Below are 66,486 nucleotides of genomic sequence, written 5' to 3'. Positions count from 1 at the left end.
AGGAACGAAGGAAGGAACGAAGGAAGGAAGAAAGGGTGGGAGGAAGGAAGGAAGGAAAAGAAGGAAGGAAGGAAGGAAGGATGGTAGAAAGGGTGGGAGGAAGGAAGGGTGGGAGGAAGGAAGGAAGGAACGAAGGAAGGAAGAAAGGGTGGGAGGAAGGAAGGAAGGAAAAGAAGGAAGGAAGGAAGGAAGGAAGGAAGGAAGGAAGGAAGGAAGGAAGGAAGGATGGTAGAAAGGAAAAGAAGGAAGGACGGATGGAAGGAAGGAAAAGAAGACAGGAAAGAAAATGGAGGAAGGAGGAAAATGGAAGGAATGGAGGAAGGAAAGAAGGAAGGAAGGAAGGAAGGACAGATGGAAGGGAGGAAGGAAGGAAGGACAGATGGAAGGAGGGAACGAAGGAACGAAGAAAGGGTGGGAGGAAGGAAGGAAGGAAAAGAAGGAAGGACGGACGGAAGGAAGGAAAAGAAGACAGGAAGGAAAAATGGAAGGAATAGAGGAAGAAAAGAAGGAAAAAAGAAAGAAAGAAAGAAAGAAAGGGAGGAAGGAAGGACAGAAGTAAGGAAGGAAAAAAAGACAGGAAGGAAAGTGGGCCGGTTTGGACCCCTCGGCGGGCTGGTTCTGGCCCACGGGCCGCATGTTTGACACCCCTGTTCTAAAAGGCTTCTTTAACGTGTTTTTCTGCCGCGGAGGGAAAATAAATTCACAGCGAGGGACACAAAGCGTCTTTCCTGCAGAAAAAAACCCAGCGAGGACTGTCATCGTCTGTCACACACGAGCAGAAGAAGAAGAAGAATTACTGCTGTCACTGATGACGAGGAGGAGCTCAAACTGACAGACAGTCTGAGAGATGATGAGTGACAGGAGGAAAGTGTGACAGACAGGATATAACAGGAGTCCTTTGACTGTTCCTTCCCTCCTTCCTTTCTTCCTTCCCTCCCTCCTTCTTTCCTCCCTTCCTTCCTTTCTTTCTTTCCTTCCTTCGTTCCTTTCTTCTGTCCTTCTTTCCTCCCTCCCTCCTTCCTTCTTTCCTCCCTCCCTCCCTCCCTCCTTCTCTCTTTACTTTCTTCCCTCCCTCCCTCCCTCCTTCCTTCCTTCCTTCCCTCCTTCCTTCCTTCTTTCCTCCCTTCCTTCCCTCCTTCTTTCCTTATGTCCTTTCTTCGTTCCTTTCTTCTGTCCTTCTTTTGTCCCTCCCTCCTTCCTTCTTCCTTCCCTCCTTCTCTCTTTACTTTCTTCCCTCCCTCCCTCCTTCCTCTCTTCCCTCCTTCTTTCCTCCCTCCCTCCCTCCTTCTTTACTTTCTTCCTTCCCTCCCTCCCTCCTTCCTTCCTTCCTTCCTTCCCTCCCTCCCTCCCTCCCTCCCTCCCTCCCTTCCTTAGTGTGACAGACAGGATATAACAGGAGGACTAATGTGGGATTCTCCTTCTGCTTTAATGGAAGGATTTCACTTTTATAAGAATCAAGTGTCACTAACAGGATAAGTGTTATAGTGTCTCGCTTTAAAAAAATGTCTCCCCTCGCTCCTTCCTTCCCTCTCTCCCTCCCTCCCTCCTTCCCTCCTACCTTCCATCCTTCCTTCCTTCCTTCCTCCCTCCCTTCCTTCCCTCCTTCTTTCCTTCCTTCGTTCCTTTCTTCTGTCCTTCTTTCCTCCCTACCTCCTTCTCTCTTTACTTTCTTCACTCCCTCCTTCCCTCCCTCCCTCTCTCCTTCCTCCCTTCCCTCCTTCCTTCTTTCCTCCCTTCCCTCCTTCCTTCTTTCCTCCCTTCCTTCCCTCCTTCCTTCCTTTCCTTCTTTCCTCCCTCCCTCCTTCTCTCTTTACTTTCCTCCCTCCCTCCTTCCTCCCTCCTTTTTTCCTCCCTTCCTTCCTTCCTTTCCTTCTTTCTTCCTTCCCTCCCTCCCTCCTTCCTCCCTTCCTTCCTTCCCTCCCTCCCTTCCTTCCCTCCCTCCCTCCTTCCTTCTCTCCTACCTTCCCTCCTTCCTTCCCTCCTTCCTTCCTCCGTCCTTTCCTTCCTTCTCCCTCCCTTCCTTGACTTGAGGACAACAGGAGGGTTATATTCAGAATAATACTAAAAATCAAACTGAGACAAACCTTTCCAGCACACAACATGCTTGATGAGTCGACGGTGTCTTCCAGAGGTTTGTACTCCACCGTGATTTCACCATCCTGACAGCGAGGACAGAGAAATACAACCAACATTTTTATTTCATACAGACACCAAACCAGGATTAAAAACAACTAATCTAACACACAATTTACGACAGATGTGAAGCTGAAATATTCTATTGTTTAAACCGATCGCCTGACAGAAAATGAACCAGGTCCCAGCTTCTCAAGTATGAGGTTTTTCTGCTTATGTCGGCTTTTATAACAGTAAAGTGAAATATTTGAGTTTTAGACTTATTGGTGGAACAAAAAAAAAAAAAAAAAAAAAAGACGTCTGACATGTTTACCTTGTCAACAATCCGCAGTGACCCAGAAAAGAGCAAATCCTGCTCGATCCCGTCTTCATCACTGCTCGGCTGAATGAAGACTCCTTCATGTTCAAATATAACCTGTGTGACAGACGTTACATTCAGGTTAGCACATGTTAGTACCGTTCACGTACATGTACCTACAAGTCCAAGATGATGGATACGACAACTGACAATCCTTTTTATGGTTCAGCAGACAGGATCGTTTTTCATTAAAGCTGTTTTTCTTGCTGTAATCATTCCTCCTGTTCATACTGACCATTAGTAGATCCCTTCATAATGTATTTATAATGGAAGTGATGGAGGACTAAATCCACAGCCCTCCTTCTGTATTTAAGAGTTGATGTGAAGCTAATATGAAGCTTCAGCCGTCCAAATGAGTCAAATCAAGTCTTCTGTGTTTCAACGTTACAGCCAAAGTCTTTTTGTTCCTATACTTCCACCACAGCTCAACAGGAAACACTAAGAGGGAATTTGATGATGCTAAAGACTGTAAATGTGTCAGATATGAGATCACTTGATATGACTAACTCAGAGTACCGCTAAAGCTAAATATAAGCTTCACATCAACCTGTTACCAGCAGTTACCACAACAGTAACTTGACTACATGTAGTTTAGCTCAACCATCGAGTCATGTGGACTGTTGTTTTGAAGACACTCTGTTATCTAAACATATAGAAGTACCAGACACACTAAACATTAACTAACTGACCTTCACCCACAATATGGAGTACAGTGGCAAAAATGCAGAAAGACCTGATTACAGTGTTTATGTTCAGTCACTGATCTGAAGACACTTTAAAAGTTAGTATAAGGGGTCTAGAGATGTTTAACGGGAGATCTTTCATTTTTGCTGAAATATTGGATCATTTGAACATTTATTGAAATGAAAGCATGTGAGAAGTTTAGAGGGATAAATCAGTATTTGGTGGAGCTGTTAACAACTCATAGACATCTGAAATGTGAGCCGACTACACACTGCTTTTTGGTTTCATCTTAACAATGTGTTGTATTTTAAAAGCTTGTTATATTATCCATTGTGTCAAATCTTCATCTGAAAAGTAACTAAAGCTGTCAAATAAATGTAGTGGAGTAGAAAGTACAATATTTCCCTCTGAGATGTAGAAAGTAGCTTCACATGGAAATACTACAGTAAGTAGTACCTCAAAATTGTATTTATGTAGAGTACTTTAGTAAATATACTTATTTATTTTCCATAACTGGACTCAAATCTTCATCTGAAAAGTAACTGTAGTGGAATAGAAAGTACAAAACTTCCCTCTGAGATGTAGTGAAGTGAAAGTAAGTCATCAAGAAGCACAAAAATGTACCTCAATACTATAATTAGCTACAGTACTTATTTACTTTCCATAAATGGACTTAACACAAAGCAAACTATAAAATTAAACATACAGGAATGAAAAAAGGCAGAAAAATCATATAAAAGACAGACGATATGTTCCAGCTGGGAAGTGAAAGTAACTCATCAAGAAGCATAAAATGGTGATACTCAAGTACAGTACAAGTACCTCAGGACTACACTTAGCTACAGTACTTTAGTTAATATACCTAGTGACTCTGCACCCCTGATAGTTAGCTGATCTTTAACCTCTCAGGGGCCCAAAGTGTCAACAGCCATCAGCTCGCTCTGTCTTACTGCAGCTGCTAATGTTGATGTCACATTATTTGAGCCTTGAAGCCATGAGAGTGCATTTAAATATAAAAACTGAGAGAAAAGAGCCACATTAGCTGACAGCAGACTGCAATGTCTTCGTGGCATGTTTTTTTTTAACCTTCTGTCAAATAAATGTAGTGGAGTAGAAAGTACAATATTTCCCTCTGAGATGTAGTGAAGTGAAAGTAAGTCATCAAGAAGCACAAAATGGTGATACTCAAGTAAAAGTACAAGAGCCTCAGGACTACACTTAGCTACAGTATGTTAGTAAATATACTTATTTACTTTCCACAACTGGGCTTAACGCAAAGCAAACTATACAATTAAAGATACAGGAATGAAAAAAAGGCAGAGAACCGTATAAAAGACAGAAGATATGTTCCAGCTGTTTTTAAGCTGCTGTATATGTGCACATGTGTAGTGAAGTGAAAGTAACTCATCAAGAAGCACAAAATGGTGATACTCAAGTACAGTACAAGTACCTCAGGACTACACTTAGCTACAGTAGATGAGTAAATATACCTAGTGACTCTGCACCCCTGATAGTTAGCTGATCTTTAACCTCTCAGGGGCCCAAAGTGTCAACAACCATCAGCTCGCTCTGTTTTACTGCAGCTGCTAATGTTGCTGTCACATTATTTTAGTCATGCGAGAGAAAAGAGCCTCGTTTATTAGCAGCATTGACAGCAGACTGTAATGTCTTCGTGGCATGTCCTCCTCTCACTGCTGATGATGAGGATGATGATGAGGATGATGATGTGGCTACAAAACAGCTAACTGAAGCTAACTATCAGCTAACTCAAGTCAGCTGATAGCCGGTTTAACGGCAGGTAATAAAACACGGAGCTGTAACTAATAAACATTATAATTATTTTTACCCACTCAGACTTTATATCTAACTCTAAACCTTGACACGCTGAGACAGAGAAAGCAGGTTAAACATGTGTTGTTTTGTGTTTTTTACCTTCGGAGCAGAATCCGCCGCCATGACGCCAGCTCGCTTTCCCTGTGACGTCAGCAGCTCACGTGCCTGTCAACTTCCAAAACAATAGTGACAAGTCAGCTTCCGGTAGGAGGCTGCGGGGCGCATGCGCAGTTTGGGTTCTTTTTATTTTTTATTTAAAGGACAGGTTCACAATTTTTCAAATCTATTTTTTTTTAAATAGGTGAACAAATGAAGGAATAACTCGTATTATTATTACCATATTCTTTATGTTGTGTATTTTATATTACTTATTAATAGCATAGACTAGAAAACATAACATAATAAATTACTAAATACAGCACTATGATTGAAAAGCTCAGTACAGATTAAATATATTATATTGTTTCCATCATTATTATTATTATTATTATTATCATAAGATATCCAAATGAAGGAAAAGCATAGCATAGACTAGAACACACAACATAAATAAATGAATTAAAAAAAATACATACATACATGCATACATTCCTTCATTTTCACTATGAATGAAGAAGAAGAAGTAGAAGAAGAAGAAAAAGAAGAAGAAGAAGAAGAAGACTTTTTCGGATTTTCAGACACGTCAGCAGGTCCATATGAATAAACAAGAGACATAATAGAAAAAAATTAAAGAATTACATTAAATATGTTGCATAGATATCGACATAGGACTACAGTATGCTGCTAAAGGCCACTTACACATTTTCTAAATAATATGCACTTTAAAATTTTACTTTCTGATGAATTGATTAAGATGTAAATGCAGTTCATGGACAGCTGGACTAATGAACAGACATACAGACTTGTGTTCTAATGCTTCCAAAACCAAGAGGAGTACCTTGCCCTAACTCTAACCCTAACCCTAACCCTAATCCTTTGTATAGGCTCAGTTAATGACATTATGACTTTTTTTTATTAATGAAACCAAACCATATATTTTAATTTTTCATTAAAATCCATAACACGACATGAAAGGTGGGGACATTTTTAGTAACAAACATATGACTTGCACTTACAAAACGTATTATTACTATCATTATTACTATTAATTATTATTATTACTATTCCTCAGTCAGGTTTTTGTTCAGCACACAGCACTAAAAACAGCTCTGTACAGGGTTGTGAATGACCTACTGATGGCAGCTGGTGTCAGGTTCCCTTCTCTCCTGATTCTCCTTGACCTGAGTGCTGCATTTGACACTGTGGATCACACTCATAGAGGGCCTCCATGCCACCATAGTACTGTCAGACTCTGCACATAAGTGGTTTCAGTCCTGCTTGAAAGGTAGGACTGGAATTTATCTCACTGGGAGGATGCAGGTCTAGATCACTCCCCCTCAGTCTTAAGAAGATGAAGTCATCCCCCGTACTTCATCTCACCTTTAATAGCCAAGATAACCCCCTTTCCTCCCCAGTCACTGATCTGGGTGTTAGGTTTGACTTGTTCAGTTTGTTCTTTAACTGACTTTTGATGATTATATGAGACATCTATGCAAAACATCTGTCTACCATCTTAAAAACATCTGTAAACTCCGCCCCTCTCAAACCCTATCAGATGCAGACAAACTGGCCCATGCCTTTATCTCCTATAGACTGGACTACAGCAATGTGCTCTTCACAGGGGTTGTCAAAGACTGTCTTTATAAAATGTTGATTTTTAAAATTAATATAAAATTGCTGAAATACACTAGAAAACAGAAGCATAATAGCACACATCTGCACATTTTAATAGTTTTTCTAGCACAAAGTAACAGTTGAAAATGTCCAAAACACAATAGAGAGTGTGGAATAATAAGTAGGCAGAATAATACAGAGGTAGAAGAATAAACCACAGAATAAAGAGAAGGAAGAACAAAATGTGACTGAAATATTAACCCTCCTGTCGTCCTCCCGGGTCAAATTGACCCCGTCTCTTTTGACAGTTCCTTCTTTCCTTCCTTCTTCCCTCTTTCTTTGCTCCCTCCTCCTTCCATCCTTGCTCCCTTACTTCTTTCCTTCCTCACTCCCTCCTCCTTCCATCCTTGCTTCCTTACTTCTTTCCTTCCTTCCTCCTTTCCTTCCTTCCTTCTTCCCTCCCTCCTTACTCATTTCCTTCCTCCTTCCCTCCTTATTCCTTTCCCTCCTTCCTTCTTTCCTTCCTCCCTCCCTGCTTACTCCTTTCCTTCCTTTCTTCCTCCCTTCTTACTCCTTCCCTCCCTCCCTCTCTCCCTCCCTCCCTCCCTCCGTCCCTCCCTCCCTCCTTACTGCTTTCTTTCCTTCCTCCCGTCCTTCTCTCCTAAATTCCTTCCTCCTTTCCTCCCTCCTTTCCTTCTCTCCTAAATTCCTTCCTCTTTTCATCCTTACTCCTTCCTTTCCTTTCCTTTCCTTCCTTCCTTCCTTCCTTCCTTGATTCCTTCCTTCCTTCCTTCTCTCCTTACTTCCTTCCTCTTTTCCTCTTTTCCTCCTTCCTCCTTACTCCTTACTCCTTTCCTTCCTTCCTCCTATCCTTCCTTGACCTGAGGACAACAGGAGGGTTAAAGTGCTTGCTGAAAGCACATACATGTCTGTATTTAAACCTGTTGAGGGGCACACCTGTCTGTCAACTAGACGCAGGTGAACTCAATCTGCTCTGAATCTGTGCTCTCATAACTAGGAAGAGAAAACATTGCTCTGTTTGCTCTGGCAATAAACCAGACGTGTCTTCCTTTATGCATATTAACTTCCATTTATAACTAATTCCAGTGTTTAACTCATGAATACAGTTAAATATTATTCTTGAGTTTAATAATGTATGTAAAGATGAGTAAATACATGGAGCTCTTATATTTGTCTGCTAGTGTAATACATACAAACCCTCGCTCTCCCTAATTCTGGCTCCTCGTGTATGATACTTGATGTCTCTAGTCAAGCCCTTTTCAGTTCGGTTATCCCTAAAACTGTGTTTGTTGTGCTAAATTGTCCCAGATTATGCGCCTCTCCTAATGTGGGACAGTTGAAGTGGAAATTTGTGATGCTCATCAGGAGGCTGAAAGGTCTAAATCACCTTAATTCATACAATAAAAACTTGTGGATGCCTATATTTGCCCATGTCAGTAATTACAATATTTTTGCTGTAACAAATAATATAGTAATTCATAACTATGTATTAATATTAGTCATGTAATAATTTGCATAACTTGCCTAAAATAACAACAAAATAAGCATAAGACTGGGTCTCTGATGGGAAAATACAAATCTCTTATATTCATTTTGTGTTCCTAAAACTAGTAACACCAATGTCTTATATTCATTTTCACATCTGCATAATCAGTTTGCAACATTATATTCAGTTTACTGGTGATTGTACTTTTTACATTATATTAGTATGTGTTAGAATGGTTAGCGTGACTATTTTAATGACTGTAGTAATGATTAAAAGTGTATGCGTTATACTTTGCATTCCACACTTGTAGAAGTAGAGTTATTGTGTTTGTGATTGTAAGAGGCCACAGTGCTAGAAGGTCAAGAAGTTAATACTTGCTCTTTGTTGCAGTAAATTTCCATCCTATGTTATGAGTTATTTTGACTAATGTTGAAGGTCGCAAGTGGTGGGAGAGAGAGAGAGACTCGACAACGGAGACAGCACGGGATGGCTCCAGAGGGAAAACAACCCACCATCTGGCGCCCTGGTAACACTTGTTGATAAAAGATGATTTGCTACTTTGTTAGGTATAAAGCTTTTGCTCAAAGAACTGATCTCTGAGCTTACTCTGTGCACGGTGTTGATCTGCTCCTTCTTGCAAGAATAAAAGCAACTTTGACTTTTGGACTTGGTTTCAGCCTCAGTCTTGTATTTCATTTTTCTATCAGTCTCTTTCTTGATTATATAAAATGATCAAACCCTAAGGCAAAAATGATCAGCCTATGTTCTCTACAGGAAAAATATGGTATTGCACTTCAGTGGGGAAAAAAGCTGCAGCACCAACTGTTAGTAAGCAGTTAAAGAGTATGAGTTAGATTTGTGTCTTTATTACATGCAAGAAAATAAATGATCTGAGAGTCTCAAATATTATTATTTTTTGCTATTGGTATGAAAACTTTTTCTCTCAAATATATAAATAACATATAAATCACACCTATTATAATTTTTTTTCTCTCATAAAATGCTTTTTTTTTTGCTATCAGTGTGATAATTTTTTCTCTCAAACATTTTTTTCCCTCTCAGATAATTCATTTTCTCGTATGTAATAAAGACACAAATCTAACTCCAGCAGCTCTCATCCTGCATGGGCACTGATAAGCTCACATAGCCCTACAGTATGCTGCTAAAGGCCACTTACACACATATTACAAACAATATTCAGATGCTTTCAATTTTAACTTGCTGATTAATTGATTAAGACATAAAAATAAGTAAATGCAGTTCATGGACAGCTGGACTAATGAACAATATGTATATATGTATCTATGCATAGATTGATCATTCACAGGGAATTGTTTGGTTTACAGGAGCTACATCCACACTTAATATCACATAGAAACATATCTCTAATTATCCAATGGGAAAAACAAAAAACTTATAACTAAAAATACCCCAAAAGTTGTACTAATGAAACAAATATAGGGTAAATTAGGGTAATGTGGGACACTTTTTGCAATCCTTACTTGTTTACCTTATTTACATATGAATCCAATACATTATATCAACACCTAATATCATTATGAAATCCCTGAGATGTTTGCTTGTTCTTTGCTTGCTTGTAAATCAGAAGACAATTTTGGGATATTGTACTCAAAAGAAACATGACACTTATATTAATATTCCTTGTGCCAAATTGTTGCAGAATTTGTAGATTTTGTAATCTGGGAAACTAGTTTTTAGGCTTAGAAATAAATATATATTTATAATAAAATACGTTGTGTGTGTGTGTATGTATATATATAAATATTTTTTATATATATATATATATCATAGACTGTATATATATATAAAAGCAAAAAAAAGAAAAAAGAAAAACAATTCTCATATGGGTCGCCTCTGATCTCGTCCGTCTCATAGTATCGCGATAGTTTGCTAGCTGGAGATCAGCAGGAAGAAGCTAAGCTAACTGAAAGCTCACCGACTTCTCTCCAACCGGTCGGTGAAAAAAAACGGCACAAAAATGTATTTACCGATGAGTTTACCGACAGTAGTTAGCTAGTAACGGTTTGTGTATTTTATTTTTATTTTTATTACTTCACAACAACATGGATTTAAACACAGTTAACAACCGTTCTCCGAGGGAGGAAGGCGAGCTCGAAGACGGCGAGATCTGCGATGATGAAACCGAGGAGAGTGTGCCGATCCGGCGGCGGGGGGGGGATGGGAACAGCCGGCGTGGTGGGGCTGGTGGTGGAGGTGGGCCTGGTGGTGGAGGTGGTGGTAGGGCTCCTCTACGGACACGAAAACACCACCAACACCCACATAAAATGATGCCACTCATGGGCCACCCTCCACCAGATTTCCGCCTGTTATTGCCATACAACCTCGGCCCTTTCCTGCAGTGTGAGTCAAGCGGGCCCGACCGGCCTCCCTCTCCGCTACAACCCCCGATGCAGATGCCTATGCCCGGGCTCGGTCCTCACGGTGAGCCGCCGCCCTGCCAACGGTCCAACTTCTGGGAGCGGAGTCACGGAGCTCTGGGGAGGTTCAGGCACCGGGCCATGCCGAACAGAGGAGGACGTGGAGGCGGTTGCTGGAACCGAGGAAACCGGGGAGGAGGTGGTGGGAATAACCGAGCTCCCCCCGGTCGTTATGGGCCCGGAGAGAGTCACAGCAGCAACAAGAAAGAGTCTCCCTTGAGAAAACGTATCCTTTTTCCTTTCTGTAATTTGTCACACACATAAAAAAAAAAAACAACACCAGGGCCCACTGATTGAATTACAGTGCACCACCAAAGGGCATTTGAATAGTTAAATACCCGAGATTACACTGTCATAAAGTTAAGTGCTGACAGGTAGAAAGATTTGCCTGTGAGAAAGGTTTTTTATTCTTTGTGTAATTGTTACAACACACACACACACACACACACAAAAAAAAACTAAATATCATGGGGCCACTGATTGCATTACAGTGCACCACCAAGGGGCATTTAAATAACTGAGATTACACTGTCATAAGACATAAGTTTTATTGTCATTGTGTAACTATGGACAGCATAACAAGGGAAGTAAGTTGGTGAATCCCTGAGCATATAAAGAATAAGTACACAATAATATGGTGCGGGTTTGTATAGTCTGGTGTCGCCTAGAGATGGCAGGAGGCTTGAAGAGGTGGTGACTAGTAGAAGGATTTGCCTGTGAGCGTCTGACTTAGGTTTCATTTCCTCTGAAAAGGATGCAGTGTTTGTAGAGGCCTTTTAATATTTGAATATGTCCAAATGTAACAGTGTGTCTATGTTAATTTGACATTTTATTTATCTAGATGAATGTCAGTTCAATAGAGAGAGAGAGAGAGATAGTTTTTTGCATTTCTCCTCAGTGTTTCCAGACTTTAAAACCTGTTGATTGTTTAGTTTAGGGCAACAGCTGTGATAGTATTCACATTAATCAGCTGATTATTTTTCCAGATTAATCATTAAGTCAATAAAATGGTCCATGAAAGTAACCTGAAGCACAAGTTGACATCATCAAATTTCTCATTTTGTCAGACAAACACTAAATTAAAGAGCAATAAAGTGCCAATTTGTTGTATTTGAGAAGCTGGCACCATCAAATATTTTGTTTTTCATGCTTTAAAAAAACAACTTTGCTCAAAACAGCTGTTGGTTCAATGTTCAATTTCTTTAATCGTCTATTTGTTGAAGCTCTCGTCTTATCTCGATAACAAGTCAAAGCCGGTGTCATAATGAGTCACCGTCTGACAGGAAAAGGAAACCCTCAAATCAATGTTGTCACCGCATGCCCTCGGTTCCAGTGATATTCTCTCTGTTTTCTGATGTTTTATTGAGTAGAATCGATCCATTAACTGAGAGTATAATCAGCAGATGAGTCAGTAATGAACATAATTGTCATCTGCAGCTCTAAAGTAACAAAAGTGCCAATTATTGACAGCTTCCTGCTTCTAATGTGAATATTTGATGATTTTCTTTGTTATATATTTTTTTAGAAATGATTGGCAGATGAATTGATAGTGAAAATAACCACCAGTTGCAACAAACACAACATATTACATCGCCCCATAACAGTCTCAGCAATAAGGAAAAATTAAATAACAGAGTTAAGTGTATCCATATAACTTAGAAATAATTAACCCTATAAGTACTAATATATAGATAGACATATTTACACCCATACTTACACTTACTTACACACATTTATGCATATATAATTCCACTTTCTTTAACATTTGGACTTCAGAAAAGCCGCTAGGAAGGAATCAGATGAGAAAAGCTGCTCACAACGTTGCCAAATCAGACACCAGTGTTGATGAGTCCTTCGAGGACTTGCTGTCAAAGTATAAGCAGATCCAGCTGGAGCTGGAGTGCATCCGTAAAGAGGAGACCATGGCTCTGGAGCCCGTCTCTTCCCCGGAGAGGGACGAGGCCTCGGACCACGCCGCCAGTATTGCAGAAACCAAACCAGTAACTGACACAGGAAGCGTTCCCAGTCCCGGGGGAGCAGAGGAAACAGCGGAGATGAAGAAAGTGTTCCAGGCCTTCAACATCAAACCGCTCCGTCAGAAACTTCCAACGCCCGTTAACCTGGAAGAGCCCAAGAAGAAATGTGGCGAGCAGGGGAAGGGTGATGGAGAGCAGGAGGGTGAGTGAAGGAAGACTAGAAGTAAACACTAGAAACTAAATAATAAGTCTGAGTCAGTTCTTCTTTTAGGTAGAGGCTAAGTTTTACCACTGTTCTTTAAGAAATGGAAGAATTAGTTGTAAACTGAATCCCTGAATGACATAGTTGACTTATATTGAACTTTTTTGGCTCTGTAAATAAATGACTAGTAGCTCATCCCCTTCAGTTCAGTGGATTTTAAAGCACAGACTGACGCGTGCAGTCATTATTATCTCCTTAATTATTAGATTCATTTTGCTGTGTGCATTTATTTACTCTTTAAAATCTTGTTTTATTGCCCTCATGTTTCTCTTTGTCTCAGGTCTTCTGGTGTACGTGCACACCTGCATATATTAGAGTAGATGTGTTGGCAGTACTATGAAAGATATAGTTCATATTTACACATTTAAAGGACTCATTGTAGGAGTTTTATTTTGTAACACACAATATAAACTGTAGATATTCTGTATGTGATCGTTACTGAGTGGCTAAGTCTGTAGTTATTGGGCATTTGCAACATGATGTCAATGTTTTACAGTCCTTCAAGTTATTTAAAAAAAAAAAAAAATTAATTAATGCATTTATTTGGAAAATGAAACTAAAAACAGATATAACAGACAAACAAAACAAGAATAACAGTGTTCATAAAGGAGTAGGAAGAAGTATATACTTATAAATTCCTTCTCTTTTCTCATTACTCCTTTATAAACTCATATATAATTTATAAACAACTATCCCAAATGTATTAGATAGTTAATTACAATGTAATAAAGATACAATCGCAAAAGGAAAAAGGATGAGTTGAGCCAGAAATGAATCAGTTTTCAGCCTCTTGTTGGTTTTTTCTTAATATATAAAGTCTGGTTCTGTTTCCAGGTGAAGAAGAAGGAGAAGTAACGACACTAGCAGGAGCAGAAACGGAGCAGAAAACTGACAAAGAGGCAGAGGAGACGAAGAAGACGTGTTCCTGCTTCAGCGAGGAGTCGGAGGACGACGGGAAGGAGAAAGCCAAGAAGGTGTGCTTGTGTCGGAGAACGTCGTCAGCGTCCAGCGAGGACTCGGCCGTCTCTCCAGATAAGGTACAGCTGACATCGTGAAGCTCTTTACTGAAAATAATTTACTGCAGGATGGAAACACAGAACCATAAACCAGTCTGGACTCAGTTAATGTAAGTCCAGCTCTGGTTAAACTTCTTCTCTGCTCCAAACAGCCGGTGGTGAAGGTGGAGGAGGAGGAGCTGTCGGAGCTGCAGCTGCGTCTCCTCGCCCTGCAGTCGGCCAGTAAGAAGTGGCAGCAGAAGGAGCAGCAGGTGATGAAGAGGAGCAGGGAGCGGATTACCAAGGGGGTCCAGGAGAAGAGCTCCAGCCCCGCCGCCACCACCACCCCCGCTTCTTCCTCACCCAGCAGACAGGTGAGAACGGAGAGAGTCACCACCAGGTCCGCCTCCTCTGCTGCTGCTGCCGCTGCCGCCGCCGCTACTGCTGCAGAGAGGAACAACAGAAACAAGTCCAAGCCTGTGGAGCGGGAACGGGACAGGACCAAGACCGGGGCCAGAGCTGCGGACAGAGACAGAGAGAGACTGCCAGACAGAGAGAGGCTAAAACCAAGCCTTAAACCTGGACCTAAATCCCCGCTGGAGAGGAGCAGAGCTGCAGGGAAACCACACATGACCAAAAAGATGATCAGTCCAGGTGAGAAGGGTCCGTATCTGCCTGTTACCTGGTTACATGTGTTTAAATATGAGCCTAGGCTGGGCGATATGGATAAAATCAACCTAATAATATAATAATAATATTATAGGGATGACTGTTGGTGCTTTCACAAAATATTTACACAATGTGCTTTTTGATAAATAATCATGAGTAATGTGGTAAAAGGCCAATAATAAAACAGCTAGAACAATCTGGTAAGTTCAGAAAATTACATCATTTTACTGTAACGCCACCTTTAAAACCAGGAAAGATGAATTTTATGCCACATGATGATATTACAATAAGCCAAACAAGCCAGTCAGTTAAACCTGGGGAGGGCAGAATAATGACAAAGTGGGTAAAAGGCAAATAATAGAACAGCTAAAACACCTACGCTTCATCACCATATTACGATATCAAGTCTCATTTCACGATATCGATATATTTCACAGCCCTATATGAGCCTTTAATAAACTAATTCCGGTCTTTGTTCTTCTCTCTCTATGTCTCTCAGGCTCCGCAGCCAAGCAGGCCTTCAGGAAGCAGCAGCTGCGGACGTGGAAGATGCAGCGGCAGCAGGAGGAGAAGCGGCGGCAGGAAGAAGACGAGAGACGCAAACGGGAAGACGAAATCCGACGGATACGAGACCTCTCCAACCAGGACGAGCAGTACAACCGCTTCATGAAGCTGGTGGGGGGGAAGATGCAGACCCGCAGTAAAGTAAGATACCTCACGCTCAGCTTTGTTTGATTTAAAAAAAACTTGAAGGATGCTTGTAGCTCAGTTATGACTTCTTTATTTTCTTTCCAGTGTCTTTTGGAAAATGTCCTCCAGGCGTGCATTTATGAATCTCACTCCAGTTTATGAAGACGCAGACTGAAAGCAGCTGTGTTCAAACAATGCAAATAGCTTCAGGTGTAGCAGAGACGTGAAATGTGATCCCTCAAGTCTTGTTTGAGTAAAAGATTAGAGAGTTAGAGAAACACCGCCAACATAATTACAATAGCACTAGTGTACTGTGTAGAGTTATCTAGCTGTCTAGTGTCTTTGTATCTTTATATGAATTTGGTTTTAAGGTCGCATGTAAAAATGTTTCATCTTCTTCCCAAGAGAAGGAGAATAAGAAGAAAACGCAGGAGCAGAAATATGAGAAAGTATTGATATAAGACAGACATCTAGAAGTTGCCGGCTGTGGCTCAGGAGGTAGCTCGGTCGTCCTCCAATTGGAAGATTGGCGGTTCGATTCCCGGCTCCTCCAGTCCACATGTCGATGTGTCCTTGGGCAAGACACTTAACCCCAGATTGCTCCTGTTGCTGCGCCAACGGTGTGTGAATGTGTGTATGAATTGTGTGTGTATGAATCCCTATTGATGGGAGTTTAACCATTCACCCTGCGTAGTAGCTCCTGCCATCAGTGAATGTGTGTGAAAGGGTGAATGACGTGTCATGTAAAGCGCTTTGAGTGGTCGCAAAGACTAGAAAGACGCTATATAAGTACAGTCCAGTTACCATTTAAAAGTTTAAAACAAACCCTGGTATGAAGCTCATATTCAGCTGCTGTCATGTCTCATCATGCTGAAGTTACTTTTGTATTAACACTCGAGAACAAACAGTTGAAACGTGTTAATTAGTTTTTCTCTTTCAGTCCAGAGATCGAGAACACAGGAAGTCAACGGGTAAAACAGGGCTGGACGCCTCAGGGAACCTCTACCAGTATGACAACTATGACGAGGTGGCGATGGACACAGATAGTGAGACCGGTTCACCAGGTGAGCAGCCAATCACTGATCAGCATTGATCAACTAACAGGCACTGTGTGGAGACTCAGACGTCAGCTGTTGTCCAAAAACCATTAAAAACAGATGAGTGATGTTGTATTCTGGTTTAGATTCTACATCCCTGGAAGTCTTTGTTGTATTTGGTGTCTAAATGATCTAATATTTCATTCACACTTCACAAAAGCATGAAATGAAAACTCAAACCTTTTCAAATATGATTACAGAAGTCTTGATGATGGGGTTTTTTTTTTTTTGTTGACAGTCGCTTCGCCATCACACGCTGCGTCTGCTGCAGAAAACCCAGGATGTTTCCCTCAGACGTCTCTCTATGTGACAGACTCGGCTCAGTTTGCCATGGTAACCAGTCCTAGTTATCTTACTGATCACATTTATAATACATTTTAAAATACTTTTTTTCCAAGTTACTAGAGAAACATGGCAAACAAGTATTGACGTAGAGGACATGATGACCCAGCAGACATGAAAATATACAGACAATAGACATAATGTAAAATAGTTAGATGGTTTAAAGTAGGATGTTTTAAAATGCATTAAATCAAAAGTCTCAGTGTCTCAGCAGAGTTTTAGAGTTCATGCATAAATTGAGCTGAAGACAGAGATAAAAATTAAGCTTCTGTTTCCTTCTTCTAGGATTTCGCTCACGTCTTCCTCTCCCCCATGCTGTCGGGCGTTCCTCCCCCACCGCCTCCCCTCCCGCCCCCGCCTGACGAGCTGGAACCTCCTCCCAAACCGCCCTTCGCGGACGAGGAAGAGGAGGAGGAGATGCTGCTCAGGGAGACGTGTCTCATGTCTATGGCCAACAAGAGAGTGCCAACGAGCGAGGTGAGCGTTACTGACTGATTTCTTCTCCACTCGCTTCATCACAGTGGACAGGAAGCATTAAAAGTGTCAAACATTATGTCTGCAGGAGAAGACCAACAGCGGTCCTCCGTCTCCGAGCTGTCCGCCTGACGCTCAGCATGTTCAGCAGCCAACCAGAGGAAACCTGAGCACCGTCAGCCTCAACACCGTGCCGCCATCACGCACTAACAAGTTCACCAGAGGACACCACGCTCCCAGAGCTCCGCTATTGGTAAGAACCTGAGAGATATGCATCAAGTAACCATGACAACAGAGTAACACCTGACACATGTGGGCTAGAAACTGACCATCAGACTGTATATTTTCGTTATGATATGAATTTTTGATGTAGCACCATACCGGTGTATTTCATCACGCAACGCGGGACCCTTTTCAGTGTTGCGCTTCCTGCCGCTCAACAAACAGCAGAAGATGTTTGCCTGCTGAGCGAGTTACCATGACGATAGTTCACACATCACATCCTGGTTTTTAATAATTAGTCAGTAAACTCAGCATCGTCTGACGCAGGCTGGAAACTCTGCACTTTTACTCACAGTTAAAACATTTCACCGTGTATTTCAGCTTCTGTCAAACTAACGGAGCTGCAGCGGCTTCCTGTCTAAGCTTTTCAAAATAAAACCTTTGTTATTGTGCGCTTCTTATTATTAACAAACAAAGTTGGGGCTTTAAATTACGGGAGATTCCCGGGAGAAAAGACAAAATGGGAGAGCCGCAGGAGATGAGTCTAGAAATTGGGGGAAATTGGGGAAAAACAGGAACATTCACTCATCATGACAGTAAAATAGTAAAATAGTCCATCCTGAGTCAATCTACTGCAGTAGAGTAGTAGTTCCTCTCTCAACCAGTAGAAGATGTTGTGAACAGCTGATTATGCAGAAAAAAAAAATGCATATACCGTGAAACCACTTTTATTTTGAAAAATACCGTGATATACATTTTTGGTCATACCGCCCAGCACTAATTACAATCCTACAGACACACCTGACAACACTCACACGAGGACAATAAATGTTAAGCTCAGTATGTGTAGTGATAGTAGTAATAATAATAAGAGTTTGTGTCCTGGTGGAGGATTCTCACCTGTTGTTTTTTTTTTTCGGCCTGTTTCTCTCCAGCTGCCCCGGCACAAGTCTGTGGTGGTTTCACTCAACGATTCGGACGACAGCGACTCCGACGTGGACGCCTCCAGCTCCTCGCAGGCCATGTTCGGAGGTCTGGAGTTCATGATCAAAGAAGCCAGGAGGACTGTAGAGGTGGGTCACATGCTCAGCTGGCTTTTCCTGTCCTGAAGAGTTCAATAATAACTGTAAAGGCTGCGGGTAGAGACACTGTAAAGATAATTATATAGTATTACTGTGCAGTGAAACTGACAATAAAAACGCCCATCAGCCTCCTTCTTTGCTCTCTCCTCCTGCCGTCCTTCCTTCCTTCCTTCCTTCCTTCCTCCTTTCCTCCCTCCTTCCTTACTCTTTTCCTTCCTTACTTGCTTCCTTGCTTCCTTCCTTTAGTCCTTTACTTCCCCTCCTTCTTTGCTCTCTCCTCCTGTCGTCCTTCCTTCCTTCCTTCCTTCCTTCCTTCCTTCCTTCCTTCCTTCCTTCCTCCTTTCCTCCCTCCCTCCTTCCTTACTCTTTTCCTTCCTTGCTTGCTTCCTTGCTTCCTTCCTTTAGTTTGCTGTAACATGGGATCCAGAGCCATAACTGTGCTTGATTTGAATATATGTTCGTAATTTGGGCTTTTTGCCCTATTTTGCCTCAAATGCAGCAAGTATTTGTTCTAATTGTGCATATACAATATCATAAATTATTACTATACATATATTATATACGATGTTGAAACATGAATCTGACGTTTCCAGGCAGCGAAACCTAAGGGTGCTTCAGGATCCGAGAAGGAGAACAACCCAGTCAGAACTCCTGAAGCTTTACCTGAAGCCAAGAAGGCCGAGTACCGCCTGCTGAAAGAGGAGATCGCCAGGTATATCACTCTCTCTCTACACACACACACACACACACACACACACACACACACACACACACACACACACACACACATACACACACACAGAGTCAGATCAGGAAACACTGGCTCTGGGTTCGTGTTTGATGTTTATAAAGATGTGTTTTGTGGCTCCTGCAGCAGAGAGAAGCAGAAGATGTTGAAGGATCACAGCTTGAGGTCTTCCTCTCCTGCCGTCTCCGATTCCGCGGTGGATCTGTCCGTGAAGTCGGCCGCCGAGCTGAAGCTGACTGAAGTAGAGCAGGGACTCAAAAAACACAGGTCAAATATCGTAATCCAACATTTGGGAGATAGTATTTATTATATTATTCTGTTTTTTTCTCTCCATATATACATAAATACATACTTTAAAAAATATATATATACTTTGTTCTGGAGTGGCAACACCTAAACCAGGGGTGTCAAACATGCGGCCCGTGGGCCAGATATGGCCCGCCGAGGGGTGCGATCTGGCCCACTTGCCATCCAGTGCTCTTTTCCTTCCTTCCTTCCTTCCTACCTTCCTTTCTTCCTTCTGTCCTTCCTTTTTTCCTTCCTTCTGTCCTTCCTTCCTTCCATTCTTCCTTACTTCCATCTGTCCTTCCTTCCTTCCTTCCTTCCTTCCTACCTTCCTTTCTTCCTTCTGTCCTTCCTTCCTTTTTTCCTTCCTTCTGTCCTTCCTTCTTTCCTTCCATCTGTCCCTCCTTCCTTCTGTCTGTCCATCCTTCACTATCTCTCTTTCCTACCTTTCTTCCCTCCTTCCTTTTGCCTTTCTTTCCTTCCTTCCCTTCCTATTTCCTTCCCTCCTTATTTTTTCTTCGATCTTTTTAATGATCCGGCCCACATGAGATCAAATTGGGCTGTATGTGGCCCTTGAATGAAAATGAGTTTGACACCTCTGACCTAAACTGTATAAAATAGATAATAAACTGTATATAAACTGTATAAAACACCATAAATTGTATTAAAAAAACCCACACACAGAAACATACTCTTCATAATGATATAATTATTACACATTACATTGACTTAATATTGAATCAACTAATGGAGAAACTAATCTGCAGACTAATTGATGATAAAAATGAATCATTATTTGCAGCCCTAATGCAGACACAGTAAATCAATGTACTTCCTCCTCCTCCTCCTCCTCCTCCTCCTCCTCCTCCTCCTCCTCCTCCTCCTCCTCCTCCTCCTGTCACACAGAGATCTGCTACAGAAAGACGAGACCATCCTCAGACAACTGCTGCAACAGGAGCTGAAGAAGAGGGAGTCTCTGAAGGCGGCCGAGACCAAGGTGGCCAAGCTGAGGGAGCAGCTGATGGCCTCCGAGAAGATCGTCAGCGCTAACAGGACGCTGCTCAACAAGCTCCAGGAGCAGGTGGGTGGTCCAGAGTCACATCTTATACATACACACATAGAAGTAGTTAGCGTTAATATTTAGTCTTGATGTACCATTTAATGCTACTTTATACTTCCACTTCACAACATTTAAAAGGGAAATATTATACTTTCTACTCCACTACATTTATTTGACAGATTTAGTTACTTTTCAAATGAAGATTTGACACAATGGATAATATAACAAGCTTTTTTTTTCAAAATATAACACATTGTTAAAGATGAAACCAGGCTTTTGGTGTCTTACAAGAAGCAGTGTGTATCCAGAGTTATATTTCAGATGTCTCGTATGAGTTATCAGCTCCAGTCATTTTAAAAGAGGAACCTTGTTGACAGAGGTGATCCTGCCACTGCTGATCTCTGATAAACATAAATAATAAAGGGGAAACGACCTTTGGGTTTTCTTGTGATAACAGATTTATTATGTACTTATCTCATAATAACTGAGCTCATTTTCTGAAGATAACGATATGATTAACTCTAGGGACATTCTTGGCTTCTATATATATCTATCTGTGTCTTCCACTACTGTTACTGAATGCTCCTCTTGTATTTGTTTGTGTTCAGGTGCACCGTGTTGAACGTCGGGTGTCCTTAAAGAAGAGTGTGGCTGTCAGGTTGGAGCAGGAGTTGACTCTGGCTCAGCAGGCCGCTGGCAGAGGCTTCAAACGCAGACTGAACTCCAACCAGACTCTGGTGAGCAACACAAACACGACCATCCATCTTCATTACAACACATTTTTTAACATAACTGATTTTTTTTATTTTTTATGATGCTAATGGTATGGATTCCCTCAGTATCAATAATCTGTTTATTATGCATTAGTATTGATTGTTTAGTTTATTTCAGTCATTTAACTCAAATACACTTGTATACATAAAGTAAATAATCATATGCCCATGTTTTCTTCACATGGGAAAATAAATAAATAAAGCAGTTAATGGCCTAAAAGGTGTAAAGGTGCAATATCACTTGATACTTGAACTTCATATTGGGTCAAACCGGAAGTTGGGTTGCAGGTGAACCCTAACACCAATCTGGATATTTCGAGGAAAACAAACTCCGAATCTCTGACATTAAACTTTTTTTTTTCTTTTTGACATCGTCAGGCATTATTGTGTTACAACCGAACATTTAACAGACGTTTTGGCCCTCTCACTTTCTCTCAAATTGGCGACTTTACCACTAAATGTCCAACATGACGGTCTAAACGTCTGTTAACGTCCAGTTTTAATGGCACAAAAACGGCTGACGTAATGCTAAAAAAAAAATGTCCGTTGTTGGTCTAACGGTTACTGTTACAAGATATCCAGCAGTACATTATGGACACACATTTCTTACCAGTTAAACAAACTACTATTATCTCAGAACACCAGTCAGGACCAGCAGTCTGTGGACAGTTAGTAAATTATTACACTGGTCCTGCAGCCATGTTGGTGAATTTGTGACATTGCCCTTTTTGACGTTTTGCCAACGTTACCCATAATCAAACAGTTTCAGCTCGTTATAACGTTACTGTTATATAACCGTCGGACCGTTAACATGGCCGTTGAATAGAAGTCAATTCACCTTATCGTTACAGTATCTGACGTGGTAATCTGTAGATACAACTAAAAGGTAATTAATTAAAGTTTATTTAGTATTTGTTTTAGTATTTAACCGCACGCAGTAGTTGTTTTCTGCCCGTTAAGGTCACCTAGCTTACATTAGCGTTAGCAGTTAGAGCAGGTTAAGATGATGGTTCACGCAACACATGTTGGTTGTAATAATTAGTCGGTAAACTCGGAATTGTTTGGTGCAGGCTGGAAAATGTGCACTTTTATGTACAGTTAAAAAAACATTTCGCCGTGAAGTGTTTCAGCTTCGTTCAAATCAACGGAGCTGCGGCGGTTTCCGGTGGCTTCCGGTCTAAACTTTCAAAATATTATGCGCTTCTTATTATTATTAACAACCAAAGTTGGGGCTTGTAAATTACGGGAGGGCGGAGGGAGATGGGTCTGAAATACGGGAGAGACCCGGAAAAAACAGGAGTGTTGGCAGCTAGCTTATTTAACGTTACACAGCTGCTGGAGTGTGCAGTAAGCTACAATAACTACAGCTAACATCGTTTAAGTAGCATGGAAACAACATGGGATTAAAAAAAGTTCAAGATGAGACGTTTAATAGTGACGTTTAATGATTAAAGTGGCAGATAATCTACATTACTGTGAGCAATGCAGTTTGTTTTCAAGGGTGTCTTAAAACAACAGAAGCCAAGTCAGGAGCCTTCTTGCTGTAATCATTTCTCCTGATCTTACTGACCATTAGAAGATCCCTTCATTATGCACTTACAGTGTAAGTGATGGAGGACAAAATCCACAGTCCTTCATCTGTGTAAAAAAAAAAATTATTTAAAAGTTGATCTGAAGCTAATATGAATGAATATGAGGACCAGATACACCTTCAATCACTCATTAATGAATGTATTACTTGTAGCTTGACTTTGCTTTTCTCTGTTTCCCCTCTCAGCCCAATAAGCTGCCACGCGTAGACGGAGTTTCTCTCAACTCGGAGCGTCACTTTGCAGAGCTGATCGCACAGAAGCAGCGGCTGCAGCAGCTGGAGTCTGAGTACGCCCTCAAGATCCAGAAGCTGAAGGAAGCTCAAGCTCTGCGCAACAAAGAAGTCACATCAGAGCCGCCCGCAGAACCCCGCTCACGAGCCGCCACACCCCCTGAACCTCCGAGTCAGCTGCCTCCTCCCTCCAGCCCTTTACTCCTGCCCCAGCCCTCCCTGCACGACCTCACCCAGGACAAACTCACCTTAGACAGTGAGGACGTCCCAGAGACTGAAGATCACGAGTCAGAATCTACATCTGTACCTCCTGCTGCTGCTGCCGCCGCTACCAAAAGCGGCCGTCGACACTCCTTCCGTCAAACAAACCCCTCCACAAAACCTAACTTGGAGCAGACGAGCTCAACTCCAGCCAAAGATAGCAACACTGCCAAGCCTGCCAAGACTGTAAGCAGCTCCCCTGAGCCTTCAGAGATGATTGCGGGGCTGGACATAGACTCTTTAAAACAGAGGTACCAGCAGCAGGCACGGCTGGGAGAGCTGCTGCAGCTGGAGCTGCAGAAAGTGGGAGAACATGTTGATAACACCCCAACTGGAAAGGTGATGAAACCAGAGCTCTGACACACTCAGTTTACTCTAGTTTTGTCAGACATGATGGTGTTTTTTAAAAATTGTACAATTCTGAATCCATAAATGTGACATGATTGAAATTTAAATTTGAAACTTGTGTGTCTTCATACTCTGACTTTGGTCTCCATGGTTACGTGTTGACTGTGCAGGTGTTTTCAGTGGAGGTGGAGGCCGCAGCAGGAAACACAGATCTGAAGCCTGTTCCCTTTGGACCTTATCACAGCCCTCTTCTAGTCTTCAGATCGTACAGGTAGACTCCACAACAGGCTCTGCTTTTTAATGAACAGTTCCTATAAAATGTGTTACTTGGAGGTTTTCATGTGTCACCTTTATTTAGTCGAAGGGTTTGAATTGAGTATAGCATAAATATACCTGTATATGCAGTATAAATACACCTGTGTATATGCAAGAAGCACCACACTAAATAATAAAATAAAAAATAAACTTTGATTCAATGTTCTGAAACAAAACTGTAAAATAGGGTGAATTCCTTTTGTATGCACTGTAGATGGATTGTTTATATTCATTTTTGCATGTTGTGTCTCTCAGGTTTAGCCCGTATTACAGGACAAAGGAGAAGTTGTCTCTGAGCTCCGTCACATACAGCAACACTATAGAACCAAAGACGTGTTTCTGTCGGTTTGACCTCACAGGAACCTGCAATGACGATGAATGTCGATGGTGAGAACATGTTAGTTAAACTCTCTCTTTACCTTCCGCTTATCCTTTTTATTCTCTTTAATGTCTGTTTCCTCTTCTTCTGCACTCAGGCAGCACATGAGGAACTGCACTTTGACTGCAAACCAACTGTTCCAGGATATTCTGTCGTACAATCTGCCTCTGATTGGCTGCACTGACAGCAGCTCAGACGAGGACATCAGTGCTGCAACAGGTGGGCCTTCAAAATAAACTTCTTTCCCTATATTCTTAAAACAGTGTTTTCAACTTTGGAAACTCTACTTCAGTCAGTCATTGGGTGTTGTGTTCTTTTATCTGTAGAAAAATATATGAAGAAGCTGTTTGGCACCAACAAAGACCGAATGGGAGTCGACCAGAAAGCCGTCCTCCTCGTGAGCAAAGTGAACGAAAGCAAACGCCACGGTATCTGAACCTTTCTTTAAACACAGATTCTCTCAGCTAAAAATAAACCGTTTCCTGACTTCTGACTTGTGTTCTCTTCTTCGTCCTCCAGTCCCTCCTTACACCACTTCTAAAGACATGAGGAGGTGGAGACCGAAGCCTTCAGGGCAGAGTAAACACCCCAAGGACGACCCGGAGGAAGAGACGACAGGTGGAAACCCGACGCAGAGAAGATACGGTGAGTAACTTTAAACTTTTTTGGCAGCAACATAACTGGTCTGTAAATCATTTGTCCTGTGTTCTCTTTTCAAAAAATCTTGAACCAAAAGGGAAAATTTTAAACTTAAAACTCTGATTTCATGATGATGCCCTCTAATTTTACATTAGTACAGTCCATATTTCCACACAGTAAAGCAAATCTTGCAGATGGCAGAGCAGATGATCACACTGAGCCTGATTGCATCCTGCTACACAACACAAGCCACAGACTCTCTACAACAACCCACAGAGCTTTCCTGCTCTAATCTTCTTCTAATCCAATTTACAAACATTAGTACATGTCTTCCTCTGAACCTGAGCTTGTTAAACCAGCCACCAAACAAACATCCAGGGGAAAGTGCACCACTTATGTTGCTAAGTAGCTGCTCAGTTCCTGCACAGTGTAAACATTGTGTAAACATATCTGCAAAAATCAAGCAAGACCTGTTAGATGCTGCTTTAGTTGTTGCTTTTCAAAATCCCTGTTAGTGATACACTGCCTGTCCATGACTTTATTTTACTTTATCTCCTGTTCTGTACAATGTAACACTGTTAGCCTCCCAGCTGCTGTCAATCAAACACTGAGCAAACACCAGCTGCTGCTTCATTTCAGATATTTCCTATATAAGACCTTTTTGCTTAATTGTAATAATCCAAATCTTATTCACAATACATTAATTTTTTCTGCCAAGAGGCATGAGTAAATGTCATGTTCTCATGCGAAGATGATACAGAATACAGCTCAAAGATGTAAAGACTTTCATCCCTCTCTACCATCATTTCTAATCTTAATTAATTAAAGCTGACATGAGCACATTAACCCATTCAACTTTATTTATTTATTTATTTTTTCCCCAATGTTGCTTAATGTTACATTTTCTGCCCTCGTAGATTTCTATCAAACCCAAACTACAAATCTCTGGTCTCTGCAGACGCCTAAATTCAGCCGTCCTAAACAGTTTTAAAGTGATAAATTGCTAACCTGTCTGTCTGTCTGTCCACTGTCTCTCTGCACAGATGACGGTTCAAAGACCAGCCTGTCTGCTCTGGATGTGTGCGTCACCTCAGAGGACAAACGGTATTTTATCAGCGAGACAGACGACATATCGAACCTGGAGACGAGTGTCGTGGAAAGTCCCCAAGACGCCCAGCTGTGGATCAAATTAGCCTTTAGATACCTCAATCAAAATGAAATGTGAGTCACTAAAACAAGCATCTGCATCCTTTTTGATTTTCCTGCGCTTTTCTTTGTGACATGAAATTATGATATCATTTCTTCATGTTGTAGATCTGCAGCCGAGTGTTTGGAAGCCGCCTTGAACACTTTGTCTCGCGCTCTGGAAACTAACTGCGACAATCCCGAGGTGTGGAGCCACTACCTGTCTCTGTTCTCCAGGCGAGGCAGCCGGGAAGAGATCCAGGAGATGTGTGAGATGGCTGTGGAGCACGCGCCTGACTACAGAGTGTGGTGGAACGTAAGTCCTGATGTTCACCAGCAACCAAAACTCAGCATTTAAATTATATCAAAAAAATATATAATACACTGACCTTGTGTTGTAGATCCTATAAATAAAAACAAATCCTATGTTTCTGACTCCCCTGCAGTATTTGAACTTGGAGAGCTCGTTTGAGGGGAAGGACTACGTGTGTGAGCGTGTGCTGCAGTATCTCCTCAACGAAGCGTCGTCAGGTGTCACAGAGAAACTGTCCTTCCAGCTGATGGAGGCGCTGCTCTACAGAGTCGACCTCAACCTGTTCACAGGCAGGATGGAGAGCGCTCTGGCCATTTTACAGGTGAAACATGTTGAGATTTAACAGCAGGGAAGTTACTAAAGGTATGAAAGCTGTTGACTTGATGTTAGATGAACTTTGATTCATGTTAATCCCACTCTCTCACTACTGTTGCATTGAGTGGTTCAACACTGAAGAACAAATCTCACAGCAGTTCAGATGAACAGATTAGAGCTGCGGTGATTAACAGGAAATGAATTGGCAACTATTTGATCAGATAAATGCTTCGTCATTAAAAAAACAAACAAAATATCTGCTTGTTTTCTCTTCACTAAAGTGGTGGTCTGATGCTTTTCTTTGACATACATGGCAGTAAACTGAATATCTTTGGGTTACAAGACATCTGATGATGTCACCTTTGACTCTGGAAAATTATTACAGGCAGTTTTCACTGTTTTTGGATATGTTGCAGCCCAAACAATTCATCAAGAGGATAGTCAGAAGACTGATTGATAAATAAATTGATATTCTATTTAGTTTTAAAAAGATCTTTTAAAGTCTCAAATATAACTTGAACCTGCAGAAACGGTTGGTCCTTTATGATCCCAGCTGATCACTCTGAACCAGGACACATTAATGGACACCATGATGAAGTAAATGGATTCTCATCTGCAGCTCCTGGATATCTTAATCATCATTTTTTAATCCCACCAGTTCAGAAAAATGTCTTTCTCTTTAAGATCAAATAAAATAAATCATTATAACAATAGTAGTAATAATAATTTGTGTGTCTGATTTCAGAACGCGTTGAAATCGGCTCTCGACCGGAGCATCGCTGACCACCTGACACCAAGCGACCGGGCGTTGATCTGGCTCTCTTACATTCACCTGACGGAGTTCGACCGGCTGCCGTGCAGCCTGTATGACCCGTCTGAGTCCAGCCCGTCCCGGCTGCTCAGCAGAGAGCACTTCCTGCTGCCCTGGGGAACGCCACAGGACATCAGCACGCCACTCGACATCCTCATCGCTCTCTTCCAAGGTACAGCTCGTCACATTTAATATGTTGCAGTGATAATTTGATTATTTAGAGGCCACAAGCCCAATATTTTTAAATGTTCAAATTTAAATGAACACTGTTTTCTCTTTGTTTAAAAGATGCCATCTGTCAGTGCAGCGATGAGTCTTTGTCTCAGAGTGAGAGGACGCTGGCCTGTCTGCCGCTGCACTCAAACCTCATTTTCCTCAACAAGCTGCTGGAGAGGTGAGCTCGCTGCTGCAGATTGTTTTTGACAGTATATTTATATCTTTAATAGCAGGCAGTGTGTTGGTTTATTGTTGTGCTTACTACAAATATCATTATTAACTTATTACTTAGAAAATGAAGATGAACTACACAGTAACTCTAGTGTGTTGTGCTGCACATCGCTCATTGTTTAGGTCCACCTTTTCTGAACTGTCAACATAGTTTTATTAACCAAAGTTATCACTAAAATACATTTCTTGACATTTATGGGTCATTGAAGATCAGACTCAAGAGACTTTTGTGTCTGAAGCAAATTTTGCAGCAGATTAAAGCTGTTGTGTGTCTCTGAAGGTTTGATGAGGGCATCGCTCTGTGTGAGTCTCTGCTGGAGTTTTGTCCGGAGTCGTGCACGCTGCGAGACGCTCTGGCAGACCTCCACATCAGCAAAGGAAACGCTGACCAGGCAGTCAGCATGTGGCTTCACGCTTTGGTAGAGTGTCCCAACAACGCTGAGATCTTCTATCACTCCTGCAAGTTCCTCATGGCTCAGGTGAGTTCACACACACTCATATTTAACAACCACTTAGTTTATTTGAGACAGCAGCTGTTGGGTTGAAGGTTATAATCTTGACTTTATAGTTATGTCCCATCCAAAATCTCAGTATCAAACACTCAGCTCCTGTAAGCTTTAATGATGGCTATAAAAGCTTTGTAGTTCCATGGAGAACTTGGGCTATTTAGTGGATGAAAACCAGCTTTTACTACATTTTATTTTTACCATTTTCTACTTTTGTAGCCTAACTGTAATCTGTTGTTTGTCATTTTAACTACGTTGCATTCATAGCTTTTAAATTATAATCACAAGAGTTAAATGTTTGTTTATCTTGTTCCACAGGATCAGTCCAGCGCTGTGGTTCCTCTGTTTCGAGCATTCATCTTGTCTCTGTGTGAGGACGAACAGAGTCAGAAGAAGCCTGTGGACGTCCTGCGGTACGTTGTGTTGAACTGAATATGAAAGCAGACCTACGTTAGAATGAACCAGGTCTACATGGTACTGTGAGACCTACAACAAGCATTTAATCCATCCACTTTGTCTCTTTTAAACAAACAACTAATAGCATGTTCAGTGCTACAGTACAAGCTTGAAGATAGCTTGTTGCAGTCCAGTCCAGAGATACTCAATTTATTATCATATGACTAAAAAAAGCATCAAATTCTCATATTTGAGAGTCTGGAAACTTGCTTTAACTGTCTGTTGATCAGTTAATAGTTGCAGCTTTAGATTTAAAGTTGGTTTGTTTGTTGTTTCCTCTCATCAGACACATTCTGGGTTTTGCCACTGAGGAGCTCCTGTCAGGTCCGATCATCACGAAGGAGCTTCAGGAGCAGCTCAACCAGCAGATGCCCTACCTCCACCTGGTTCATTGGTGTGTGTGATGTTTATACTGTTAACTAAGAAGTTAATACACAGTGGATTATTACACATGTAACATAAATCTTGATTCATGGGAGACTACATGTGGTGTTGTGACTCCCATCAGGTGAAGTTGTAACAGCTCTGTTGTTGTGTGTTGATGCAGTCGCTGGCAGTGGCTGCAAGGATCCGTGGACGAGACGGTGGACGCCTTCGAGAGAGCGCTGGGATCCGCCATGCCGCTGGAGGAGCTTCACAAACTCTGGATGGAGTCAGTGTCACCTACAGGAAGCATGATCTACTTTTATAATGTCTTATTAATAAAACTGTTCTGTTGACACACACTGTTTCTCTCTGCAGTTATCTGGTGTTCAGCAGCAGTCAGCTGGCTCACTCTCCAGCCAACAGTCAGTCCAGGAAGTTCTCAGATCTGGTCCAGCGCTGTCTGAGCACCGTCCCGTCTCGCCTCGAGGTTCCCTTCAATCCTGCAGAGTTCTGGACCTGCTACCGCTTCCACAACAAGGTAAGACCACCCCCCCCTTCCTTCATGCTGTCAGTCAGAGTAGAGATAGAGGGAAGAGTTCACCTGATGTCAGAAATGGTTTTAGACTCACATCACCAAGATCAAGTCAGTAGGTTGAAACAAAAAGTCTCTAAAATACCTTCAGATCACAGGAAACTTCATATTTATTGGTAAAAACATACTTCCTGCCTTTTTCAGTCTCTGAGTAACACCATGACTCCAGTTATAGGAAAACTGTACTCACTCTTCATTGAATCTTCAGGTGGTTTCTCTTTATCTGAGCTGTCTGCCGCAGTCCCAACATGCACTTGTCCTGGAGAGACTGCGATACGCAATGCCCAACAACACTGAACTGGGTCTCAGGTACACACTCGGTCTGACACGCACTTTAACATGAAACTATAAACACATATCCGACGGAGGTTAGTCTATAAAGTGACAGCTATTAAGCCAAAAAAGAAACATTATCAGGAGCACTTCTGGGGGCTTTAAAGGAGGTGACTTACCTGACTTCTAGGGACCCTAAAGGAGGTGACATACCTGACTTCTAGGGACCCTAAAGGAGTTGATATACCTGACTTCTAGGGACCCTAAAGGGGATGACACACCGGACTTCAGGGGACCCTAAAGGAGGTGACATACCTGACTTATAGGGACCCTAAAGGAGGTGACATACCTGACTTCTAGGGACCCTAAAGGAGGTGACATACCTGACTTATAGGGACCCTAAAGGAGGTGACATACCTGACTTATAGGGACCCTAAAGGAGGTGACATACCTGACTTCTAGGGACCCTAAAGGAGGTGACATACCTGACTTATAGGGACCCTAAAGGAGGTGATATACCTGACTTCTAGGGACCCTAAAGGAGGTGATATACCTGACTTATCGGGACCCTAAAGGGGATGACACACCGGACTTCAGGGGACCCTAAAGGAGGTGACATACCTGACTTTTGGGGACCTTAAAGGGTGTTTAAGGAGAATTAGTTTGTCAATGGTTAACCTCAGTAATGGAGAAAGTTACAGGAGTCAAGGATGTCTTACGCTGAAAGTGTTTATTGAAGCTCGGCCGAGGAGAATCAAAGTATTATCAAAACACCATCAGATGCATGATGTCACTTCAGATCTGAGAGGAAACTGTCCTCCGTGCATCATTTTTAAAGTATATATTTTTGGGCTTTTTGCCTTTAATGGACAGGTTAGTAGAGATAGACAGGAAACAGGAGGCAGAGAGGGGGGTAATGACACGCAGGAGAGGACCGCTCGGTGCGGGATTCGAACCGGGGTCGCCTGCAGCGAGGACTACAGTGGGCGCTCCTCCCACTGAGCTAAACTCCGCCACCCGTGCATCGTTTTTAAGTCTTCACAGATAGTACCATGAATAATCCACGCCCATAAATGGTCATACTCAATGCATCTACAGTAATTGAATTAGCCTATTGAGTTATTATTCTTCAAACAAGGAAACACAGTTACCCATCGGTGGGTTTAGGGTCATATCCACTGACCTTGGTTGCCATAGCAATGCTGCGCTACCGTTATCAAAGTGACTCCCGCGTTCCCCAAAACACCACAGACGGCTGCCTTCACTGTATCAACGAGAGAGTCAGTATGAAGTCCACATGTGCTCCTGATGAAGGTCTCAAAGTAAAACTGAAAGCTTGAGACTGAGCGATGCGTCTGTCACGTTCTAGACTAACTCTGCTCTGATATGTGTTGAGCATCAGAGGATCTCCTGCATGCCGAGGCCTCTGAGTGCTCTCCAAACAAAGCCGGCTTCATGTTTCATGCTTCACGACTCTCCCAGCCAACAGATGAGACAACTCTCATCATGTCTGGACTCTGATCTGTCCATTTTATTAAAACGGTTAATTAAACTGGTGAGCTTCTCTGCTGCAACCAGACACAATAACCAGCAGAGGAACAGGCGGTCGGATGCTGTCTGAGTCTGGGGAACAGAGTTGTTACTGTTGTTGGTGTCAGTGCTGATGTGTCGCTGCACAGGTTGCTGCACCAGGAGTGGCAGGACGGGAACATCGAGCATCTGAAATTCCAGGCCCGGATGTTGACTAATAACGCTCCGAAGTGTTTGGCCAACTGGAAAATGTGAGTGAAACACTGACTGTTACTACTTTGTTTAGTTTTTTATTAGCATCAGATATTTCTAGAAGTGAGTTTGACGCTTTTTGTGTGTTTCCCTGCAGAGCGATCGCTGTGGAGAGGGAGCTGAAGGAGAGATCTGAGGTGAGTCAGTGATGGAGAGGATGTGAGTCAGCAAGTCTACATGGTCCAGTGCTGTCAGGATGTTTTATTAGAAAACACACACAGGCCTTTTCATTTAGTTTAATTGATTTAAAGAATAAAATCAATTACTAACTGTGTTTTTAGGTTTTATCTGAGGGCAGATGCCAAGTTTCCCATCAGCAAATGAGCTTATAGGAATCCTCATTTGTCTAAATAATGACTTCATACAACCAGTCCTGTGTTGCACTAGAAGACTACAAATGTACATTACTGGTTATCCACATATTTCATTTATATGTTCAATTCATATTTTATGGATAAGTTATGGTCATTTATTGTCATTTGATTGTTGAAATGGTGGAATTAAAACAGTGTTAGAGTTCATTCATTAAAGGACAAGTTCACCCCTTTTTTCAGGTGTGTCTTAAAGCAGCAGTCAGGCGTCCATATGAGCAGTTAAAGAAGTTTTTTCCCCTCTCTGTAATCATTCCTCCTGTTCTTCATACTGACTATTAAAAGATCTCCTTCAAATGTGCTTTCAATGTAAAGTGATGGAGGATTAAATCCACAGTGTGTCCACACAGTCATTATAAAGTCTCTGATCAGCTTCTATTGAGCTTCATCAGTGTGAGTTACTATAGTTATTATAGTTACTATGGTAACAGTGTGAGTTAGTCATATCAAGTGATATCTGACACATTTACAGTCTTTTTAGCATCAGATTCCCTCTTAGTGTTTCCTGTTGAGCTGTGGTGGAAGTATAGGAACAAAAAGACTTTGATACTAAAAACACTGTAACGCTGAAACATAGAAGATGAAGATTTGACTCATTTGGACAAAACTGAAGCTTCATATTAGCTTCACATCAACTTTGAAATACATTTTTAAACAGGAAACCTGATTTGACACAGATTTGAAAAACTGAACCCATCCTTTATAACATTTAACTTCTGGTGGGTTTATTAGATTTAAGTTATTCTTTATAATCATATTCATTCAGGATTTATTAGTTTTCTACAGTAGATTTGTAGAACCGGGCGTATTTAACTAACTCAGCTTTTCATCATCACTTCATCATGTTTCTGAATCTCATTTCTTCCCTGCAGGCTTCATATCTCCGCTCACACACACACACACACACGTGTTACATGTGGCGGTTTAGATCTTTTTAATTTTAAAGTTTCATTTCACGTTTAGTTTATTGTTTTTTTTAATTCTGTCTTTGTCCTCGAGAACTGACACAATACTCCGATGTTTGGTGTGTTTTTTTTTTTCTTTTTTTCTTCTTCTTCCCCTTCTTCCTTCTCGCCTTCTCTTTCTTTGTTTTCTCCATAGGTGCGACTTCTTTATCAACAAGCCCTGCAGAACCTTCCCATGTGTGCCGCCCTGTGGAAAGATGTAATTTACCCTCCTCAGTTTCTAACACACAAACCAAACACACACACACACACACACACACACACACACACACACACACACACACACACACACACACACACACACACACAGCATTTACACTCAGTCACTGCAGATATCTTTATGAGATCAGACTCGTCTCAGAGCAGGAAATCACTTTTAACTGGACTCAACTTCTTATTTCAGCTCCTATTTTTAGGATTAGAAGCTTTTTATCGTCTTTCTAAAGTTATAAAATCATCACTCTGAGATTTAGGAGCTGCAGGAAATGAAATTTAGGCTCGATATTCTTATTTATTTATTATTAATTATTACTTTATTGTATTTTTTAGGCTCATTCGGCCTTTAACTCTGATCTGATCAATAGTCCGATCAGCAGACTCGTCATGTGACTGAGTGTAAATGAAAGTTGAAATGAAGCCTTTCTGTTTACACCACACCTGTTTATACACCTGTTCACCTGCTGCCCCCCCCCCCCTCCTCCCTCTCCTCCCTCCCTCCATCCTCTCTGTCCACTCACCCCCCCCCCCGTCTCCCACCTCCTCTCCCCTCCCTCCTTCCCTTTCTTTATCTCCATTCTGTCTCCCTTTTTCTCTCTACTCACCTCCTCTTTCTCTCTTGTGCCCTCCCTCGAATTTCCCTCCCCCCTTCTCTGTGTCTCTCCCTCCCCTCGCTCTTTCTCCTGCTCCTCTGTTTCTTTCCCTCCTTTCTCCCCTGACTGTGTCTCTCCCCCCTTCTGCTCCCTTTTCCTCTCTCAATCCTGTCACCCGTCCAACCCTTTTTCTCCCATGTCTCTCCTCTCTTCCTCTGCCTCTCCTCTCTGTCTTCCTCCCTTTCTTTCTTTCGCTCCCCTATGTCTCTCTTCATCCCTCTCCCTCCACTTCCTCTTTGTCTCCCCCGCTTTCTCCCATGTCTCCACACCCGGTCTGTCTCTCCCTCTTCTACCATTCCTCTCCCTTTCTCTCCCCTTTTTTCCCCCCTCCTGTCTCTCTCTCTTTCCCCTCTTGTCTCTCTTCTGCCTGTATTGTGTCCTCTCCCTCCTCTCGGCCTCCCTTGTCTCCTCCCTCCTCTCTCTCCCACCTCCTCTTCACTTCCTCCCTCTTCTCATCCCCTCACTTCTCTCCCCTCTCTCCTTTCTCCCGCCCCTCCTTTGTCTCTCCTCCTCTCTCTCTCTCCATCTCCCATTGCTCCACTCTCCTGTCTCAACCTTCCTCTTCCTTCTCTCCCCTCTCTCCTTTCTTCTATCTCCCTCCTCCCTTTCTCTCCCTCCTCTCTGTCTCTCCCACTCACCTCCCTCTTCCTTCTCTCCCCCTCCCATGTCTCTCCTCTCTTTCTCCATCTCCCATCGCTCCCCTGTCCTGTCTCAACCTTCCTCATCCTTCTCTCCCCTCTCTCCTTTCTTGTCTCCCTTTCTCTCCCTCCTCTGTCTCTCCCATCCACTTCCCTCTTCCTTCTCTCCCCTCTCTCCTTTCTTCTGTCTCCTTCCTCTATGTCTCCTCTCTCCTCCTTTTCTCTCCCTCCACTCTCTCTCCCACTCTCCGACCCTCTTCCTTCTCTCCCCCTCCCCTTTGTCTCTCCCCTCTCTCCCCCTCCTCCTCTCCTCCCTTTCTCTCCCCCTCCCTTTTGTCCTCCCCCCTCCCCCTCCTCTCCTCCCGTCTCTCCCCCTGCAGCTGCTGCAGTTTGAGTCAGCAGAAGGAGGTAACACAGATAGACTGAGGAGGCTTGTGTTGAGGTGTCAGGAGGTCGGAGTGAGTTTAGTTGAGGTCAGAGCCGCTCACACGGAAGATCTGGGACTCTCCACCGTTCCTCTGAACAGCAGCAAGTTATCATAGCATAAAGTCACACTGCAGATAGACAGAGGTAAGACAGAGAGGGGGGAGGGAGGTGCCACCCCCCCCTCCTCCAGGACAACAGAAACCCTCTGCACGGAGGCTACTGCCGCCTCCTTATATCACCTCCTTACATCATGTACGTAAGTATAGACCTGCTGAGTGACAGTGTTTACTTTGTCTTCCCTGTTTTGTTTCTGTCACTTTTCATTTGGATTTCATTCCCACCCCCACCCCACCCCTTTTTTTTCTTTTTTTTTTTGATTTATTTTGTTTTTATTATTTAATTTACCCGGGAGGGGAGTTTGGAGGGAGGTGGGGGAGGGCTGTGACCTCACTGTGGTGTTTAAACCCCCCCCACCCACCCTGTGTGTTTTTTTTAAAAGGATGTTTCCCCCCTCCTGTAGTGATGCTGCACGTTGTCTTTTTTCTTTTTTTGTCTCAAGGAGAAAACAAAACAAAAAACAAACAAACAAAAAAAAAGAAAAGAGAACAAACAAACAAACAAACAGGACTTTTCTTTAAGTTAAAACTGAAACGAGAAAAAAAAAAAAAAAACACAAACAACAAACTTTGAAATTTGGAGCCCAGGTGGAGCACGGCTGCCTGCTAAGTATTTTCTATTTGGCTTTTCCATTGTCCCGTGTTATTTGTGAGACTGCCACAAAGACTGATGGACGCTGTGACGACCGGCCGACGGGGAAGAGACCTCGCTCACATGCTCTCTGGTGCAATCTGTCGCTTTTTTTGTCAAAATTCTTCTATATAATGATTAAAGAGTATTATTATAGCAAGGAGAGGAGAATCAAGTCCTTCCACTGTTGTTTTTTTATATGTTGGATTTAAATGTCATTAAATTATTTTCTAAAGATAAAGAAGTGTGTCCGGAGTTTTTATTGTGTCTCAAGAGTCTTTATATCGTATTTTATTATTAGTTCATGTTGATTTCTGGCTTGTTGTATCCGGTAATATTCAGTTTATAGATATAAAACTGAGAAATTAAAAAGAAAATCTATAAAACAAGAACAATTAATCAGTGTTTCTTTTGATAAATGATTTTAATAAATTGTTAGAATTGCAGATTTTTTGTCGATTAGTCGATTTAATTGTTTCAGCTTCACTTTATTATTATTATTATTATTAAAAGATGAAACTTTGGTGGTTTGGGAGGAAAAATCATAACTGAAGTGTTTCTGCTCAGATGAGTTTGAAGCTCTTTAGAAGAGAAGAAGATTAATCACAAGAAATGAAGTTAAGATTTTTTCGTCAGTAAGTGTTCAGATGTCTGGTTTTAGTTATTTTATTCCAGCATGGATGAATTCAGTGTAACATGAACTTCTACCTTTACTACTCCAGAGATGAAGAACCCTAAACACACATGATGAACTTTACTTCTTTACTTTGAATAGATGACAACACATTTTAAATTAGGCTGTAAAGAGATTTGGGAAATATATGCAAATTGAAAAATATCTGTAGGTGGTCAGACAATTTTAAAAAAAAAACTATTTTAGGTTTTATTGGGGTTTTTTTTTAAATGTTGCTGTGGGTAAAGAGAAAAGCATCAACTTTATATTAAATACTGCTAGTAAATGAGGATAAAGGTGGACCTGCCTGGTAACAAGATTCAAACTGACGGATAAAAACAGGTTTAAATATTTGAAAGAACACAAGAAAAGCTAAATGGATATATAATATTATCCTTCCTCCCTTTCTTCTTTCCTTCCTTCCTTCCTTTCTTCTTCTTCACTTCCTTCCTTCCTTCTTCCTCACTTCCTTCCTTCCTCTTTTCCTCCCTTCTTACTCCCTTCCTTCCTTCTACTTCACTTCCTTCCCTCCCTCCTTACTCCTTTCCTTCCTTCCTCATTGCTTGACCTTCCTCCCTTTCTTCTTTCCTTCCTTCCTCCCTTTCTTCTTCTTCACTTCCTTCCTTCCTTCTTCCTCACTTCCTTCCGTCCTCTTTTCCTCCCTCCTTACTCCCTTCCTTCCTTCCTTCTACTTCACTTCCTTCCCTCCCTCCTTTCCTTCCTTCCTCATTGCTTGACCTTCCTCCCTTTCTTCTTTTCTTCCTTTCTTCTTCTTCACTTCCTTCCTTCCTTCTTCCTCACTTCCTTCCTTCCTCTTTTCCTCCCTCCTTACTCCCTTCCTTCCTTCCTTCTACTTCACTTCCTTCCCCCCCTCCTTACTCCTTTCCTTCCTTCCTCATTGCTTGACCTTCCTCCCTTTCTTCTTTCCTTCCTTCCTCCCTTTCTTCTTCTTCACTTCCTTCCTTCCTTCTTCCTCACTTCATGCCTTCTTCCTCACTTCCTTCCTCCCTCCTTACTCCCTTCTTTCCTTCCTTCCTTCCCTCCCTCCTTACTCCTTTCCTTCCTTCCTCATTGCTTGACCTTCCTCCCTTTCTTCTTTCCTTCCTTCCTCCCTTTCTTCTTCTTCACTTCCTTCCTTCCTTCTTCCTCACTTCATGCCTTCTTCCTCACTTCCTTCCTCTTTTCCTCCCTTCTTACTCCCTTCCTTCCTTCCTTCCTTCCTTCTACTTCACTTCCTTCCTTCCCTCCCTCCTTACTCCTTTCCTTCCTTCCTCATTGCTTGACCTTCCTCCCTTTCTTCTTTCCTTCCTTCCTCCCTTTCTTCTTCTTCACTTCCTTCCTTCCTTCTTCCTCACTTCATGCCTTCTTCCTCACTTCCTTCCTCCCTTTTTTCCTTCCTTCCTTCTACTTCACTTCCTTCCTTCCCTCCCTCCTTACTCCTTTCCTTCCTTCCTCATTGCTTGACCTTCCTCCCTTTCTTCTTTCCTTCCTTCCTCCCTTTCTTCTTCTTCACTTCCTTCCTTCCTTCTTCCTCACTTCATGCCTTCTTCCTCACTTCCTTCCTCCCTTTTTTCCTTCCTTCCTTCTACTTCACTTCCTTCCTTCCCTCCCTCCTTACTCCTTTCCTTCCTTCCTCATTGCTTGACCTTCCTCCCTTTCTTCTTTCCTTCCTTCCTCCCTTCCTCCCTTTCTTCTTCTTCACTTCCTTCCTTCCTTCTTCCTCACTTCATGCCTTCTTCCTCACTTCCTTCCTTCCTCTTTTCCTCCCTCCTTACTCCCCTTCCTTCCTTCCTTCTACTTCACTTCCTTCCCTCCCTCCTTACTCCTTTCCTTCCTTCCTCATTGCTTGACCTTCCTCCCTTTCTTCTTTCCTTCCTTCCTCCCTTTCTTCTTCTTCACTTCATTCCTTCCTTCTTCCTCACTTCATGCCTTCTTCCTCACTTCCTTCCTTCCTCTTTTCCTCCCTTCCTTCCTTCCTTCCTTCTACTTCACTTCCTTCTTTCCCTCCCTCCTTACTCCTTTCCTTCCTTCCTCATTGCTTGATCTTCCTCCCTTTCTTCTTTCCTTCCTTCCTCCCTTTCTTCTTCTTCACTTCCTTCCTTCCTTCTTCCTCACTTCATGCCTTCTTCCTCACTTCCTTCCTCCCTCCTTACTCCCCTCCTTCCTTTCTTCCTTCTTCTTCACTTCCTTCCCTCCCTCCTTACTCCTTTCCTTCCTTCCTCATTGCTTGACCTTCCTCCCTTTCTTCTTTCCTTCCTTCCTCCCTTTCTTCTTCTTCACTTCCTTCCTTCCTTCTTCCTCACTTCATGCCTTCTTCCTCACTTCCTTCCTCCCTCCTTACTCCCTTCTTTCCTTCCTTCCTTCTACTTCACTTCCTTCCTTCCCTCCCTCCTTTCCTTCCTTCCTCATTGCTTGACCTTCCTCCCTTTCTTCTTTCCTTCCTTCCTCCCTTTCTTCTTTCCTTCCTTCCTCCCTTTCTTCTTCTTCACTTCCTTCCTTCCTTCCTTCCTCACTTCATGCCTTCTTCCTCACTTCCTTCCTCCCTCCTTACTCCCTTCTTTCCTTCCTTCCTTCTACTTCACTTCCTTCCTTCCCTCCCTCCTTACTCCTTTCCTTCCTTCCTCATTGCTTGACCTTCCTCCCTTTCTTCTTTCCTTCCTTCCTCCCTTTCTTCTTTCCTTCCTTCCTCCCTTTCTTCTTCTTCACTTCCTTCCTTCCTTCCTTCCTCACTTCATGCCTTCTTCCTCACTTCCTTCCTCCCTCCTTACTCCCTTCTTTCCTTCCTTCCTTCTACTTCACTTCCTTCCTTCCCTCCCTCCTTACTCCTTTCCTTCCTTCCTCATTGCTTGACCTTCCTCCCTTTCTTCTTTCCTTCCTTCCTCCCTTTCTTCTTCTTCACTTCCTTCCTTCCTTCTTCCTCACTTCATGCCTTCTTCCTCACTTCCTTCCTCCCTCCTTACTCCCTTCCTTCCTTCCTTCCTTCTACTTCACTTCCTTCCCTCCCTCCTTACTCCTTTCCTTCCTTCCTCATTGCTTGACCTTCCTCCCTTTCTTCTTTCCTTCCTTCCTCCCTTTCTTCTTCTTCACTTCCTTCCTTCCTTCTTCCTCACTTCATGCCTTCTTCCTCACTTCCTTACTCCCTTCTTTCCTTCCTTCCTTCTACTTCACTTCCTTCCTTCCCTCCCTCCTTACTCCTTTCCTTCCTTCCTCATTGCTTGACCTGAGGACAACAGGAGGGTTAAAGGAGTTCATGAGAGACGGTTTAAAGAGTGAAGTCTTATTAGTATAATTACAACATTGAGACTCTAATTTAATGGATGCATATTTTAGCTAAATCAAAATCCTGTCACTAGAAGATAGAGGAATGAAACATGTTTGTCTTTTACGTGTTTAATGTTGTTTCTGTGTGTTGAGATGAGGAAGAAGACATGAGGAGGCAGCTCAAAGAATCATCATGAAAATTAAATATTTATTAAAACAGATTATGTAATATGTAGCACTGTTTGTATCAGTATAATGAAGCAAGTTTAAAATGTACAAAGTATTTAAATCCATCAGAAACACTTTTATCACGTTCACTTTGAAGCTTTTGAAGTATCAGAAATAGAAAGATTCAACATGCAGAATGAACTTTCAGTGAGTCGTGGTATTAATTTAGGCTGCAATAATGGAAGTGACTTTTACTGAAGGTCTTTAACCCTCCTGTTGTCCTCAAGTCAAGGAAGGAAGGAAGGGAGGATGGAGGGAGAAAGGAAGGAAGGGAGGGAGGAAAGGAAAGAAGGATGGAAGAAAGAAGGAAGGAAGGTATGAGGGAGGGAGGAAAGGAAGGAAGGAAGGACAGAGGAAAGATGGAGGGAGGGAGAAAGGAAAGAAGGAAGGGAGGAAGGTAGGGGGAGGAAAGAAAGAGAGAAGGAGGAAGGCAGGGAGGAAAGGAAAGAAGGATGGAAGAAAGAAAGAAGGAAGGTATGAGGGAGGGAGGAAAGGAAGGAAGGAAGGACGGAGGAAAGATGGAGGGAGGGAGAAAGGAAAATAGGAAGGAAAGAAGGAAGGGAGGAAGGTAGGGGGAGGAAAGAAAGAGAGAAGGAGGAAGGAACAGTCAAAACAGACGGGGTCAGTTTGACCCGGGAGGACGACACGAAGGTTAAGTCTGTAATTAACTAACTTTAGCTGTAGTGGAATAATAGGAGGAGAGGAGGAGCAGGAGAGGAGCAGGAGGAGCAGAGGAGAGGAGAGGATGAGCAGAGGAGAGGAGGAGCAGGAGAGGAGAGGATGAGCAGAGGAGAGGAGAGGAGGAGCATAGGAGCAGGAGAGGAGAGGATGAGCAGAGGAGCAGGAGAGGAGAGGATGAGCAGAGGAGAGGAGGAGCAGGAGAGGAGAGGATGAGCAGAGGAGAGGAGAGGATGAGCAGAGGAGAGGAGAGGAGGAGCAGGAGAGGAGAGGATGAGCAGAGGAGAGGAGAGGAGGAGCAGGAGAGGAGAGGAGGAGCAGGAGAGGAAGAGGAGAGGAGGAGCAGAGGAGAGGAGAGGAGGAGCAGGAGAGGAGAGGATGAGCAGAGGAGAGGAGAGGAGGAGCAGAGGAGCAGAGGAGAGGATGAGCAGAGGAGAGGAGAGGAGGAGCAGGAGGAGCAGAGGAGAGGAGAGGAGGAGCAGAGGAGAGGAGCAGGAGAGGAGAGGAGGAGCAGGAGAGGAGAGGAGGAGCAGAGGAGAGGAGAGGAGGAGCAGAGGAGAGGAGAGGAGGAGAGGATGTGCAGAGGAGAGGAGGAGCAGGAGAGGAGAGGAGGAGCAGCAGAGCAGAGGAGGAGCAGAAGAGAGGAGGAGCACAATTAACCTGGAGAAAACACACCTGAGGGTTTCTGCACAGAACCTAGACAGCCTCATTTTTTCATTTATCCTGGATTTCTTTGAAATCAAAAAACATTGATCTTCATTTGTTTTAATAAATGTATATCTGAGTTATGAGTGTGCAGCTTTTCATCATGTTCAGAATGAACCAAAATAATAATATATTAAACAAAACAAAAACAATCAGAGCATTTTAACACAACAATATTTCAAATTGACCCTGTCTGGTTTACAAAAAAAACACCCAGATGTGATTTAAGTTAAGATAAAAAAAAGATGTTTCATATTTTATTTAATCGCTGCATCTTTTTCTAAATGTGTTGTCTCTCTCCAGGCCACCGTACCTCTCGTGTTGCCTTGGAAACACTGAAGCTCTGGCGCGAAATGAGGGCCGAGGATGATGAAGAGCAGCGGGTCGAGACAGGAAGGGAGAGCGGAGACGAAGAGCAGAGCTGCAGATGTGGAAACAGCTGGACTGAGGAGGCGCAGCAGGAAGGCGGATAAGGAAAGCACCGTGTTCGTCAGGAGGAGGAAGATCAACATCACGGCTTCGTCACGCACTCCTCTTAGGTTTAACATCACTTCCTGTTCGTGGCGGTGGTGGTGGTGGCGGCGGCGGCGGGACAGGTGAGTGACGGTCATGAACAGGAAGCAGGAAGTGTTAAACAGCAGCAGGAGCACAGGTGAGGCAGCAGCAGAGAGAGCGAGGCTGCAGCAAACCGCACAGGTGACCTGAACGCACCTCAGATCCTCAAACACCACGAGCATCACGAGGAAGACGCAGGCTTCAGAGGAGAGAGCGAAGAGGAAGCTCACGAGTCCACGTCCTGCTGGATCAGACCCGCAGAGGCAGTCCAAGGCGAGGACGCAGGTACCAGACACACCTGCCAGGAGACGAAGGCAGAAGAGGAGAACAAAGAGGCGCTGAGAGGATGGAGGAAAAAGAGGAGGAAGAGGAGGAGGAGATGCTGAGGAGGAGAGGAAGATGGAGACGAGGACCAGGAGGTTTAAAGGGACGGAGAGGATGAAGAGGAGGCAGACGCTGAGGTGAAGCAGGTCCAGAGAACATGTGGAGGGATCTGCAAGAGGAGACAGAGAAGATGTTAAAGGATTTAAGAAAAATAATAAAGAAAAAATAACAAGAATAAGAAAAACTCTTGAGTGGGACTTAAAGACGGAAACAAGAAAACATGTAACAGAACAGCAAGATGCAAATTTCACAGATGCAACGTAACAATGTTTAAAGCTGCTCTTTAGTTTTCAGATCATTTACATTATAAGTAAAAGTCCTGCATGAAAAATCCTTCTTAAAGGGACAAGTTCACTATTTCACAGTTTGTTTTAAAACAACAGTCAGGAGCCCAAATGAACATTAAAGTAGTTTTTCTAGCTGTAATCATTCCTCCTGTTCATACTGACCATTAGAAGTCCTCCTTCTGTGTAAACATGTATTTAAAAGTACCGTTACCGTCCTCTTCCGCTTATCCGGGGTCGGGTCGCGGGGGCAGCAGCCTAAGCAGGGAAGCCCAGACTTCCCTCTCCCCAGCCACTTCATCCAGCTCTTCCCGGGGGACCCCGAGGCGTTCCCAGGCCAGCCGAGAGACATAGTCTCTCCAGCGTGTCCTGGGTCTTCCTCGGGGTCTCCTACCGGTGGGACACGCCCTGAACACCTCACCAGGGAGGCGTCCGGGAGGCATCCTAATTAGATGCCCGAGCCACCTCATCTGGCTCCTCTCAACACAGAGGAGCAGCGGGTCTACTCCGAGCTCCCTCCGGATAACTGAGCTTCTCACCCTATCTCTAAGGGAGAGCCCAGCCACCCTACTGAGGAAGCTCATTTCGGCCGCTTGTACCCGCGATCTTGTTCTTTCAGTCACTACCCAAAGCTCATGACCATAGGCGTGAAGCTAATATGAAGCTTCAGTTTTGTCCAAATGAGTCAAATCTTCATCTTCTATGTTTCAGCGTTACAGTGTTTTTAGTATCAAAGTCTTTTTGTTCCTATACTTCCATCACAGCTCAACAGGAAACACTAAGAGGGAATCTGATGCTAAAAAGACTGTAAATGTGTCAGATATCACTTGATATGACTAACTCACACTGTTACCATAGTAACTATAATAACTATAGTAACTCACACTGTTACCATAGTAACTATAATAACTATAGTAACTCACACTGCTGAAGCTCAATAGAAGCTGATCAGAGACTTTATAATGTCAGTATGAACAGGAGGAATGATTACAGAGAGGAAAATGTGGTGAACTTGTCCTTTAACACTCGGCCTGTAACATGAACATATCCATTGCTCTGTGTTGGTGTTTCTTACTGTTGCTCTCCTGCAGGTTTGTTAACTTGAAGCAGTGAAGAAAGATGCAGGACTGGAGATCAAACAGCTGATCTGCAACTCTGCAAACACAAAACAATCCAAGAGTCAAACAGTTAACCTTCCTGTCGTCCTCCCGGGTCAAACTGACCCCGTCTGTTTGGACTGTTCCTTCTTTCCTCCCTTCCTTCCTCCCTCCCTCCTTCTCTCTTTCTTTCCTTCCTCCATCCCCCTTTCTTCCTTCCTTCTATCCTTCCTTCGTTCCTCTGTCCTTCTTTCCTTCCTTCCGTCCTTTTTTTCCTTTCTCCCTCCCTCCCTCCTTGCATCTTTCCTCCCTCCCTCCTACCTTTCTCCCTTCCTTCTTTCCTTCCTTCTGTCCTCTTTTCCTTTCTCCCTCCCTCCCTCCTGCCTGCCTTCCTTTCCTTCCCTCCTCCCTTCCTTCCCTCCTTCTTTCCTCCCTCCCTCCTTTCCTTCCTTCCTTCCCTCCTTCTTTCCTCCCTCCCTCCTTTCCTTCCTTCCTCCCTTCCTTCCCTCCTTCTTTCCTCCCTCCCTCCCTCCTTTCCTTCCTTCCTTTCTCCCTTCCTTCCCTCCTTCTTTCTTCCCTCCCTCCCTCCTTTCCTTCTTTCCTCCCTCCCTCCTTTCCTTCTTTCCTCCCTCCTTTCCTTCCTTTCCTTCCTTCCTTCCTTCCTTCCTTCCTTCCTTCCTTCCTTCCTTCCTCCCTCCCTTCCTTCTTCCTACCTCCCTTCCTTTCTTGACTCGAGGACAACAGGAGGGTAAAGCATTAAATGAGATAATCAGATTTGAAGCTGATGTGACTCACAGTGATCTGAGCTCCTTTATCTGCTGGACGGCTCCTTGATTCATCTCATGTACGGAGTTATGATGCACGTTTCTGAAAGTGATGAATCACATCATTGCTGCAGTAAAAACAGAAGAAAAACAGAGAAAACTAAAAGAACCACCACTGGATTTCTTACTTGTTTTGTATCTTTCTACAGCGGATGAAGCTCGGCAGACTCTGGATCAGATTATGTGATAAATCCCTGCAGACAGATTATCAGGTTACAGTTTGTTTCAGGGATATAAAGACTTCAGATGTATGAAATAAAGTGAGAGCAGCTATAAGTGATTTCTTACAGCGTCTGCAGGTTGGGAAGCTCCTCACAGATGCTGTTGGGTAAGAAGGAGATTCGACTGTCTGTGATGGACCTGAACACAAAGTCACATTAAAGGTTGAATATGTAGAATATGTATTAAAAGCTATATTTTAAAAAAAATAATACAGCCACGGGGCGTTTTGAGGGGTACAGAATGAAAGTATTGCTTTTCCATAAAAAAAAAAAATTTAGTCTGAATTAATCATTTTAAGATTTTTTCGACAATGACGTTCTGTGTACATTGTACCAGCCAATTAGCGGCCGGAAGTGCGGGTTGCCAGGGTTGTCTGTTGTTCCGGTGCAGCTACTGTAGGCTGGCACTGAGTGAAATCAGGCGGGGAGTTCCTGTCCTCTGAAAAGAAGCCAATGCGGAAGTAATTTAGAGCTGCATTCTATCAAAAGGCCACCAGGGGGCGACCGTTTTGTGTTCAAAAAGACGTCCGGCTCCATACAAGTCAATGGAGAATTCACCAACTTCTCACTTGATTTCTAACCTCAGTAAACGTTTTCAAAATGTGTTTATGGTCTCAATCGCTAGTTTAAAGCCTTCTTCAATGCAGTCTGGTGTTCATTTGTGAAATGTTGGCCTCCCTGATTTTATATTTGACGATAAAGCAAGCTACGTGGCTACGTTGTGATTGACAGGTTGATTGACCAATGTCCTTGAGATCCAGCCCTCGCAACCAATCGCAGCGTCCCCGCTCCACCGTTGGTCCCGTCCCGTCCATACGTTCATACATGACTCCGCCTCATGCCCATATAAGTAGAATCCGTGTTCATTTTTTTCCCAGCATTCACCTGAAATTTTCAAGATGGCGCTGCCTTGATTCGATACTATTGGCTTCCGAGCAGCAGTCCACAAACCAATGGGTGACGTCACGGATGTTACGTCCATTTCTTTTATACAGTCTATGGGTGAAATGGAGTTGTAAACAAACACAGCCGTGTTGGACTTACTAAAACCAGCGTTTTTTGCTCTCAAGTACAACTTTTCATTAGAAAACTTCAAAGGTAAGACAGAATATCTGTTAGTCGCTGTAAATAAGTGGTTGTTTACCTTTGTATTCTTTGGCTGCTGGTTCACTGAGTTTTTAGCGCAATAATAATGGTACTGTTGAACTTGCCAGGGTCTTAGCTTTCATATGAGATGCTATTTGTTTGGGTACCATGAAGTATCAAAACGGTAGCAATGGAAATGTGGAGAGTGGGTTGACTTTCTGGAGCTATTCGGATTTTGATATTTGATCATTAATATGCTTGGTGTTTGAGTTATGTTTGGTGTGTGTAAAAATGACTTACATGTGCTTGTAGCGGAGTTTCTCCTGTTTAATGATGTGCAGTATGACTGTATTGCTACATCATCCCTATGTTCCCCGGGGTCCTATGTTCCCCGATCCGGGGAACATAGGGATGATCTCGTCTACAGTTAGCCGAGCTAGTCGCCGAGCTAGTCGCGATCAGGGAACATAGGTACGCTCCCCAGGTTTAACTGCTACTCCCACTGGCGTTACAATGTAATGTATTTCGGTGGTTTCAAGTCAGTTACAGCGAGGGTATGTTCGTTTCCTGTTTTCAAAATAAAAGCACCAACTCTATCGTTATGGTTTTCTTAATAATAAAAGGCAACGGGTGTTTTATTTTGTGAAAATGACCGGAAGTGCGTTACTCGCTACGGCTAGCTTGAGTGGCTCCGAATTCTCAGGAACAAAACTTTAAACAGATGTTATTTGGACAAATTAGCGTCACATTGTGAATCTAAAGGGCTACGTTCTTGCCTAAAAATGTTAGACATGTGGATAAAGTGGTATATTTACAGAGTTAGAGCTAAAATAAAATCCGCTTCAGCCTGTTGATTTCAGCTTGGGTAGGAACGAAATGCATTATGGGTTATCGTGTAGTTTACTGACTGGTCTGCTCACGCCGATCAGGCTACAGAAACAAGCAATCATTTTGAGTTGGGAGTTAGCTAGCTAATCGATTACACACCACTCAAAGAAAGACTTCCAGTTGAAGACTGGTTAACGTTAAATACTGTTGTAGAATTAATTGGTCGAAATTAGTCGTTGCCCTGTATGATTCATCACTTGACATGACACAGGCTAATCAACTGACGCACTCAGCACCGGACCTGGCAACCCGACTGCTGGAAATACTTTTTGGTTGTTGCGACTACGATCTCGAGACATTAGATGGCGTTGTTCTGCTCATTCTACATATTCTACCTTTAATAATTATCCAATAATGTTTGTGTGACTTACAGAGTTTCCAGTCTGTTGGTTCCAGTGAAATCTGGTAACTCAGAAATGCTTCCAGTCAGAAATCTGAGAAAACGAAAAATACACTTTATGATTGATTTAAAATACTGAATAAGAAATAACAGCTTGATGTAGTATGTAGTATTACAGTAAAAGTACTGCAGTATTATGAGTGATGTAGTATGTAGTATTACAGTAAAAGTACTGCAGTATTATGAGTGATGTAGTATGCAGTATTACAGTAAAAGTACTACAGTATTATGAGTGGTGTAGTATGCAGTATTACAGTAAAAGTACTGCAGTATTATGAGTGGTGTAGTATGCAGTATTACAGTAAAAGTACTGCAGTATTATGAGTGATGTAGTATGCGGTATTGCAGTAAAAGTACTACAGTATTATAGTAAAAGTACTGCAGTATTACAGTAAAAGTACTGCAGTATTACAGTAAAAGTACATATTAACTTGGAGGATCAGAAGTTAAAGTACTCCTAATGAAGCTCGGAGGTCAAAGGTCACATGGAGAGTATATACTATATTTATACTCGGTGGTGACGTACAGAGTCTGGAGCTCCGGCAGCAGCTGGAAGGCCGAGTGTCCCACAGTGTGGACGGGATTGTTCCAGATGTTTCTGTCGGGATGAGATCAGCAGATACTCTGAGTTTATATACTGAATCCTCACTGGTTAGATCAGGTGTGTCAAACATGCGGCCCGTGGGCCAGAACCGGCCCACTTTCCTTCCTGTCTTCTTTTCTTTCCTTCCCTCCTGTCATCTGTCCTTCTTTCCTTCCTGGCTTTCTTATTTCTTTCCTTCTTTGTTTCCTTCCTTCCTTCCTTCCATCTTTCCTAAATCTTCTTTTCCTTCCTTTCCTTCCTAATCCCTTTTCCTTCCTTCCTTTTGTCTTTCCATCCCTCCTTCCTTTCCTTCCTAATCCCTTTTCCCTCCTTCCTTCTTTCCTTCCCTCCTTTCTTTCCTTTCTATCACTTTTCCCTTCTTTCCATCCTTCCTTCCTTCCTTCCATCCTTCCTTCCTTCTTTCCATCCTTCCTTCCTTCCATCCTTCCATCCTTCCTTCCTTCCATCCTCCCTTCCTTCCATCTTTCCTAAATCTTATTTTCCTTTCTTCCTTGTCTTCTTTTCCTTTCTTCCTTTCCCTCCTTCCTTTCCTTCTTAATCCCTTTTCTTTCCTTCCTTTTGGCTTTCCATCCCTCCTTCCTTTCCTTCCTAATCCCCTTTCCCTCCTTCCTTCTTTCCTTCCCTCCTTTCTATCCTTTCTATCACTTTTCCCTTCTTTCCATCCTTCCGTCCTTCCTTCCTTCCTTCCTTACTTCCTAAATCTTCTTTTACTTTCTTCCTTGTCTTCTTTTCCTATCTTCCTTTCCTTCCTAATCCCTTTTCCTTCCTTCCTTTCTTCTTTCCTTTTGTCTTTCCATCCCTCTTTCCTTTCCTTCCTAATCCCTTTTCCCTCCTTTCTTTCCTTTCTATCACTTTTTCCCTTCTTTCCATCCTTCCTTCCATCCTTCCTTTCCTGCCTTCCTTCCTTCCTTCCTTTTGTCTTTCCATCCCTCCTTCCTTTCCTTCCTAATCCCTTTTCCTTCCTTCCTTCTTTCCTTCCATCCTTCCTTTCCTGCCTTCCTTCCTTCCTTCCTTTTGTCTTTCCATCCCTCCTTCCTTTCCTTCCTAATCCCTTTTCCTTCCTTCCTTCTTTCCTTCCCTCCTTTCTATCCTTTCTATCACTCTTCCCTTCTTTCTTTCCTTCCTTCATTCTTCCTTCCTTTTGTCTTTCCATCCCTCCTTCCTCTCCTTCCTCTCCTTCCTAATCCCTTTTCCCTCTTTCCTTCTTTCTTTCCCTCCTTTCTATCCTTTCTATCACTTTTCCCTTCTTTCTTTCCTTCCTCCCTTCCTTCCTTCCTTCCTTCCTTTGGCCCTTGAATGAAACTACAGGTCTTTAATTGAAGGTGTTTATTAGTACATTATGAGAGTTTATATCATACACAGTGATGATTAGTGTGTGAGGTGAAACATGAGGCGGGAGGACCCTACATGGTCTGGATTGAAGGATTTCCAGTGAAAGCGTTTCCAGGGACGACGGCGATGTTGTTGTTCTGAAGGTTTCTGATGAAGATTAAACGTTAAAACGGATTAAATACGCACACACACAAGAACACACAAAACACACAAAACACACAAGAACACACAAAACACACAAAAACACAGGAGAGTGACGGCTGGACGTCGGTGTGTGTTTAAACTGCGATGATGATGATGTTTCTTCATCTCAGAGTTTAGAGACAGAAGATTAGAAGGTTCCTCTGTGAGGTGTGTATGTGTGTGTATGTGTATGTGTGTGTATGTGTGTGTGTTGGTGTGTGTGTGTGTGCATGTCTGTATGTGTGTGTTGGTGTGTGTGTGTGTGTGTGTGTTGGTATGTGTGTGTGTGCATGTCTGTATGTGTGTGTTGGTGTGTGTGTGTGTGTGTGTGTGTGTGTATGTGTGTGTTGGTGTGTGTGTGTGTGTGTGTGTGTGTGTGTCTGTCTGTATGTGTGTGTTGGTGTGTGTGTGTGTGTGTGTCTGTACGTGTGTGTTGGGGTGCGTGTGTGTGTTTGTTACGTGTTACTGTGAATGTGTATCTGTGTGGTTCTCTGTGTGTAATGTCCTCTGACGTGATGAAACTGTGTGTGTGTGTGTATGTGTGTGTTTGTGTGTGTGTGTTCATGTATATGTGTGTTTTATATGACACTGTGTGTGTGTGTGTGTGTGTGTGTGTTTGGCTCTGTGTGTGTGTGTGTGTGTGTGTGTGTGTGTGTGTGTGTGTGTTTGGCTCTGTGTGTGTGTGTGTGTGTGTGTGTGTGTGTGTGTGTGTGTTTGGCTGTGTGTGTGTGTTCATGTAAATGTGTGTATTTGTGTATACGTGTATGTGTGTTCACGTATAAGGGTGTGTCTTTATATGACTGTGTGTGTGTATTTTTGTGTGTTTGGCTCTGTGTGTGTGTGTGTGTCTTCATGTGCATGTGTATATGACTGTGTGTATTTGTGTATGTGTGTTCATGTATATTGGTGTGTCTTTATATGACTCTGTGTGTGTATTTGTGTGTGTGTGTGTGTGTGTGTGACTGTGTGTATATGTGTTCACGTATAAGGGTGTGTCTTTATATGACTGTGTGTGTGTGTATTTTTGTGTGTTTGGCTCTGTATGTGTGTATGTGTGTGTGTATGTGTGTGTATGTGTGTGTGTATGTGTTTGTGTCTTCTTGTGCATGTGTATATGACTCTGTGTGTGTGTTCATGTATATTGGTGTGTCTTTATATGACTCTGTGTGTGTGTGACTGTGTGTGTGTGTGTGTGTGTGTGTGTGTGTGTGTGTGTGTGTGTGTGTGTGTGCGTGTGTTCTCACAGGTCTCTCAGGTTGTTCAGTCCTCGGACAGCTTCGGGAAATCTGCTGATTTTATTGAAGCTCAAATCTCTGCAGAGACAAAAACAATAGAAATAAACACTTAACTTTATCTACTACTGTGAATAATGTGAATAATGTGAATAATCATATTTGTCTAATCTGAAGCAAATAAACAACACGGAATAAAATAAAACAAATAATATAAACTGAAGTTAAACTAATTTAAAAGTCTGTTTAACGTCTGTCTGAGGTTCACATCACGTAAAACCAGTGTTCCCAGTTTAATTCTCCTCACGTCTCATTTCCATTTCTACTGACAAACTGGTAATTAAATAACAGAACATAATGAAAAATGTAAAAGCCAAATTTAAGTACATATTTGCACATAAGTTTTAATTTTAACTTCTTTCTAATTTCAAAAGACAAACATTTTATATTTAGTCAATTTACAGAAACTTAAAGCTTGTTTCCAAAATTTAAATAAAAGTAATTAAGTAGTTGTGAAATTAAAATAATCAAAATTATACAGTTAAAATCTGCATTTGTATAATTTTAAAATAAAGTCTTGAAGCTGCTTTTTAAATATTTTGTCTAATCTAATTTTATATCTTCTGATCTGTGAAACACTGATCGGTTGAATTTCACTTGTAAAATTTCAGTTTTCTAAAATTGTACTTTTCATTCATCAGATCATCTTATAATTAAGATTTTAGAAACGTCTTTTTGTCTTTTTTAGTTTTTCCATCTCCGGAGAGTCGAATGGAAAGAATGAGAGAATCGCAGCCTCGTCTTCGTCAGGCTTGTTTTCAGGCACCGTATCCAAGTCGTCTGACAATTTACACCTAATTATAGCGCTCATTACTTTGAGAGCTATAAAAAAAACTAAATGTGCCAATTTTTTCTTTTCTCGGGTTTCAAGTTAAATGTTTATCTGTGTGTGATTTAAGGATTAAGGCTCGCCAGCAGAGTCGTTAACGGATAAGTTCGAACTTTTTTTTTTTTTTCCAAGTCTGGTCTTAAAACAACAGTCAGGAGCTCAAATCAACATTTAAAGCTGTTTTTTTTTCTTGCTGTAATGATTCCTCCTGTTCATACTGACTATTAGAAGATATAATATAATGTATTTATAATGGAAGTGATGGAGGACTACACCCACAGTCCTCCTTCATGTATTTAAAAGTCAATCTGAAGCTAATATGAAGCTTCAGCCGTCTGAATTAAATAAAGTCAAATAAAGTCGGGTAATTTTCACAGTTAGTCTCTTTTAGTATAAAATTCCCTCTTTGTGTTTTTCCTCTGACAACATTTCCCTTTAACCATCTGAGTTAAATAATGTCAAATAGAGTGGAGATTTTTCCACAATTAGTCTTTTTTAGTATACAGTTCCCCCTCTGTATCTCTGTGTCTAAAGGAATTAAAGAGGGGATTTTATAGTAATAAAGACTAATCTTAATCTAATCTTATCTAATTCAATTTTACACAAAATAAGGACCTCAAAAAGTCATTGTTGATGTTTTAATGGTCATTATAAATTGGTTTTGGAGTTATTACAACGTGCTAAACAAGTATTAATGATAGTTTGAGGTACTGCCTTTTGTTGTAAGACAGACTTGAAAAAATGTGAACTTGTCCTTTAAGTATATGTATTTATACACTAATCAATAAGTTAGTATTATTATTATTAACATCTCTGCACAGACAAAAAGGTGAATTAAAAAAAAAAAAGAAATTGTGTGATGTTGGTCCCCACAAGTGCTGAAAACAAGAATAGGTCCCCATAAGTAGGCAAAAAAAACAGGTGTGCCACAAATAGAGTGGAGATTTTCCACAATTAGTCTTTTTTAGTATACAGTTCCCCCTCTCCCTCTGTATCTCTGTGCCTAAAGGAATTAAAGAGGGAATTTTATACTAAGAAAGACTAATCTTAATCTAATCTTATTTTATTCAATTTTACACAAAATAAGGACTGTAAAAACTTTTCTCCATTACAGTTTAAATGGGTTTGGGATGTTTTAATGGTCAACTGGGGAAGTTATTACAATGCGCTAAACAAGTATTAATAGTGGTGACTTGTTTTAAGACAGAGTTGAAAAAATGCGAACTTGTCCTTTAATATATGTATTTATACAATAACCAATAATTTATTATCTGGTCTCTGTTTGTGTGATGTCGGTCCCCACAAGTGCTGAAAACAAGAATATCTTATCTAATTCATTTTTACCCACACAATAAGGACTGTAAAAACTTTTTACCATTACAATTTAAATGGGTTTGGGATGTTTTAACGGTCATTGTGAACTGGGGGAAGTTATTACGATGCGCTAAACAAGTATTAATGGTAATTTGGGCTACTGCCTGTTGTCTTAAGAAAGACTTGAAAAAATGTGAACTTGTCCTTTAAGTATATGCATTTATACACAGAAAAAAGTATAATTTAAGTAGAATAATAAAAAATAATAATAATAATTGTGTGATGTCGGTCCCCACAAGTGCTGAAAACAAGAATAGGTCCCCATAAGTAGGCAAAAAAACAGGTGTGCTACAAAAGTTTTTCCAATTATTAATTTAAAGTGTTATTTGTCTTCAATAATCCTCCTTTATTATCCCAGTTTATATTTTTTCAGGAATTTCTAACCACTAAGAACATTTGGGCTCCTGCCTTTTGCTTTAAGACAGACTTTTGAAAAAATGTGAACTTGTCCTTTAAGTATATGTATTTATACAATAACCATTAAGTTATGATCTGGTCTCTGCACAGAAAAAAATGTAAATTTAAAAAAAAAAATAATTGTGTGATGTGGGTCCCCACAAGTGCTGAAAACAAGAATAGGTCCCCATAAGTAGGCAAAAAAACAGGTGTGCCACAAATGTTTTTCCAATTATTAATTTAAAGTGTTATTTATCTTTGCTAATCCTCCTTTATTATCCCAGTTTATATTTTTTCAGTCATTTCTAACCACTAAGAACATTTAAAAACACATTGCTGTTGTAATGATTTTTAGATTTGATGGCACTTTAGTTAATCTAATTTCATTTCAGTCACTTCTGAACCGTCTCTGTTGGTTTTAAATGTGGTTTAAAATTACTCCCAATATGGTAACTTTTGATAATTAACTCTTTTTAAATGAAGGATTGGAGGATTTTTATACCGTGACCTCAGAGCCTTTGATTAAATCAAATCAGTCGTCTATAGAGGCTTCCATGTGTAGAAACAAAGCGACCGCAGGCGGATCTATCTCATACAGCTCTACTTAGTAATAGACCAATCTAGATAAATGTTAGCCAGATGCATTTATGCTGTAAAGACGCCACAGTGATCCTACACACTGTACGCACAGACACACACATTTAAAAAAAAAAACAACTCAGATTTTAGTCCAATTTAGACCCTCACATTAAATCACATTATCATTTTAACCCTTCTTTCCTCCCTTCCTTTCCTTCCTCCCTCCCTCTTTCCTTCCTTCTTTCCTCCCTCCCTCCTTCCCTTCCTTCTTCCTTCTCCCTTCCTTCCCCCCTTCTCTCTTTCTTTCCTCCCTCCCTCCTTTCTTCTTTCCTTTCCTCCCTCCCTCCTTTCCTTCCTCCCTCCTTCCTTCCTCCTTTCCTTTCCTTCCCTCCTTTCCTTCCTTCTTCCTTCTCCCGTCCTTCCCTCCTTCTCTCTTTCTTTCCTCCCTTCCTTCCTTCTTTCCTTCCTTCCTCCCTCCCTCTTTCCTTCCTTCTTTTCTCCCTCCTTCTCCCTTCTTTCCCTCCTTCTCTCTTTCTTTCCTTCTTCCTTCCTTTCCTTCCTTCCCTTCTTCTCTCCTTCCTTCCCCCCTTTCCTTCCTTCTTTCTTCCTTCCTTCCTTCCTTCCTTCCTCCCTCCCTCCTTTCCTGATAGACCAATCTAGATAAATGTTAGCCAGATGCATTTATGCTGTAAAGACTCCACAGTGATCCTACACACTGTACGCACAGACACACACATTTAAAAAATAACAACTCTTCTTTAAATCACATTATCATTTTAACCCTTGAGTTTTCCGTTTTGACTGTTCCTTCTTTCCTCCCTTCCTTCCCTCCTTCCTTCTTCCTTCCTTCCTTCTTTCTTTCCTTCCTCCCTCCCTCCCTCCTTTCCTTCCTTCTTTTCTCCCTCCCTTCCTCCCTTCTTCCTTCCTTCCTTTTCTTCCTTCCCTCCTTCTCTCTCTTTCCTCCCTCCCTTCCTTCCTTCCCTTTTCTTTCTTTCTTTCTTTCTTTCTTTCTTTCTTTCTTCCTTCCTTCCTTCCTTCCTCCCTCCCTCCTGCCTTCCTCATTTCCTTATTTTCTCCCTCCTTTCCTTCCTTCCTTCCTTCCTTCCTTCCTTCCTTCCTCCCTCCCTCCTACCTTCCTCATTACCTTATTTTCTCCCTCCTTTCCTTCCTTCTTCCTTCTTTCTTCCTTCCTTCCTTCCTCCCTCCGTCCCTCCTTTCCCTCCTTTCCTTCCTCCCTCCTTCTTTCCTCCCTTCCTTCCTCCTTCCTTCTTCCTTCCTTCCTTTCCTTCCTTCCCCCTTTCCTTCCTCCTTCCTTCTTCCTTCCTTCCTTTCCTTCCTTCCCCCTTTCCTTCCTTCTTCCTTCTCCCTTCCTTCCCTCCTTCTCTCTTTCTTTCCTCCCTTCCTCCTTTCCTTCCTTCTTTTCTCCCTCCCTTCCCTCCTTCTCTCTTTCTTTCCTCCCTCCCTCCTTTCCTTCCTCCCTCCTTTCCCTCATTCCCTCCTTCTCTTTCTTTCCTCCCTCCCTCCTTTCCTTCCTCCCTCCTTCCTTCCTTCTTCCTTCCTTCCTTCCTTCCTTTCCTTCCTTCCCCCCTTTCCTTCCTTCTTTCTTTCTTCCTTCCTTCCTTCCTTCCTTCCTTCCTTCCTTCCTTCCTTCCTTCCTTCCTTCCTTCCTTCCTTCCTCCCTCCCTCCTTTCCTGATAGACCAATCTAGATAAGTGTTAGCCAGATGCATTTATGCTGTAAAGACGCCACAGTGATCCTACACACTGTACGCACAGACACACACATTTAAAAAAAAAACAACTCAGATTTTAGTCCAATTTAGCCCTTCCTGTCGTCCTCCCGGGTCAAATTGACCCCGTCCGTTTTGACTGTTCCTTCTTTCCTCCCTTCCCTCCTTCTTTCCTTCTCCCTTCCTTCTCTCCTTCTCTCTTTCTTTCCTCCCTTCCTTCCTCCTTTCCTTCCTTCTTTTCTCCCTCCTTTCCTTCCTTCTTTTCTCCCTCCTTTCCTTCCTTCTTTCTTCCTTCCTTCCTTCTTTCCTTCCTCCGTCCCTCCTTTCCTTCCTTCCTTCTTTCCTTCCTCCCTCCCTCCCTCCTTTTCTCCCTCCCTTCCTTCCTTCTGCCTTCCTTCCTTTTCTTCCTTCCCTCCTTCTCTCTTTCTTTCCTCCCTCCCTTCCTTCCATTCCTTCCTTCCCTTCTTTTCTCTTTCTTTCTTTCCTTATTTTCTCCCTCCTTTCCTTCCTTCGTCCTTCTTTCTTCCTTCCTTCCTCCCTCTCTCCTTTCCTTCCTCCTTCCCTCCTTCTCTCTTTCTTTCCTCCCTCCCTCCCTCCATTCCTTCCTCCCTCCTTCCTTCCTCCTTTCCTTCTTCCTTTCCTTCCCTTCTTTCCTTCCTTCCTTCCCTCCTTTTCTCTTTCCTTCCTTCCCTTCCTTCCCTCCTTCTCTCTTTCTTTCCTCCCTCCCTCCCTCCTTCCTTTCTTCCTTCCTTCCTTCCTTCCTTCCTTCCTTCCTTCCTCCTTCTTCCTTCCTCCTTCCTCCCTCCCTTCCTTCCTTGACTCAAGGACAACAGGAGGGTTGAGCCTTATATGTTTTTAAATGTGACACAAATCTCCTTTATCCTACATTTGGCATTAAAATAAGTTAAATATCTCCATAGCAACAGCTCTCTCTGTGGGTGTAAATCCTCTGAATCATCATGTCTCTCCTTTCCTTCCTTCCCTCCTTCTCTCTTTCTTTCTTTCTTTCTTTCTTTCTTTCTTCCTTCCTTTCCTTCCTTCCCTCCTTTTCTCTTTCCTTCCTTCTTCCTTCTTTTCCTTCCTTCCCTCCTTCTCTCTTTCTTTCCTTCCTTCCCTCCTTTCCTTCCTCCCTCCCTCTTTCCTTCCTTCTTTTCTCCCTCCTTTCCTCCCTCCTTTCCTTCCTCCTTTCCTTCTTTTCTCTCTTTCTTTCCTCCCTCCCTCCTTCTCCCTTCCTTCCCTCCTTCTTTCTTTCTTTCTTTCCTTCCTTCCCTCCTTTCCTTCCTCCCTCCTTCCTTCCCTCCTTTCCTTCGTTTCTTCATTCTCGCTTCATTCCCTCCTTCTTTCTTTCTTTCCTTCCTCCCTTCCCTCCTTTCATTCCTTCTTCCATTAAAATAAATTAAATATCTCCATAGCAACAGCTTTCTCTCTCTCTGTGGGTGTAAATCCTCTGAATCATGATGTCTCTCCTTTCCTTCCTTCCCTCCTTCTCTCTTTCTTTCTTTCTTCCTTCCTTTCCTTCCTTCCCTCCTTTTCTCTTTCCTTCTTTTCCTTCCTTCCCTCCTTCTCTCTTTCTTTCCTTCCTTCCCTCCTTTCCTTCCTCCCTCCCTCTTTCCTTCCTTCTTTTCTCCCTCCTTTCCTCCCTCCTTTCCTTCCTCCTTTCCTTCTTTTCTCTCTTTCTTTCCTCCCTCCCTCCTTCTCCCTTCCTTCCCTCCTTCTTTCTTTCTTTCTTTCCTTCCTTCCCTCCTTTCCTTCCTCCCTCCTTCCTTCCCTCCTTTCCTTCGTTTCTTCATTCTCGCTTCATTCCCTCCTTTCTTTCTTTCTTTCCTCCCTCCCTCCTTTCCTTCCTCCCTTCCCTCCTTTCATTCCTTCTTCCATTAAAATAAGTTAAATATCTCCATAGCAACAGCTTTCTCTCTCTCTGTGGGTGTAAATCCTCTGAATCATGATGTCTCTCCTTTCCTTCCTTCCCTCCTTCTCTCTTTCTTTCCTCCCTCCCTCCTTTCCTTCCCTCCTTTCCTTCCTTCTTCCTTCCTTCCTTCCTTCCTTTCCTTTCCTTCCTCCTTTCCTTCCTCCCTCCCTCTTTCCTTCCTTTTTTTCTCCCTCCTTTCCTTCCTTCTTCCTTCCTTCCCTCCCTTCCTTCCTCCTTCCTTCTTTCCTTCCTCCCTCCTTCCTTCCTTCTTCCTTCCCTCCTTTTCTCTTTCTTTCCTCCCTTTTTTAAATCTCACAAATCTCCTTTATCTTTCATTTGGCATTAAAATAAGTTAAATATCTCCATAGCAACAGCTGTCTCTCTGGGTGTAAATCCTCTGAATCATGTCGTCTCTCGTCCTCTCGTCCTCTCGTCCTCCTGCAAGTTTGTTTTGGTTTAAATATTCAGTCAGTCGGAGTCGGAGGAGGAAACACACACGTGCACGCCGCTGCAGCAGTATGTTATAGTTTGAGTGTAATTGTGACCACACACTGTGCTGCTGTTTGAACTGCAGTGGTGGCTCACTTAAAGGTTTAAACCTCCAGGAGTTTTTTTTTACCCCGTAAAGGAAAACGACGTCTTAACCTGCTGAGTGTTTCCGTGCCCACTTCTGCCAGATAAAAAAAAAAAAAAAAAAAAAAAAAGAAACCCCTTTAAAAAAAACATGACAGTCGTTTACATTAATTGTACTGCAGGAGATCTGAATGACAGACTGTGCAAGAGATTAGAATATCTTTTAGCTGTAATTACAATTTACACCAGCAGTGATGTTTGGGGTTCAAGTCGCGTTTCAAATTTATGGCTTGTGGTGGAAGCGTGTTGAAGCCCCAGCGATTCAAAAACAGACCCGAAAATTGTGTTTTGTCTTAAAGGACGGGTACACGAGTTTTAAAGTTGAGGAAAGGAGGAAAAAGAAAAAGGGGGAAGATTAGGAAAGAAAGAAAGAAAGACTGAGAAGGAAGGAAATAGAAAGAAAAAAGAAAGAAAGAAAAATGAGGAAGATTAAGAATGAAAGAAATAAAGAAAAAATAAAAGGAAAGAAAGAAAGAAAGAAAGAAAGAAAGAAAGAAAGAGGGATGAGGAAGATGGGGAAAGGAGGAAAAAGAAAAAGGGGGAAGATGAAGAAAGAAAGAAAGAAAGAAAGAGAAGGGCGGAAATAGAAAGAAAGAAAAGGAGGAAGATTAGGAATGAAAGAAAGAAAGAAAAAGGAGGAAGATTAGGAAAGAAAGAAAAAGGAGGAAGATTAGGAATGAAAGAAATAAAGAAAAAAAAAGAATGAAAGAAAGAAAGAAAAAGGAGGAAGATTAGGAATGAAAGAAAGAAAGAAAAGGAAAGAAAGAAAGAAAAGGGAGGAAAGAAAGAAAGAAAGAAAAAGGAGGAAGATGAGGAACAAAAGAAATAAAGGAAGAAAGAAAGAAAGAAATTCATGGCTTGTGGTGGAAGCGTGTTGAAGCCCCAGCGATTCAAAAACAGCCCCGAAAATTGTGTTTTGTCTTAAAGGACGGGTACACGAGTTTTAAAGTCTGCCTTAAAACAACAATCAGGAGCTGTAATGGACGTTAAAGTAGTTTCTTCTTGCTGTAATGATTCCTCCTGTTCATACTGACTGTTAGATCCTTTTATAATATGGTAAAAGAAAGAAAGAAAGAAAGAAAGAAAGAAAGAAAGAAAGAAAGAAAGAAAGAAAGAAAGAAAGAAAGAAAGAAAAAGAAAAGGGAGGAAGATGAAGAAAAGGGAGGAAGATGAACAAAGAAAGAAAGAAAGAAAGAAAGAGGGATGAGGAAGATGAGGAAAGGAGGAAAAAGAAAAAGGGGGAAGATGAGGAAAGAAAGAAAGAAAGAAAGAGAAGGAAGGAAATAGAAAGAAAAAAGAAAGAAAGAAAAAGGAGGAAGATTAGGAATGAAAGAAAAAGAAAAGGAATGAAAGAAAGAAAGAAAAAGGAGAAAGATGAGGAAAGAAAGAAAGAAAGAAAGAAAAGGGAGGAAGATGAGGAAAGAAAGAAAGAAAGAAAGGAAGAAAGGAAGAAAGAAAGAAAGAAAGAAAAAGGAGGAAGATTAGAATGAAAGAAAGAAAGAAAAAAGACAAGGAATGAAAGAAAGAAAGAAAAGAAAGAAAAAGGAGGAAGATGGTGAAAGAAAGAAAGAAAAGGGAGGAAGATGAGGAACAAAAGAAAGAAAGGAGGAAACACTAAGAGGGAATCTGATGCTAAAAAGACTGTAAATGTGTCAGATATCACTTGATATGACTAACTCACACTGTTACCATAGTAACTATAATAACTATAGTAACTCACACTGTTACCATAGTAACTATAATAACTATAGTAACTCACGCTGATGAAGCTCAATAGAAGCTGATCAGAGACTTTATAATGATTTAGTCCTCCATCACTTTACATTGAAAGCACATTTAAAGGTTTTAATAGTCAGTATGAAGAACAGGAGGAATGATTACAGAGAGGAAAAATAAACCTCTTTCAGTTTATATTAAAAAAAATGTGAAGCTGTCCTTTAATGTTCTGTCCTTAAATCCTGTTAATTTAAATATTTATTTTATTTTATCCTCAATCTAAATAGCAATGGAAACAATATACAGTAGTAGTTGTGAAATCAGTTTTTTTGTCAAGTACATAAAACAGTTAGAAACAGATAAGAAAGAAAGAAAGAAAGAAAGAAAGAAAGAAAAAGAAAAGGGAGGAAGATGAAGAAAGAGAAAGAAATAAAGAAATAAAGAAAAGGGAGGAAGATGAAGAAAGAGAAAGAAAGAGGGATGAGGAAGATGAGGAAAGGAGGAAAAAGAAAAAGGGGGAAGATGAGGAAAGAAAGAAAGAAGGAAAGAAAGAAAGTTTATTTCACTCATGCTAATTTTTAAAATACCCTTTTTCCACCTTTAACTCAAAGTGTGTTTAAAAAAAAAACATATTTAATATATAAAAACATAATTACTGAAAACCTGTGAATTGATATGATGAGATTTTGATATCAAACTTCCCACAAAGATGAACATTGTCAGAAGATAACACTGAAAAAAGTTATAAAGATTGAATTAAAAGCTAAAAAATATATAATATATAAATTAAATATGTCTGATTTTACTCTATTGATACAAGTTAATTAGTCAAACAGGATGAAATACATTAATCTCCTTTTGCTATAAATACATTTCTCAGAATAATGAACCATCTTGCTGCCTTCTCTTTTGTTACTTAGTGTTTATAAGAATCACAGAAAGAGAACGAAAGAAAGAAAGAAAGAAAGAAAGAAAGAAAGAAAGAGGGATGAGGAAGATGAGGAAAGGAGGAAAAAGAAAAAGGGGGAAGATGAGGAAAGAAAGAGAAGGAAAAGGAGGAAGATGAGGAAAGAAAGAGAAGGAAAAGGAGGAAGATGAGGAAAGAAAGAAAGAGAAGGAAGGAAATGGAAAGAAGAAAGAAAGAAAGAAAAAGGAGGAAGATTAGGAATGAAAGAAATAAAGAAAAAAGAAAAGGAAGGAAAGAAAGAAAGAAAGGAAAAAAGGAGGAATATTAGGAAAGAAAAAAAGAAAGAAAGAATGAAAGAAAGAAACAGGAGGAAGATGAGGAAAGAAAGAAAGAAAAAAGAGTATGATGAGGAAAGAAAGAAAGAAAGAAAGAAAAGGAATGAAAGAAAGAAAAAGGAGGATGAGGAAAGAAAGAAAGAAAAAGGAGGATGAGGAAAGAAAAAAGAGGAAGATGAGGAAAGAAAGAAAGAAAAAGGAAGATGAGGAAAGAAAGAAAGAAAAAGGAGGATGAGGAAAGAAAGAAAGAAAAAGGAGGATGAGGAAAGAAAAAAGAGGAAGATGGGGAAAGAAAGAAAGAAAAAAGAATCACTTTATTCTCTGTTCTGTATTTAAAATGAACTTACAGGGCGCGCAGGTGGTCGAGTGGTTATAAAATCTTTAAAAAAAAAAAAAAGAACTTACAGGATCTCCAGGTTTTGCAGGCCGTCAAAACATCTTGGCCCCAAAAGGCGGATGCGGTTGTCATGGAGATGTCTTCAGAAAAAAAAAGGAAAAAAAGAAAGAAATGTGTCAGTTTCCAGGAGTGGGAGTTTTATTTTCAGATTTAATCAACACATGTGCCTCCATGTGACGACCTCCCTGACCTCCCTGATTAGAAACATGACTCACAGTCACACGAACGCACTGAGAGCAGCGTTCCTTTGTCCCTGAAGAGCCAAATGTCTCCAAAAAAACCAAACAGCATCGAGGTTTTTACTCTCCAGAAAGTATTCCCATGTCAGGAAAAGGCCACTGGGTGCAGCCGTGTGACTCACTGATGTGTTTTTAATCCTCCTGTCGTCCTCCCGGGTCAAATTGACCCGTCTGTTTTGACTGTTCCTTCTTTCTTTCCTTCCTTCCTTCCTTCCAACTGTCCTTCCTCCCTCCTTCTCTCTTTCTTTCCTTCTTCTCTCTTTCCTCCCTTCCTTCTTTGCTTCCTCCATCCCCCTTTCTTCTTTCCTTCTTTCCTCCCTCACTCCTACCTTCCTTCCTCCCTTCCTTATTTCCTTTCCTCCCTTCCTTCCTTCCTTCCTCCATCCCCCTTTCTTTCTTCCTCCCGGGTCAAATTGACCCGTCTGTTTTGACTGTTCCTTCTTTCTTTCCTTCCTTCCTTCCTTCATTCCTTCCAACTGTCCTTCCTCCCTCCTTCTCTCTTTCTTTCCTTCTTCTCTCTTTCATCCCTTCCTTCTTTGCTTCCTCCATCCCCCTTTCTTCTTTCCTTCTTTCCTCCCTCACTCCTACCTTCCTTCCTTACTTACTTCTTTCCTCCATCCTTCCTTCCTCCCTTCCTTATTTCCTTTCCTCCCTTCCTTCCTTCCTTCCTTCCTCCATCCCCCTTTCTTTCTTCCTCCTGTCCTTCCTCTCCCTACCTTCCTTCCTTCCTTACTTCTTTCCTTCGTCCTTCCTTCCTTCCTCCATCCCCCTTTCTTCCTTCTGTCGTTCCTTCCTCTCTCTCTCCTTCCTTCCTTCCTCCCTGCCTTCTTTCCTTTACTCCTTTACTCCCTTCCTTCCTTCCCTCCTCCCTTCCTCCCTCCTTTCCTTCCTTCTTCCTCCCTTCCTTCCTTGACTCGAACACAACAGGAGGGTTAATAGTTTTTGGACAATAATTGAGGTCTATGAATCAGAGGAATAAGATATATGAGGGTTCATGTATTGTTGGTTTGCAGTGTTGGGGTTGTTACTCAAATTACAAAGGACTCATACTTCTTCTTTTTTTTTTTTTTTTTAAAGATAATACATTACTTTACTTAATTACTCCCTGTGGAAGATAATCAATTACATTACTTTTGGGTTACTCCTTAGCAACGCCTGAGATGTCATGTAAAAAATAATATATAAACAAATAATATAAAGTCTTGGCCATCATAACAGCATTTTGTGCAAATAAAAACTGCCTCAAAGTAATATATAAAATAAGAGATTGGCCTTCCTAGCACCATTACATTGCATATAAACTGTATCTAATGGGGCAAACACACTTTTCTGCACATTAGATTTGTTAAAGAATAAGAAAAATATAGAAAATCACCAGCATCATCCTTCAATCTTGTGCAGGATTATAAAATATATGTATTGATTTATTTGAGGATTAGCCTATTAAGGCAGACAATTTAACAAATATATAATAATAATAGTTAAAAGTAAAGAAATGAACACAAATCAATCAATATAATAACTTTAGCAAAAACACAAATTAGCAAACAAAGCTCTGCAACAATCTCAGTCCACCACATTTACCACATCTACACAAAACTGGAAATAAACTATATGAATAAATTAATATGAAAATGTTTAAAAATGGCCCCAGAGCATCAATAGCAGAATCTGTTTAGATATATGTGAAGTTACTCACAGCAATTAATCAATCTTTATTTTTATTGCACCAAATCACAAAAGTCATGTAAAGGCATTTTTCACATAGAGCACGTCTGAACTACACTCTTTAAAGTCCGTGTAAAGTAAGAATAAATATGTGTTCTGAGTTTAACATACCACAGAAAAGTGTGTTGTTAACCACCCTGCCAAATTTGAATGGTAAGAAAAAATCGCCAAATATATGAAATTAGGCTTCAAAGTTGTGTAAAAATCAGCCTCTTTCTCTGCTCCCAAATGTTGTGGGCGTGGCCTCCGAGTCCGCTGAAACCCCGCCCCCTACCAAGTGTCACCTGTCAATCAAAGTCACCACCTCTACCAGAAACATGGACGCTATGTGTGAGAGCTTTCTGCTGCTAGCTCGGCGGCTAGCTCGGTGGCTAAATCAGCGGCTAGCTCGGCGCCTAACTCAACTGCTAGCTCGGCGGCTAACTGGCTAACTGTAGACTGTAGTAGTAGTAGTGTGTACTGAATGTATTTCTACCTCTACAGCAGCAGGGGCGGGTTTATGCTAATCACTAAATCCTGAACACAGAAATCTTGAAACACAGTTTGTGAAGCCTAGCTCCACAATTCAAATCTAAATGGTTGAAATGCTTTTTACACCTTTTTTAGAAATACATTTATGACCTATTTAATGTGTTTAGAAGAAAATGTCTGAATTCACTTTAAGAGATCCAACGTTCCCCTTATGAGCAGCAGAGAGTTACTCACAGCGCCACCAGCTGGCGGAGGGAGGCGAAGGCTCGGTCGGGGATGTGTCTGATGTTGTTGACGGCGAGAGTCAGAGCCTGAAGCTGCGACAGATCACTCAGAGCCACGACGGGAACCTCCGTTAGCACGTTGTCGTCCAGCCACAGGTGACGCAGTGACGAGAGGCCTTTAAAGGAGGCGGCTGGCAGACGAGAGATGAAGTTTGCATCCAGACGCCTGAAAGGAAACGAGAAAATATGATATGAAACACTGATGAGCTCTGTGGGAAAGTTTAAAGATGCAATATGTAAGAGTTAGGAACCGACTTCACTTTAAAACATCCAACAATTAACTAAACTTAAAAAACAGAATGTGAAGGGGAAGGATACAAGGGAGGAAGAAGGAAGGAAAGGAGAGAGGAAGGAAGGAAGGAAGGTAGGAGGGAGGGACGAAAGAGAGAAGGAGGGAGGGAGGAAGAAGGAATGAAACGGGGAGGAAGGAAGGAGGGGAGGAACGAAGGAAGGAAGGAAAGTAGTAGGGAGGGAGGGACGAAAGAGAGAAAGAGGGAGGGAGGAAGGACAGACGGAAGGAAGGAAGGGAGCAACAGACGGGGTCAATTTGACCCGGGAGGACAACAGGAGGGTTAAACTTGTTATGGTTCAAAGTTAGAAACATGTGACAGCTTTATGACATGCGATCCCCTGTCTGTCTCCTTAGAAACTAGGTTCATATATACCGTATCTAAAAAAAGGTTTTTGGAAAAGGAGTTTGAGTTAGCACCTCCACGCTAAACACCCAGGTGCAGCCAAGCCAGCCTCAGCTCCACCAAAGGACCATTTTGGAGTGTGGGAGTCGCAGCAGAGCCGTGATTGATTCCCAGTTAAGACACTCTGGTAAGAAATGCTTTACATTATGGGCTTAAAACTGCCTTCAAATGGAAAATAACAGGATTTTAAACATGCAATTCAAAACACGATTAATCACGATTAACTTTGGAAATTCTGCGATTAATCGCGATTACAAAATTAATCGTTTGACAGCCCTAATAATAATACATCAATGAAGCTGAGTTATATCCATATATGTTCGTCCAAAATCAAAATAACCCTTAAAATGAACCTTATTAAATCCAGGCGATCCCTAGTGAGGGTGTTTACGCTGGACATGACTGTGAATTAAATTGAGAACAGGAAATATTCAATCCAGAGCACAAATTACTTATTTTATTTCTTCCTTCCTCCGTCCTTCCTTCCTTTCCTTCCTCCCTCCCTCCTTTCCTTCCTCCTTTCCTTCTTTCCTCCATCCTTCCTGCCTTCCTTTCCTTCCTCCCTTCCTTCCCTCCTGCCTTCCTTTCCTTCCCTCCTTTCCTTCCTTCTTCCTTCCTTCCTTCCTTCCTACTTTCCCTCCTACTTTCCTTCCTTCTTCCTCCCTCCCTCCTTTCCTTCTTTCTTCCTCCCTTCCTTCCTTCTTTCCTCTTTCCTCTGACCTTCCTTCCTTCCTTCTTTCCTCTGTCCTTCATTCCTTCCTTCCTCCTTTCCTTCCTTCTTCCTCCCTCCCTCCTTTCTTTCCTCCTTTCTTCCTCCCTTCCTTCCTTCCTTCCTTCCTCCCTTCTTTCCTTCCTTCCTTCGTTGCTCCTTCCTTCCTTCCTTCCTCCCTTCCTTCCTTCCTTGACTCGAGGACTCCATGTTTCTTCCCAGGCTCCATAAGTTTTCCAGTTTTCCAGTTTTCCAAATTACATGGTGGTAACGAACCTGATCTGTCTGGATTTTGGATCACAGACACTAAACTTCACTCAAGATGTTGAGAAAAAACTTCAAAGTGATTTTTTTTTCTTTGCAGATTTAACAGCTGGAGTACTTTTTATTGTTTCTTTGCAGTTTTGTTGTTTTTAGACACAAATATTTTGAATACGTGATGTCTCAGACCTCCTGGATTTGCTTCTTTTTTGCCTCTGCGTCTCCTAAACCATGAGTACGGTTCAGTCTGAGTGTGTTTGGTGTTCTCTGAAAAGAAACAAGCGACGAGCAAATGTGTTCCAGAGATTTCCTCTGAGTTGGGAGTCGGAGGCTTTGATCGCTCGCTGTGAGAAAAATGTCTGAGGTGCTCGATGGCGTCATCGCCGGCTGAGCTGACGGCAGCTGACGAGGA

General features: G+C 41.9%; 2 protein-coding genes across 3 annotated transcripts in view; one reads left to right on the top strand and one right to left on the bottom strand.

Annotated features, from left to right (window-relative positions):
- The window catches only part of tbc1d15 (TBC1 domain family, member 15), a 28,459-nt gene extending 23,304 nt beyond the window's left edge, over nucleotides 1-5,155 (bottom strand). Inside the window, 3 exon segments of the mRNA XM_053318900.1 lie at nucleotides 2,085-2,159; nucleotides 2,447-2,548; nucleotides 5,108-5,155. Of these exon segments, the coding sequence (XP_053174875.1) occupies nucleotides 2,085-2,159; nucleotides 2,447-2,548; nucleotides 5,108-5,131 (201 nt within the window). The 5' untranslated portion in view covers nucleotides 5,132-5,155.
- Nucleotides 5,156-10,217: 5,062 nt separating this feature from the next.
- On the top strand, nucleotides 10,218-36,423 carry LOC128358559 (zinc finger C3H1 domain-containing protein-like). Of its 2 annotated transcripts, XM_053318890.1 has the most exons (35): nucleotides 10,218-10,913; nucleotides 12,464-12,865; nucleotides 13,760-13,962; nucleotides 14,094-14,574; nucleotides 15,089-15,294; nucleotides 16,220-16,343; nucleotides 16,615-16,709; nucleotides 17,004-17,195; nucleotides 17,281-17,445; nucleotides 18,350-18,487; nucleotides 19,090-19,208; nucleotides 19,371-19,511; nucleotides 20,436-20,610; nucleotides 21,198-21,326; nucleotides 23,140-23,784; nucleotides 23,964-24,064; nucleotides 24,364-24,495; nucleotides 24,585-24,706; nucleotides 24,814-24,915; nucleotides 25,007-25,132; nucleotides 26,170-26,347; nucleotides 26,441-26,627; nucleotides 26,758-26,946; nucleotides 27,685-27,922; nucleotides 28,039-28,144; nucleotides 28,478-28,676; nucleotides 29,022-29,116; nucleotides 29,446-29,553; nucleotides 29,707-29,811; nucleotides 29,901-30,063; nucleotides 30,326-30,426; nucleotides 32,070-32,171; nucleotides 32,270-32,309; nucleotides 33,645-33,707; nucleotides 35,396-36,423. In XM_053318890.1, exons 1-35 carry the CDS (start codon nucleotides 10,313-10,315, stop codon nucleotides 35,555-35,557), a joined length of 6,435 nt encoding a protein of 2,144 aa, XP_053174865.1. In that variant the 5' UTR covers nucleotides 10,218-10,312; the 3' UTR covers nucleotides 35,558-36,423. The 2 variants fall into 2 exon arrangements, with proteins under 2 accessions (XP_053174865.1, XP_053174866.1); XM_053318891.1 differs by lacking the exons at nucleotides 10,218-10,913; nucleotides 12,464-12,865; nucleotides 13,760-13,962 and having other exon boundaries at nucleotides 14,488-14,583.
- The last annotated feature ends 30,063 nt before the right edge of the window (nucleotides 36,424-66,486 follow it).

Source organism: Scomber japonicus, chromosome 5, assembly GCF_027409825.1.
Source record: "Scomber japonicus isolate fScoJap1 chromosome 5, fScoJap1.pri, whole genome shotgun sequence".
In the NCBI taxonomy this organism is placed as follows: domain Eukaryota; kingdom Metazoa; phylum Chordata; class Actinopteri; order Scombriformes; family Scombridae; genus Scomber; species Scomber japonicus.
This window is presented reverse-complemented; position numbering and strand designations above follow the sequence as displayed.

Excerpts from the sequence above, each read along its gene's own strand:
- LOC128358559 (XM_053318890.1), top strand. The coding sequence starts at position 10,313 with ATGGATTTAAACACAGTTAACAACCGTTCTCCGAGGGAGGAAGGCGAG. Across the intron at positions 16,344-16,614 it reads TAGTGAGACCGGTTCACCAG|TCGCTTCGCCATCACACGCT; the intron begins GTGAGCAGCCAA and ends TTTTGTTGACAG. Across the intron at positions 29,117-29,445 it reads AAGCCTGTGGACGTCCTGCG|ACACATTCTGGGTTTTGCCA; the intron begins GTACGTTGTGTT and ends TCCTCTCATCAG.